General features: G+C 42.8%; 1 protein-coding gene across 7 annotated transcripts; it reads right to left on the reverse strand.

Moving 5' to 3' along the window:
• Positions 1–1,946: 1,946 nt before the first annotated feature.
• Positions 1,947–56,767, reverse strand: CDH5 (cadherin 5). Of its 7 annotated transcripts, none has more exons than XM_078149448.1 (14): positions 56,476–56,767; positions 38,420–38,595; positions 32,450–32,529; positions 26,455–26,679; positions 21,274–21,568; positions 19,850–19,966; positions 18,002–18,166; positions 16,633–16,820; positions 15,350–15,600; positions 13,312–13,454; positions 12,473–12,597; positions 9,747–9,855; positions 7,406–7,651; positions 1,947–5,796 (listed from the first exon to the last, which is right to left on the reverse strand). In XM_078149448.1, exons 4-14 carry the CDS (start codon positions 26,656–26,658, stop codon positions 5,267–5,269), a joined length of 2,373 nt encoding a protein of 790 aa, XP_078005574.1. In that variant the 5' UTR covers positions 26,659–26,679; positions 32,450–32,529; positions 38,420–38,595; positions 56,476–56,767; the 3' UTR covers positions 1,947–5,266. The 7 variants fall into 7 exon arrangements, with proteins under 7 accessions (XP_078005574.1, XP_020845113.1, XP_020845114.1 ...); XM_020989454.2 differs by lacking the exon at positions 32,450–32,529 and adding an exon at positions 40,241–40,321; XM_020989455.2 differs by lacking the exon at positions 38,420–38,595.
• Positions 56,768–72,089: the final 15,322 nt, after the last annotated feature.

Below are 72,089 nucleotides of genomic sequence, written 5' to 3' on the forward strand. Positions count from 1 at the left end.
ATGCCAAGCCCAGTGCTCTATCCATTGCACCAGCTAACTGCCCTCTTAATTATTTCCTGTTAATCCTCTGTATAGCTTGTTTTCTGTTTGTTTGCATGTTGTCTTCTTAATTAGATTTTAAACTCCTTGAAGGCAGAGACTGTCTTTTGCCTCCTTTTGTGTCACTGTGTTTAGTACAGTGCTTGGCACATAGGAGGTACTTAATAAATGTTTATCAATTGATTGAAATGTGCCGAGGAAGGGCATGGAATGTTGACTTCAGGAAAGAGTTGTCTAATTTGACTAGTCATGTGAAAGAAGAGTGGAAAGGCAGGTTGAAGCTAGACTCTAGAGGACCTTAAATGACTGGCTGAGAAATCTGTATTTGTGCTAGAGGCCACAAAAGGATTACAAGCATGGACAGATTTGTGTCTGTCCAATCCAGAAGATTAAATTGGCAGCTATACAGAGGGTGGGTTGAAGAGAGTACATACTGGAAAAAGGGATTCCAATTAGGAGACTATCCCAGTAGCCTGGAAGGGGAAAGCCTCGCCAGGGATGGGGAACTGCAGCCTCAAGGCCACATGTGGACCTCTAGGTCCTCAAGTGTGGGCCTTTGACTGAACCCACATTTCACAGAATAAATCCCTTAAATAAAAGGATTTGTTCATAAAACTTGGACTCAGTCAAAAGGCTGTACCAAGGACCTAGAATGTCCCATGTAGCCTCGAGGCCACAGGTTCCTCACCCCTGGCCTAGACTATGGTGGCATCCGTGGGAGTGGAAAGAAGGGGACAGATTGTTCTTTTACTGGATCTGCATGAGGGGAATGACCCAAGGGGGCTGGCATGGGTCTGAGCACTGGATTTAGATGCTAGTCATAAGAGAAAGCAACTGACAAGTCAACAAGCATTTGCTAAGTGCCTACTCCGAGCTAAACTCTGTGCAAAGCGCAGTGATGGGAGATGTGAGAGATGTGGTGAAGGCAGAAGTGATAAGCATTGGCCACTGATTGACATAGGAGAATGGGAGTTGGGCAAAGGAGAGGGAAGAGTCAAGGATGGCTCCAAAGTGAGAAAGTTTGGAGGGAGGGGATGGAGTTTGGGAGAAAGATAGTTTCATTTTGGAAATAATGAGCTTGAGATGCCTACAGGATACCTAGAAGCAGATGACCAGCAGCAGTTGGTGATACTGGATTAGAGTTCAAGGGAGGAATTAAGATCAGATAAAAAGATTTGGAATCATCTGTATGGAAGTGATCTTGATTCTGTGGGTTCTGATGAGATCACCCTTTGACAGAGTTTAGAGAGATAACAAAAGAAGGCTCAGGACTGAACCTTGGAGAGCAGCCAATCAGCCTTGCCCACACCCAGAGAGAATGGCTGGGAAAAAGGAGGGTCTATTGACTCACCCACACACTTCCCATGAGTCTCTTCCATACTTTCTCCAGTCACTTCTAGAAGTTCTAAAACTGGGTGACCTCCCTACTTTGAGGACAAACTCCATTTCTCTGGAGTTGTCTTTTGTTTACCCCCAGCTCTCTCAATCATCCCTGGAGCAGATTCAGATTCTCTTCTACTACTAGAACTAGAAGGGACCTTAGAACATGGGATGTTAGGACTGGACTTGACCTCAGAGTTGGAGGAGACCCCAATCCTGAGGTACATTCCTGCTCTGACTTCCTCTGTTCCAAGGGCCCTTCCAGCCCTGATGTTCAGCTTTCTTAGACACTATTTAGTCTAATCTCCTCATTTTACATATGAAAAAAACTGAGGCCCAGAGAGGGGAATGTGATTTCCTCAAGGCCACATAGCTAAAGCACATCAGAGCCAGGACTGTGACCCAGGGGCTCTGCCTTCTGCCTTCCCATCTCCATGGCTGGGAAATTTAAATTTACTCAAAGGCACATCAGCCAAATGTGATTGATGTCGACTGTTTAGTTTAGTGATCAAACAGTGAAATACAACTCCCAAAAAAACAACCTCAAGATTGTCTTTTATTTAAGTAAAAACCCCAAATATAAAAATACAGTACATTCAGTGCAGCAGTTTGGCCAATGTACAGTTAATAGCTCCAGAAAACAATTACTATACTAAAAGGTGGGGGGTGGGGAAAGAAAGGTTTTATGAAACCTTATCCAACTAACGTAATCTGAATTAATATTAAGTTAGTTTGACTAGCACATAATTAATTATGAACTAATATTTTGAGCTATATATATGTTTACTTGTCAGTATTATTAGTAAAATACTTTTATGTAGGAAAAAAAACCCAACTAGTGAGAGGTTAGGAAATATTTCAGTGTTATCTACATTTTGTCACAGAGAGAAAGCACCCCAAACAGGCTTAAGACATTGCTGCATGGATTAGAGAGTGAGACTACCAGGATTCTCAGTATATTTCTTCTGGCTATGTGGACAGTGAACTTTTTGATATGTATTTGCCAAAGAATGTTTGATTTTTGGGTTACTACAGGTGGCTCCTGATGGGATATGAGTCAGTCTGGGAAAGTTTTTCTTTGTTCCTTTACTGGATCTATATGAGAGGAATGGTCCAGTGGGGCTGGCATGAACTTGGGTACTAGATTTGGATACCAGCCAGAAAAGGAGGCAATTGATACCTCACAGCCATTTATCCCTGAGATAAAGAGGGACAGAGGGCCTTTTCAGGCCTACCTCCATTGCAAAGGAGAAAACAAATGGTGATGATGGTGGTGGTGGGTATGCAAAATTCAGATCAAGGTCAAGGCAGCAGAGCTGGGTCCTTTGGGTCTTCAGGGGGAATGAAGTCTACTTTTGTCAGGTGGTTTCTAAAAGAAAGGTCATATGATAGTAGCTCCCATTTAGATAGCATTTGAAGATTCAATCTTTCAAGTCCTTTTCTAGTGCCTCACTGTAGCGTGCAGGTGACCCGGAACTCACAAACGTTTTGTCAGTGGAATACATGCTTCTTACTAAGCAGGAAGTATGGACCATGTGACTGTGTGCCTGTCATTCAAGGACCAGAGTAGCTCCATTCACAAAGGTGCCTCACCAGGTTGGGCATAAATTAATGAACTTTTCAGCTACAGCACCTCTCAAAGACTGTGGGAGGTTGCAGTCTGCATTGGTGTGTGTGGGGTACCAATTAGAAAAAAATCATAGGCCCTTTAAAGGTTGAAGGTTGCAAATTAGGAGAGAGACAAAAGGTGGTCTTGAACCCTATTCCATGGTGAGTCATTTCCCATCTCTGTCATCTCATCTGTGAGGAAAAATTCATCTGTATTATGAATCTTGGGAGAGGGGTTCAGTGGACCCTTCAATGCCACAGTACAACAAGTAATTTTAGTAGGGTGATGTTGGGAGCTGTGCCTGGCTTTTCCAGGGAATGAAGTGATATTGATGGGATCTGGTCAGCTCCAAGTTGAATATGTCGATAGTTTGAGGCGGCAGTCCCAACAGCTGCATTATATAGGCTATCATACAGTCATAATGCTAGAGGCAGAGTATTCAGAATAATGGAGGCAACTGTCCCACTGTCCTCTGTCTTACAGCACAACCAGAATATTGTGTCCAATTTGACGCATGATAATGACTAATTAGAGCATATTCAGGGGAGGGGGATCAGGTGGGTGAGATGCTTCGGCCATGCCCCTTCCCCATGGGTGTAGGTACTCGGGGATGGTCCGTCTTCAGGAAAGAAAACTTAGGCATATTCCTTAGGGAAAACACAAGCTAGCTGTTTGCAAGTGTTTGAAGGGCTGCCATGATGAAGGATAAGAATTAGTGTGTTTGGACTCGGAGGGCAGAATTAGGAGAAATTAAGCAGAATTATAATTAGTGGAGGTTGCAGGGGCAGATTTTACCTCTGCATAAGAAAAACTTCCTAATACTTGGAACTGTCCAAAAATAGAATGCATTGCTTTGGGAGGTAAGAGTTTTCCTTCCCTGGGAGTCTTTGAAGCAAAGGCCATCTGATTAGTTTTCTGGGATGTTGTAGTAGGTATGGGGTTGGAATATATGACCTCTGAGATCTCTTCCAACTCTGAGATTGTGTGTGTGTGTGTGTGTGTGTGTATGTGTGTGTGTGTGTAAGAGGATCTATTCACAAAGGTGAATACACACTTGATTGATGGATGCATTTCTGTTTCTAAGAGGTAAGAATGTGTGTGTGTGTGTGTGTGTGTGTGTGTGTGTGTGTGTGTGTGTGTGACTTCTGAGATACTCTGGGGCTTCACTGAAAGGAAATAGCCCAGCTAGCTGGATAGATCACATCCAGAGGCTGCAGGTCACCAAGTTCACTTCTCTGTGGTCATGGAACCCAAACCAGACTGACCCAGAAGATGCTATTCATTAAGGAAGCTCCTGAGAATTTTAACCACTTTAGCCTCCAAAGTCTGAAGATGGTCACTGTGGTTAGCAGTTTTAAGGACCTGAGTGTGGTGTGTGGGGAAAATCCTTCCTATACTGTTAGTTCAGAGGGAGTAAGGGTGAGCTATGAAGATTACTAGCAAATTTGAAGCAAAACAAATGCAGTTGGCATGGCTTCCCATAGACATCTTCTCTCCCAAGCACTGCGTGGTACTGAGCTGTCAGCTCTTGCTTAGTTGGCATGGCAAACCAGGTAGAAGTGGGTAGTTTGCTCTCTTACATGGTATCTGCCATCAGGTAGATGCTGGTGCCTTCATTGTCAGAATGGCCATGTTTTTCACACAATCTCAGGTTATAGAACTGGAAGAGACCTTAGACATTGTCTTGGTCTGATCAGCCACAGTCGGACACACTGTACCTTGACTCTGACATAATGATATCATTTTGGTCCTCTCTGAGCACAGAAGGACAACAACCAGTCCATCCACTTCATTTTACAAAAGAGGAAATTGAGGCCCAGAGAAGTGACTTTTTCACATTTATGAGTAGTGATTAGCAGAGGTAAAATTTGAACTTGGGTCCAAATCCAGGGTTTTTTCCACTATATCTCACTTCCTCTCCAGAGGTGTGGATAAATGGAGGATGAGGTGTGTGATTATACTCAGTTATTTTTCTACATCTTCCAAATTCAAGTGAATCCAACAAGCCATTATTGAGTATCTATTATGTACAAGAAATTAAAAAGTGGCTATGTCTAGCCTTATGGCTTCTTTCAGATTACCTTGGGGATTTGAATCTTTTTCTGCAAAGGGGCTGGTTTCTGGGATCCAAATGAAATGGGTTTTATTGAACCCTAGTGGGAGAACTTGGCCGTAGGTGCCAATGGTGGCTGGCCTCTGACAACTCTTGTCCTTCAGAGCCCCCAGTCAGTGGTGACTTTAATATAACAGTTCCTGGCTAGGCTCAGTGCCATATAGCTCAGCTAACATTTTGAACCTGGGCCCCCAGTCATTCAAGAAGTCATAGTCAATGTCTGAATCTGAGGAATCTGTGACAAGGCTGCTGAGTGATTCGGCAATGGACTCAGCTCCTTCATAGCCATAGATGTGGAGTGTGTCGTATGGGGGCCCACCGCCATCATGGTCTGCCTCATCCTTCTTCACCTCAATCATAACAGCCATCTCCCCACTTACGGCTGGGGGGTGAGCAGGCCTTGGAGGTTTCTGGATCTGAGCATAGAGAGAAGGCCGTGCATCTAGGGCAGACCTGGGTGGCTTCCCTCCTGGTGGCTTCCCACCGCTCTTGTAGGCTGAGTTGAGCACAGATACATCATAGCTATTGGTGTCCATCTCTCCGCCGCCTTCCTCATCATAGGTGACCAGCTGCTCGTGAATTTCTGCTACATTCTTGCCTTGAGCTCTGTCCTGTTTCCTTAACCGTCGGCGGAGGATGATGAGAACTGTGATCACTGCAAGTAAAACATATTTCTGTCAACTCTTACTAAGCACACAGTCAGTCAATCAATAAACATTTGCAAAGCACCTACTATGTACCACACACTTAGCTAAACACTGGAGCTACAAAAAGAGGCAAAAGACAGTTACTTCCCTCAAGAAGATTACAATCTAATGGCAGTGTGCGTTACTAACTGTCACACAGTGTCCAAACTGCAAGGGTCCTTAGATTGTGTGAACAAAGAATGTTTCAACATTCTACAACTTATGTTTTCAAGGTCCTTCTAATTCTAGCACCCTGTGTTCTGTGTTTTAAGTTCCTGCCAATTCTAATAATAATAATAATAATAATAATAATAATAATAACTAGCATTTGTAAGGTGCTTTAAGGTTTACAAAGAGTTCTAGAACTGGAGCAACCTTAAAAACAATCTAGGTCAACCTCCTCATTTTACAGATGATGAAACTGAAGCCCAGAGGAGTGAGTTGTTGGGAGTCTCACAACAAGTCAATGGCAGAGCCTGCTCTAGAACCAACATTTCATAATACATCCCAACCTGGTGATTCTTTTTATTATGTGATGGCACCTGGCTCTGTTAGATGGCCTTGTCAGTCCCCTTGAAGGAAGAGCTAAAGATTAGTCAGACCACCACTACACTGACCACTATCTCCTCTTAGACCTCAATGGAGACAACCCAGCACCCTGGACTGAAGAGCTTTGGGAATAGTAATAACCCACTGCCCTCTGCCATCATCCTCTGCCATCACAAGCAGCCTGGCAGCTGCTCCTATAGATGCTATAGTTCAGGTTGCTGAAAACCCAGAAAAAAAGTTCTTGTCACCAAAGTCACTGATGCTGTCAAATGGGATAGAAAGAAAGGTAAACGATGGTCCCTGCCCTCAAGGAGCTCTAATCTAATGGGAGAGGTGACATGCAAACAACTATGTGCAAACAAGATATATACAGGATAAATGGGAAATAATCATTAAAGAGAAGACTCTAGATTTAAGGGGGATTGGGAAAGGCTTCCTATAGAAAGTGGGATTTTAGCTGGGACTTGAAGGAAGCCAGGAGGCAGAGGTAAGGAGGGAAAGAGCTCTAGGCATAATGGACGGCCAGCAAAAATATCCAGAGCTGGCATTTTGAATGTTGTTTGTTGCATTGGCTGGGAGTTAGACAACCTAGGTTTCAATCCTTCCTCTGCCACTTACAAGCTATATATGACTTTGGGCACATTGTTTCATGGCCTGGCCCTTCTCTCCTCTGTAAAATGGGCATAACAATCCTTGCTTCTTGGTAGTATATTAGAATGAACACTGGACTAGGCCTGTTACACCACAAAGAATGAAGAATATTAGATGTAGAATGGGCTTTTGGGATCATCTAATTTGACTGTCTCATTTTAAAGATGAGAGAATCAAGGCCCAGGGAGAGGAAGAAAATTATGAAAGGTCACCAAGTCAGTTAGTGGCCAAGCCAGGTCAAGAATGTGGGTCTCTAATTCCCACTCCAAGGCTTCAAAAATTATGTCATATACTTCTTGCTTACTCAAAACCTGGCCCCTCCCTCCCTTCGACCCCAAATAAGACCCTACTTTACAAGGTCAAGGCTCTCACACTTACCAACAATGGTGAGGATGCACAGAAAGATGGCCACAAGGGCCTGGATGCTCACTCCAACCTGCTTGGCTGGCTCTTCACAGAACGTGGGCTCCCCATGGTCATTGCATTTGCAGACTGTGATGACGAGGGTAGTGGTACCTGTAAGGCTGGGTTTCCCATTGTCAGCAATGACCACAGGAAGGTAGTGAACCTTGGCTCTCTCCCGATCGAACTGACCATATTTCACCGTGATGTTGGCTGAATTGTCTGAAAGGGAAAGTACATCTGGATAAGGTCACTGATCTGACACAGCTGCTAATATCCTGGGAGTCTGGCACAACGCTGTTGTGGGCTCATAATATCATATATAGGGTTCCAAGAGAAGTTAGAGATCATCTTGTCCAACCCCTTATTTTATAGAGGAGGAAACTGAGGCCCAGAGAAGCGACTTCCCTTGCCTGAGGTTATACAGGTAGTAAATGGCAGAACTGGAATTCAAAGGAGATGATATTTGTAAAGTGCTTAGCATTATGCCTGGCATATAGTAGGTTCTTAATAAATGTTTGTTTTCTTCCCTTTCTTTCCCTTCCATTTCCTTCTCTTTCCTTTTGTTCTCTTCCTTCTTTTTCCTTCCTTCCCTTTGCTTCATTTCCTTTCTCTTTCCTTCCCTTTCTTTCCCTTCCCTTTCTTTCTATTCTCTTCCATTCCCTTCCCTTCCCTTCTCAAATCTTCCCTTATCTATCCTCCACTTCCCTTTCTTTCCATTCTTTTCCTTTCCTATCTTTCTTTTTCCTTCCATTCTCTTCTCTTCTTTTTCCTTCCTTTCCCTTTTCTTCCCTCCCTTTCTTTTCCCTTCCCTTCCCTTCCCCATCTTTCCCTATCTTTCTGTTTCATTCTCTTCCCTATCCTCCCCTTCTCTAGTCTTCCCTTCCCTATCTTTCTCTATCATTCCCTTCCCTGTCTTTTCCTCCCTCTTCTTCTCTTCTTTTCCCTTTCCTATCCTTCCTTTCTCTTCCCAAAACCAAATCCTTCTATTACAGATTCAGCATTCTTTCAGTTCTATTTTGTTGAGTTTTCAGCCTCTAACATTGTACCTGTATTACCATATTGGTTTCCTAAATATGTAATTCATTTTCCCCATTTGTAAATGAGAGAGTTGGATTAAATGATCTCTAGGTGTTCTGAAAGACCTGAGTTCAAATCCTGCCTTAGACACTAGCTATGTGATGCTGGGTAAATCACTTAATCTCTCCCAACCTTAAAATATAAAATAGGCATAATGAAAGCATTATCCTACAGGGTCATTAAGAACATTAAATGAGATAATGTATCTAAAACACTTTGAAATCCTTAAAACACTATATAAATGCTAGATATTATTATCTCTAAAGTTTCTTCTAGTTTTAAGTCCTGAGGTTACAAAAGAATTTGGCCTGATAATCTTAGCTGTACTTTCTCTTTTTGAATTGAGTTGGAAAACTGGGTTGTATGAGAGACAATGTGGTAGCCTTCAAAGATCACAAGACTTGGAATTAGGAGACATGGGTTAAAATCCTTACTGGTATTAATTGCATGATACTGTGCAAATAATTTAACCTTTTCCATTATATTTTCCTTCTCTATAAAATGGGAAAAATAATGCTTCTAGTACCTAGCAAGTCAAGGTGACATATATTTAAATGCCTACTAGGTGTCAGACACTTTGCTAAGTGCCAAGGATACAAAAAAAGGCAAAAGATAGTCCCTGCTCTTAAGAAGGGGGACACCGTGTTCAAAGAACTCTGTGTAAATGGGCTATAGATAGGATAAATTAGAGATAAAACCAACTGATGGAATACATTAGCATGAAGGAGGATCAGGGAAGATTTCTTGTAAAAGAGAAGGACTGGAAGCCAAGGAAGCTGAGAGGTGGAGATGAGGAGAGAGAGAATTTCAGGCATGGGGGACAGACAGTGAAAACACCCCAAACTGGGAGATGGCATATCTTATGCAAGGACCACCATGAAGGTCAGTGTCACCACATGGAAAATGGTAAGGTGTAAATAGTCCAGAAAGGTTAGGAAGGGGATGGATTATGGAGGTCTTTAAATGGCAGAGTATTTTATATTTGGTCCTAGAGATAATAGGAAGCCACTGTAATGTATTAAATAGGAAGGTGACATGTTCCTACCTGTGCTTTGGGAAAATCAATTTGACGGCTGAGTGGAGTGGGGAGAGACTTGAGGCAGGAAGAGCAGCCAGAAAGAGAGTTGATGGAATTGTTGGAAGGGATGGGAAATTCTTCATAAATTTTGAGGTGCCATAGAAGTATGATGTTATTATAAGTATCATTATAACAGGAACTCTCATAGAGACACAATACCTCGATTTTCTGTCAGGGTGAAATTGCTGTCCTCTTTGCTCAGGGAGTATTTGAACTTTACGTCCGGTGGTGTTACATCCTTGTCTGTGGCCATGATCCTTGTGACTAACTGTAGTGATCGAAAAGAAGGAAATGGGGAGTCAGTCCTACATACAACAGGGTAGTGAACTGGGTGCAGAAACATTGTTTCTCAGTAGTGGAAAATGAAGAATCTATGGACACAACTTCAGCTATCAGAATAGGTTAGAATTACCACATCCATATGGCACCATGTATCTCTCTGGGAACGCCTATGCAAGGAACAAGTAAACCCCCAGGGAAATTTTAGGATTTATTGTTGTTGTTCAGCCATTTCAGTCATGACTGACTCTTCATGACCCTATTTGGGGTTTTCTTGGCAGAGATATTAAAGTGGTTTGTCATTTCCTTCTCCAGCTCATTTTACAGATGAAGAAACTGAGGTAAATGGGGTGAAGTGACTTGCCCAGGGTCACACAGGAGGGTAAGTGTCTGAGGCCAAATCTGAACTAAGGTCTTCCTGACTCAAGGTCTGGCACTCTATCCAATGGGCTTCTTAGCTGCCCTAATTTTGAGATTATAAATACCATTTAGAGGAAAGTGATTTTCTTGAGCAAAGGGGCCAGCCCTTGGGTGTTGGGGGTGGGCAATAAGACTGCTCTAGTAGCTCTTCAAAACACTGAGGGAACCTCCACCCTGAAAATCCTATATTCAGAGAAAGTCTTTCACTTTACCCACAATACCCTTGCACATAAACAAACTTGCTTTTAAAGATTAGGTCACATGGCCAGACCAGCTATTTCATGGGTCTGTGTGGGCAAGTTCCAAGGGAAGAAGGAAGTTCCTAATTGAGTCTTTTTAACTATTACCCTTAAAGGCCTGTGGGTTTCTATGCCTTGAGAGGAACTTTGAGAAGAAACCAGTCACCACAACCATTCTGTCTGCAGGGTTGAACAATTTACAGTGAGACCATAGTAGTGTTGCCTCTGGGTTTGTTTTTTTCAGATTTCTTAGCTTTTTAATAAATGTCAATTTTGTACCTGAGCCTGGTGGCTACCTTAGTAATAGAAGTAATTTTAGACATCCTGAAAATAAATATATCACAAAAGCAAATAAAGGGTGAAAACGACCAGGAGCTATTCTACTGAACTGTAGGGTTACTGACATCAGCCAAGACTGCCATGTGTTTTGGGTGTATAGACATGGGGGTTGTCCACTGTCCATTCACTTCAATTCATGGAATGTCAGAATTGGGAGACATCTTAGAACATTCCACTCAACTCTTTCTTTAATGAATGAATGAAAAGCATTTACTATGGGCCCGCCACTGTGCTAAGTGCTGGAGATACAAATACAAAAATGAGGTAGTTGCTATCTTCAAGGGGCTTACATTCTAATGGGGGAGACAACACATAGGGGAATTTTAGCCAGAAAAGGGAGTTATGGTCTTTGAAGTCACAAAGGACCAAGAAAACTGCCTCTTTCCAGAGGCAATGGTAGTGTTTAGAGGTGTACTCCTCACATAAAGAAATGGAAAATGTGTGTGAGGTGGGTGGTGAAAGTGGAAATGGGGAAAAGGTGAAGAGAGGGTAGTAGCAGTATAAAAGGCATAAAAGTGGTCAGGGTGAGAATGAGGATTCAGGAGTCCTGGAGAGTATCAAGTTGAGTGTCTGGTTCTTCCTACGCACAGCCTCTGGAAGGAACCTTAAAACGTAGAATTTAGAGCTGAAAAGGACCTCACAACTTAAAATGTTCAAATGTTAAAGTTGGATCATAAATGTCAGAGCTGGAAAGGACCTTAGGACATAGAGAGAATATCAGATCTGGAAAGAACTTCAAAGATTGGCTAGTCTAATGCTCTCATTTTGTACATAAAATTGGGGTGGTTGAGATTGGCAAGCTGGAGCAAGTATGGCATCCCAGCATATCCTTGAGGAGCAAAGCTAGCTGTGGGAGAGAAGGGAGATATTAAGGAGACTCTGTAGACATTTTGAGGCAGAAAACTTAGGCTGAGGGAAATCCCAATAAAAGGCCTGATCTTTTCCCAATACATCCTTCTGGTGGAAATCCGCCCATATAAACTTAACATAATCCTATAATATCGTATCAATCTTATAATATAATCTCATGTTTCATTATCTAAAAGTTTCCAGTAAGCTGAAGCTTGCCTCAACTACAAAAATGCCAGGGGTTCACTAGAGACAGATATAAATATAAAATAAGGCAGAAGACTCAACTTCTCCCTAGATGTTAGGACTTTCCTCAAGTAGGGGCTTAGAGTGATTTTTGTGATTGAACTCATAACTTTTCATCTAAAATAAATGCCTTAAAACTGAAGAAGAGGGAACAGTGAAGACCTTAGGGGGAATTATGTTGTGCCGTAGGCCAAAAACAAGCTAATTATTGTAGCTGGGAGCTATATATAGATAAGAAAATGGAATCCATAGTCACAGAACACTGGATTGAAGTCAGGAGATCTGGGTTTTGATCCTTGGTCTGCTGCTAACTATCTGTGTGAAGGGGCATCAATGTGCTTGCCTGTGGATTGAAGGAGTTAGAAGAGATTCTCTCAGATGTTCTTTTTAATTTATATCTTGTCTGATGTGATCCTACTTCCTGACTTGAGTGTAAACATACCCAGCTTACCCTTCCCCCCCCCCCCATCCTGTGGACAATGCCTAGGGACACAGAGTTTCTAGGATACTCACTGTTCCGGGGGCGGCATTCTCACACACTTTGGCATCATTGGGTTGTGCGATCTCTGGGGCATTGTCATTCTCATCCAGGATCTCGATGTGAACTTGAACAATGGATTCTTGGCCAGTGGGTTGCCCTGGGGATAGGAAATGATGATGTTACTCTTAAATCATACCTCCTTCTTTGGTACTTGTGACTATATGACTCAAGGGATTCAGACTTAGGGAATGACAAAGCCACAGGGGGTGTCATCATCACAGGGCTCCTAGCTTTGTGAGGATGGCTGGTGCCCCAAAGATCTGAGATTCATTGACACAAGTGCCCATGACTCAATCCTTCTTCTGTCATCACCAAGACAAAATGGGGTAGAGTGGTGGAAAGAGTCCCGGAATGGGAAAGCAGGAGACCTGATTTCTAGCCCTAGCTCTGTCACTAACCAGCTTTGTGACCTTTCACAAGTTAACTCCTCTTCTGAGGTCTCAGTTGCCTCATCGTAACTTTTCATCTGAAACTAAAGCTTGGAGAGATACAATTTCTTGTTCAAAGTCCCACAGTTAGTAAGCACTACATCTTGGACTCGAACCCGGGTCTTCTGACACCAAGCCCAACATTCTTACCACACAACAATGAGCAAAGAAGAAGCATGCAATAAATACTTGTTGGTTGCTTATCTGTACCATCTTGCTTGTCCCTATCTTCCTCAGCTTTGGTTGGCTTTTCTCCTCTCCTTTCCAAAAAGACATGTGAATGTTTTCTTAAGTCTTCCCTCCCAGCCTTTGTCAGAAAGAGGTAAACAGAGAAGAAAAAAAAGAGGGAGCCCCAGAAAGGAAATCCCCCATTGGCAGCTCACCACGAAGATCCATCTCTTTGGCTTCAATGGTCAGGTTATACCAAGGGTAGATTTCACGGTCCAATTCCTTAAGATTGGAAATGTAACCTTGCTTGGAGATTTTGAAAAATTGTCCTCTATCGCTGGTCTTCCGGATGTAGTATCTACATTGTAGGAGAAAAGACACCTCCTGGAATATCTTTCCAACACCCACTACATGCTTTCATTGGGTTTGCTGTTTTGTAGATGAGGAATCTGAGGCTAGAGGAAGGTGAGTAACTTTTTCAAGGTCACATAGCTACGTATTAAGCAGGGTCAAGTCAGTTTGGCCTTGGATGTTAATGACATTTGAGACTGTGCACTTTTATACGGTAACAATAGTTATTCTGGCTATGGTGGAAAACAGTATATTAGAAAGAACTCTGGGTTGTGGGTCACAAGATATGCTATGGTACTAACTCTCTGTGATCTTGGGCATGTCTTTTCTCCATTCTGGGTCTCAGTTCTCTTGTCTTGTTACTTACTAGTTGCTTAACCATGGGCACAATTACTTCCAGAAGGTGAGCCATCTTAGCCTCAGTTTACTCTTCTATAAATTTGAAATTCATAATACTTATACTACCCAATTCATAGGGTTGTTCTGAGGAAAACACTTTGTAAACCTTTGTTGTTGTTGTTCAGTCATATCTAATTCTTCATGACCCCATTTGGGGTTTTCTTGGTGAAGATACTGGAGTGGTTTGTCATTTCCTTCTCCAACTCATTTTATAGGTGAGGAAACTGAGGCAAACAAGGTAAAGTGACTTGTTCAGGGTCACACAGCTAGTAAGTGTCTGAGGCCAGATTTGAAGTCAGGGAGAAGGGTCTTCCTGGCTCCAGGCCCAGTGCTCTGTGTACCTAAACCTTCAGGTACTATAAAAGTATGAGCAGGGGTGTTTTGGTAAATGTTTAACAAATGTTCCCTTGGGAAAAAAGAGTATGAACTACACACTTTTATGTTTAATCTGCATTATTAACAGTTTCTTAAGTCTAAGTGATCAACAGAACAACACACTGAACCCTGATTTGTAGAGTTTCCTGATTTCTGAAATGTTAAGTGCTCACACTGAATCCAGCACATCCCCTGAGTGTGAGTTATCATTATTATTTGATTCTTGAAAGGTTGGGATATAGGCAGAAAGTTGGCAGCATGGGGTCTGTCTATTGTGTGGGGAAAATGGTGAGGGGTCTTGGGAAATGAGAGGGAGCCTGAGATCTCAGGAGATGAGGGTTAGGATGTCATAAGGTGAGAAAGAAAGGGAAAATGGATCAAAGGAGAGAGCATTGGATTTCTAATCAGATCTAGGTTTGATTCCCAGCTCTGCCACTGATGACTTGTGTGGCCTCAGTTTCCTCATCTGTAAAATGAGAGGGTTAGATCAGATGGCCTCTAGGGTCCCCTTCCATCCTAGCATTCCGTGTTTTATATTTACATTTGGCATTTTAAGTCTTTTACCATCTTACTTCTAGCCTATCTTTCTAGGCTTACACATTATTGCCCCTTACATGCTTTATATTCTAACCAAGCTGGCCTCCTTGCTGTTTGCTGGATAACATGTGCCATTTCCTGCCTCCCCCACTTTGCACAGGCTGTGTCGCATGCCCAGGAAAGCTCTCCTTCCTCACTTACACCTCTTTAAGACTCAGTGCAAGATTCACTTCCTTCAAGAGGCCTTTCTTGATTCCTCTAGTTGGTAGTACCCCTCCTCAATCCTTCCCTGTCACTGTGTATTTATTTTGATTACATCCTGCATTTACTCCTCTGTGAACATATTTTACCTCCCTGGTGGAAGGTAAGCTACTTGAGGGCAGGAACTGCCTTATTTTAGCCTTTGTATTTTCTAGCACCTAAGACAGCACCTGGCACCAAGTTGCTACTTAAGAAATGTTTGGCAGATCTCTTCATTGAAAGTTCCTTCCATTTCTAAAATTACGTGAATCTGTTGGAAGGGGGCAAACAAGGGACTGTATTTGGGTATCCCTCCCCTCCCCAAAGCCACAGAAACCAGCTCCCTCTTACTCAATGTTCCGTTGAGCTGCGTCAGGATCCTTGGCTAACACTGAGCCAATTATGGGTTTCTTTTGGTTTTCCATCAGCTTGAAGTGGTAGAAACGCTGAGAGAAGACTGGAGGCTCATCCACGTCAGTCACATTGATGTGAACAACAGCTAGGTTCTTTGAGGGAACATTATTCAGGTACCGGAGGTTAATTGTTGGGTCCGTTGCCTCGATGGTGAAGCTATATTCTTTGATGTGTTCATAGTCCAGAGGCTAGGAAAGAGAAGGGAACACTTGGAAAGAGCCATGAGCTTGGAGTTTGGAGATCTGGATTGTATTGAGAGGACAAATTGCTTTTTTTCCTCTTGGATATGTTTTCTTATGTATAAAATGGAGATAGTAAAAATCTCTGCTCTGCCTATAAAGAGTGCTAGGGGACTGAGTTATTATTATTATGTATTTGAAATTCAGTCAAATGGATTCAAATTCCCACTGATCCATGGAGATACAGACCTAAAGGTTAGGTCAATGCCGTCGGCATTGCTTGCATTAAATAGCAGGAGCCCCTTCCCCCAACTCTGTTTTGGACGTAATTACTTATGATCCATGAATCCCACCCATCCCTCCAGATGGCCATATTCTACCTTCTGCAGGAAGACTTCCTAGATCATTCAAGCCCAGATATTGTTGTCCCAGAAAAGTGAGCCCATACGTTCCTCGTAGGCATTTTGCATCTATTGCTTTGTATTGTTAGGTAGGAAGTCAGAAGGATAGGATCTGTCCACACTTATATGGGGAATGAAGAGTGTTCTTGGCACGTGTATTCATCCTGTCTCCTCAACTAGTTTCTCTCCTTCCTGAGGGCTGGAACAGGTCTTAGACTTCCCTATCATGGCCCACAACACTAGGTGTTGATTGCGGACTGGTGGGTTGATGTACCTCCAGTAGAATGGGTAGGCTTATGGGATTTGGGGTCAGTCTTACCAATGGAAAGAAAACAAATTAACCCTTGCCCTGCTCTACCTCAGACACTTAGTACTTTAGTCTTGGTTGCTGGAGTTGGTGGGGTCATTATGGAAGCATTTCTAAATCTATCAGAAGAAACACAGAATTTCTGCTTTGGAAGGGATATCATCCCTCTAACAGTAATAGCTAGAATTTACATAGTGCTTTAAAGTTTGCAAAGTGCTTTACAAATATCATATTTTATCCTTACAACAACCCTGGGAGGTAGGTTTCACAAATGAGGAAACTGAGGCAGGGTTTATGTGCCTTCTCTGCTTCACCTCCATATGCTCCATGTACCTTCATGGGCTTGATGATGCCTTGGTTCCTAGAAGCGTCGAGCTCAATGATGAAGGTGTCCCTGTATTCTCCCTGGACGATGCCGTACTTGGTCATTCGATTCTGGGGCTCGTCAGGGTCTTCGACTGTCAGGGACCCCAGAGGGCTTCCCACTCGGATATCTTCAGGAACCACAAATTTGTAATTTGCTGCTCCACAAAAGAAACATTAGGGAGAGTTTGGTTAATGAGCTGTGCCTCTTAATTTACATTAATTAGATAGACCATTACTTCACAGGGAATCTGGGTGAATTATGTCCCAGACAACAAAGTCACATAGCTTTAATGGTACAAGTAATCCCTGTTCTCAGGTTTCCCAGCACTGTTTTCTTTCCGCATAAAGTACTGGGCAAAATTTATGCATCTCTCTCGTCCTGGTTTGTTTTCCTTATTAATAAGAGCTGTATGGACAATAGCACCAGCTTTCTAACTAGTCCACTGTATCATCCTTGCTATTCCTCAGGTTGTCTGACTAAGAAAAGAAGCTCCTTGAAGGCTGGGAGTATTTTATTTTTGTCTTTGTATACCTAGAGTTTACCACAGTGCTTAGAACATAACAGGTAGTTAATGACTGCTTGTTGATTGATTGATAGAGGTGCTAGGTATCAATCTAGCAAACATTTTTATTAAGTTTCTACTGTGTTCTAGGAATTATTCTAGGTATTGGGGACACAAAAGGAGAAATTAAACAGCCCATGGAAACCCTAATCTATCCACAGTCTCTTGTTCAGGTTCCCATGGGAACAACACTCATTTAAGAGTTTTGGGGCGATGGTATATGATGACTCAGTCTGTGACCAGGGATTGGGTTTAGGCTGTAAATCAGATGAGGATTTGGTCTAGGGCTGAACCAAAAGGAGGTTAAGTGACTTGCCTATGGTCATACAACTAGAAGTATCTGAGGCAGGATTTGAACGCAGGTCTTCCTGACTCCAGGCCCAGTGCTCTATCCACTGAGCCACTGTCCTGGTCCAGGGTTAGGGTTAGAGCTCATCCTGGGGTTCTGTCAAGGGCTGGGATTAGGACCAAGTCTTTCAGAAGAGAAGTGGAGTCTGGGATGGGAGCTTGGGAAATAGACAAGACAACTCATCCTCCCTCTATGGTCAGGAGAGAACACAGACTAAGGAGGAGATAGGAGCTTATTAGGACTCAGAATGTGGATGATTTCTGAGAACTGAAAAGCTGGATTGGATAAAACCTCCATAGCCTAGGCTTAAGCCTTAGCTCAGGGTGTCCTATCTGAGTACAATATACAATATGTGGCCCATCCCCTTCCCATCCTCCTGCTCCCACCCCCTACACCAGTCTTGTTTCTCCAAATGTCAACTCACTTTCAGTGAAGATTGGGAAGTTGTCATTGATGTCACTCACAGTGATAACCACTGTGGCTGTGCTGGACTCCCCATGGAGACCCGGACCATCTCTGGCTTCCACCACAATCTCATACTTTGATTGCTTCTCTCGATCTAGGTTATTCACAGCTGTAAAGATGGTGCCTGGATGGGGTGAGGAAGAGGGTGGGGAAAAGGGGCAAGAGGAATATAAGTTAAGCAGTGACCTCCATTCCTTTTAATACCAAAATATGCCTTTAGGACACTGGCTAAATACTTTTTGTCTCATTACCTACACTACCTTTCTCACTCCACCGCCTCCTTTCAGCTTTTTTAAAGCACGTTTTCTTCTCCTATTAGAATGTAAATTCCCTGAGGGCAAGGATTGTCTTTCTTTATGTATATGTATCCCCAAACCTTAGCACAATGACTAGCCCATAAAAAAGCTTAGTAAGTGTTTGTTGACTGACTATATGAGGCCATGGGATTTCCCAAATTAGCCAGTGCTTTCCAAGTTCCCTTTCCCTCACTGTGCTACCCTGGGCAAACAATTTCCCTCTGTAGGCCTCACTTCCCTCCTCTCTAAAGTGAGAGAAACAGATGAAAATCTTGAACATCTCCTAAATCTCTTCCATCTCTGACATTTTATGATCTCAAATCCCTTCCTAAAGTAACATCGCATGTTCCAAGTTCTTCCATTCCATAGACTGAGGTAGGTCACTTTTAGCTCCTGTATTCTATGTTCCTTGTTTTAATCTACCTTTTAAGGTCCCTTCCAGTTCTAGCATTCTATGATGCTTGGGAGAACACATCAGTCAATTAGTAAGTCAATAAATGTTTATTAAGTGCCTACGGTTAAGTTCGAGGAATAAAAATAAAAGGGCAAAAGACAGTGTCATTGTTACAATCTTTCTGTAAAGGCAACAAAGATGACCAGCAATGGGAATGGATTGTTGAACAGACCAAACTTACTTAGCCATATAAATGTGGCTTGGAAACTATCTCCCAGGAGAAGCTCCCTTTAAACCCTACCAATGTTGTCACTGCTCAAACCACATACAGATTGCTCTTTGGAGCAATTTTGGCTAGTAATGTAGGTCTGAAGACTGATTCCATGATCTTGGTCCAAGGTATGTTCTTCCCATCCTAGCTGAACACAAGTCATTAGGAGGTATATATGCTACCTTGAACCCCCATGCTCCACGGATCTGTGATTTTGTCCATGTTGGGACCTAGCACATTTCCAAGGACCCTTTTGGTTCTAATGTTCTGGAACTGTGGGCACTTACTCTTTTGCCACAGATCCCAGACCCTCCATGCCTTAGTAGTTGGCTCATTTAGTCTTTTTGGGTGATGAGCCTTTCTGGACTGAAGAGCCTTTCCATCCAAGGACAAAGGACAACATCACCACTGAGGAGATTCCAAAGAGTATGTCTTGGGTTCTGAAGGCCATTCCCAAAGTAGAGGCCTGGGTAGTAGCAGTACTGGTAGAATTAGCATGTCATCTACCAAGGAGACTTCTTTGAGGAGGAGCCATGTAGAGCCTCTTTGAGGGCAGGGGACTGTTGGTTTTCTTTTTCCTCCTAACTCCTATTACTATGATTGGTATGTAGTGGGCACTTAATATACTCTTTTTGAATATATATCGTGTTCTTTTGAATACTTGCTGTAGAATGAATAACCTCCTGCCTGTTTATAAAAATAAAACAAACAAAACAAAACAAAAAAAACCCCAAATCCCAAACAACAACAAAACCATGACTCCTTTCTGGTCACCTAGGTACATGTATGTATGTCATCTTAGGCAAGAGAATAATTGGAAGGGAGGACATTTAAAGTCATACAAACCAGAACTATCAATGGTGAAATACTCTCTGCCATGAATTATATTGTAGGAAACCGAGGCATGGCCTAACACGGTAGGGTCATCTGCGTCCACGGCTGTGACTCTGGTGACTGAAGTTCCTATAGGGAAAGTCAGCCAATAGATTAGAATAACCGGTCAGACCTTTGTGCTGATAATTATTATAACAACAATGACAACAATAATGGTGGCTCTCATTCTTATAGTGCCGTAAGGCTTGCAAAGTGTTTTATATATTTACTGCGAGATTGTAACATTTCTGATAAGGCTCTTGGGAGCCACCTGCAAGGGAATCTAAATCACTGAAGATCCTGGGAGTTGTATTTCTCTAAGAGTGGGTAGGGGAGAGAAGAAGGAAAGCTAACTAGACTAAACTAAGCTAACTAACTAATTAACTGACTAACTAACTAACTAAAGTTAAGTCAGGTTGAGAGGCCATGATTTCCCTCCTACTAGGATCTCTTGAAGGGGAGAGGAGAAAGATGATGGAGCTTTCACTTGACACATGGAGCAGTACTATGACCACATTGGCTATGGTGGTGACAAATTCAGCCCCTGTCCTCAAACCCAAGACTCCAACGAAGACCATGGGAGGTAAAAATTAAAGGGACAAATGTTAAGGTAAAAGACTACTCTTTTTTTTTAAAAGTATGTGTGTTCACTCAGGTGCCTGGTACACAGAGGGAAAAACAGACCCAGAGGAGTGTGGGAGAACTCCCTCCTTCTCACCACCCTCTACCTCACTTCAGAAGAGTGCATTCCCAGTTGTCTCCATCAAAGCCTACATCTGACTCATCCAATCTTATTTCTCAAGAACACATTTTTTCTTGTGTTCCTTTGTTGTGTTCAAGGATAGGCTTACTAGGAACCTGGGGCGTCTGCATCCATTTGATTGGGTCACAAGACTAAACCTGTTGTGCATGTTCATATGTACATATTCTCATTTTATTTGGAAATAGTCCCTAGCCCTCTCCAGACCTCCTGGGGGAAACTGTGGAGGAGTATTTCCAGTCTTTGGCCACAGTTAGGACTCAGTCTGTGTCTATGGTTAGGGCTTTGTGACCATGTTAGGAGTAGGGCTCAGTTAGGGGCTTGGTCTGTGGCCAGGATTAGGATTTAGTCTATGGTCAGATTTAGGGCTCAGTCTGGTCCAGGGTAGGGCTTAGTCTGGGGGTGTAAGACAGAAAGTTTTCCTATGTGTGAAGATTTGTTGTATGGGATGGGGGGTAGGGTGGGGTACAAACCCTAGCTTTGGCTCTATGCCCTCTGTGCTATGAACAGCTACAGCTGAAGAGCCCAGATGGCTGGTGATGTCCAGGCCAATACTGGCAGGGGAGGACTTTGCAGAGTAAGAGATGCCCAAAGTTTGTTGGAATGGTAGCTGAGTGCTATCTCCCCTGGCACATACCAACAGCTGACATCTCTGGCACTGAGCCGTTGAAAACTCTCTGGGCAAATACGGGGGCGTTATCATTCACGTCATGAACTTTGATCGTGAAGTTGGAGGGTGGCTCCAAGTTCTCGTTGGTGTCTTTGTCCACGATGTATGCAGTGAGGTGATATTCCGATTTCTTCTCCCGGTCCAGCCTCTCAAAAGCATAGACGTCTCCAGTCTGTTCACTGACTCCAAAGAGTTTGCCTTTGCCGGCCTCTGGCCCTTTGAGAACATACCTGGCATTTTTGCTGTTCACACTTGAAGTGATCTAAGGGAAAAAAAAATTGAGGGCACTTAAATTGTTGGGGAGGGGATCCTCTCTCCCTCTGAGAAGATCACGTGTTTTCTTATTGGCGAACCTTTGTTTGTGGCATCCTCTACATCTGAAAATCTCCCTTCCTTTCTCTCCCCCTCACTCCCCTTCATTTGGTAGAGTTAAAAGAAGTCCTTATATGGAGCCAGAAAACCTGAGTTTGAACCTCCAACTCTGCTACTTAACTAGCTATGACCTTGGCCCAGTCACTTATCTTTTCTGGGTCTCAGTTTCCTCATTTGTAAGATAAGGAATTGTTCTCTTCCAGCTCTAAATCCTATGACATCCCTATGATAATCACTTTTCATCATTCAAAATCTAGCTCACATACCACCTGCTTTCCCTGATCTAATCCTCCACAGATGAAAGTGATTTTTTTTTCTTTCCTCTCAATTCCCACAGCCAGGGAGATATTCACAGTCTTTTTTGGAACACAATCCTTCCCACTCCCCACCCCCACCCCATCCTCATCCTCCTCCCCATCCCTACCCCTTCAGGAAAGGATAGACAGATAAAATATGGACACTTACTACTGAAACAGAAAAATATGTCAGGTTGACTGATTGTTCTTATTAAAGACGTAGAGTCAATAGAGCTTTTTAATTAGAATATGCAAATTGGGTCTGGAGTCATAAAATAAATAGCCAGAATACCACTAATGAAAAGGCACATTTACACCAAAGGCTTGGGGAATACATGCTCCTGGGAGCGATGGGACATAAATTCCCCATCTCTCACTACACAAAGAGAGGCCATTGTGGATCTGAGCGAACAATAGGCACTCAATAAATATTTTGTAAATTGGCTTGAAGGATTATTATATAGGAGAGGATAGACCTGCTTGGCCCTAGAGTATAGAATCAGGAGAATGGGTGGAAATCTCAGGGAGGTGAATTTCAGCTTGATAGAAGGAAATACTTCCAATCAATCAGAGCTATCAAAATTAGAATAAAATGACATAATCCTTGCTCTTAAGGAAATTATAATCCAGTAGGAAGATATAATGTATACAGGAAAAAGTATAATATAAAAGAGGGTGGTCCAGAGGATAGAATGTGGAACACCAGGCCCAGCAGACCCTTATTTGAATTTCAACTCTGACAAGCACCAGCTGTGTGACCTTGGGCAAGTCATTTAATTAAAGGAGTTGGACTAGATCAGGGGTGGCCTCAAGGCCACATGTTGCCCTCCAGGTCCTCAAGTGTGGCCCTTTAACTGAATCCAAACTTCACAGAACAAATCCCCTTCATAAAAGGATTTGTTCTGTAAAACTTGGACTTAGTCAAAAGGCTGCACCCAAAGACCTAGAAGGTCACATGTAAATTCAAGGCCACACGTTCCCTACCCCCAGCCTAGATCTTATATCCTGGACCTCCTTAACAGTCTGGTGAAGCCTATAATCCTTTTCCCAGAATAATATTTTTAATTTCACAAAACAAATTATGTAGAATTTAAACAGAAACAAATTATAATGGAATAGTTATCAGAATATTAAAAAGACAAAGTTCATGGTTGGCAGGTTAAGAAGTCCTCCCTCAGATGATATCTGAGGCTTTTTTTTTAGTTCTATATCTGTAAAGCTATGATCCTATCATGGCACAAAGGAGAAAGCCAAAAAGTACCATGGGAGTACTGGGGTGTGGGGAGGGAGGGAACAGGCATTTTTTAAAGCATCTACCATGTGGCAGGCACCGTGCTAAGTGCATTTACAAATACTATCTCATTTGATGTCTTTCAGCACCTGAGCTGGGCCCTGAAGGCTAGTGCATCTGGTTGTTCAGAAAATCCATGCAATGAGTTAGATGTGATCTAACTTTCAGTGATCTGCTGATTTGTTGATCTAATGGGCCCGGCCTGGCTGGCTGCAGAGAAGATTAGAAAGCCCTCATGTGGTATGAGTCATGACACTAATTGCATTCGACCTCATCCTGCTGTGCCCCTCCTCCCCCAACTCCCTCCTTAGCTTTAGGAACAGTGTAGGAACTGAGAGAAAGCATGTGACCATTGGACAGATGCCAAGCTCCCCTGAGGACAAAGAAGCCATAGTAATAATAACAGTCCATTAGATTATCAAAAGTACAATATGAGTTAACAGTGTGATGTTACCAGCCCTTTACCTTGCATGAAGGAAGTGACAGCCCTGTGCATTTTGTTTCAGTCAGATCACTAAAGAAGTAATGTGTACTGTTCCAATTGTCTAATGAAGGGCAGCTAGGTGGCACCATGGAGAGAGTTCTGGTCTGGAGTCAGAAAGATTCATCTTGCTGAGTTTAAGTCTGACCTCAGACACTTAATAGCTGTGTGACCCTGGGCAAGTCACTTAACTGCATTTGCCTCAGTTTCCTCACCAGTAAAATGAGCTGGAGAAGGAAATGGCAAACCACTCCAGTATCTTTGCAAAACAAAACAAAACTAAACCAAACCCAAATGGGGTCATGAAGAGTTGGACATGACTGAATAACAACAAAAGGATGCCTTATATTAGGGAGGACATAGACTAGAGCAAAATGGGAAGAGGGGGACTAGAACTGTGACAGCACCAGAGCTGGCCATGAGAGGATTGGTTGAAGGAAATATTTCAGGGATGCTTAGCCAGGAGAGGAGACCTAAGGGGGACATGATTTCTTTCCACAAATATTTGGAAGGCTGTCATACAAAAGAGGGATTCATCTTGTAATTGGTACCAGAGGACAGAATTAGAAGCATTGGATAGAAATTACAGGATGGCTGATTTTACCTTGATGTAATTATAGTGTGAGTTTTATCTTTGTCCCATCTGAAGAGCCATGGACCCTGTGTTTCAAAGGTCGGCTCTACCCATAAAGCTTTGGCTGATATGAAAAGAAGCTAAAAGGTTAGGGGCAGAAATGACATGGTGATAGACCTTGGGAGACAAAAAAAGGGAGTAAGATGGTCACTGAGGTGCAGAGAGAACCTGCTTTGGTCTCTGAGGTCCTTTTCCTGGGAAAAGCCTATTTCTTTGGACAGAAGCAGGTTTATAAGGCAGGTCATAAGGCAGGAGAGGCTGGAGGTGTCACTGGAGTGGAGGAGCCAATGAATTACATGATCTGGGAGTCTATGTACCTGAATGGTATCTGGAAATTCTTGGGTTTTCGGTGTGCCTACAGACTGGTAACAGGCACACAGCCTGCTGGTCTTTGTTTTAATGCATCTTAATTATATTTCCTGTATTTCTTTGGTAATGAGTGATGAAGGGTAAGTCACGTTTATGCAGTTTATTCCTTTATGCCATATTCACATAATTAAGGTTCACTGAAATATGACAGGCCAGGATGGAGGGCAGAGTTTTCCCAGGTGGGAGGGGCTTGAGCCAAGATTTTAACTGGGTATATCCTCATGGCCCATACCCTTAGACTAAAGAGGCAGCAGCAGCGGCAACCACAACCTGCAGAAGCTGGGGTCAGAGGTGGCAGCTCTATAATAGCCAGATTGTTGTTCTCCCTGGGTACCCCCTGCTATTGAGAGAGTGCATAACTAACTGCCCAGGTGAGTCGGGGGATACAGGCACCTGGGATCTCCTCACTGGAAAGGGTCCTTTAACTATGTCACAGAGCCCCCTAGTGGTTCAATAAGGAAAAACTTCCTAGCAATGAGATGGGTCCCAAAGTTATGTTGGGCTGTTTGAAGAGGTAAGCAGTGAATTCTGCATCATGGAAGCATTCAAGCAAAGGATAACCCTTGTCAGAGATGTTGCAGAAGAGATTCCTGTTCAGATATTGATTGGACTAAAGGGCCTCTGAAATCCCTTCCAACTTTGAGATTCTGTGTTTTATATGATTGGACCCCAAATAGAATAGCTTCAGTGTTTTCTGAGCTTAGGAGAGATTGCCCTCAGACTTAGGCTTGGAAAATAGCTTAGAGATGGCTGGTGTGGCACCATGGACAGAGCATCAGCTCTCTAGTTGGAAGACATGGGTTCAGATGTTAGCATGTCTTTGATTGTGGGCCAATCACAGCTTCATGGGCCCCAGTTTCCTCATTTGCAAAATAAGCAGGTATGTCTAGATGACTTCCTAGGTCCCTTCCAGGTTTAGATGAATGATTCTCTCACTTTACAGAATAGGAAACTGAGGCCAGTAGAGGAGAAGTTACTTGCCCAAGGTCACCTAGCATGTATATAGTTTCCCCAAAGCCATTCTTCCTCTAAACTTCAGAGGAGGGATTTTTTAAAAATATCTAGCACCCTGGAGGTTTGTTGGATTATACTGACGTGTCAGAGTTAGGATTTGAACCCAGGTCCTTTAATTATGAATGCAGTGCTCTTCTCTTTCCACCAGATTGCCTCCCGTGCTGCTGCTCACACCATGATGTTGTGAGTGGCAAACTGATCTTTCTACCTTCTCTTCTCTGTTCATTCAAGGTTTATTCATTTACTTCAAAGCCCACCTCCTCCAGGAAGTCTTCCCAGACCAGTTCAACCCATGATGAGTGTGCCTAGCAAAGGCCTTCCTACAACACTTAACAGATGCCTACATTGCTACAGAAGTTGTGGTTCACATTCTAATAGTTTTAGTGTGTGCTATTTTTGTCTCCCTTGATTGTAACCCCCTTGAGAGCAGGAAACTCTGTAACACTCAATTGGGTAAGTAATTACTGCTGTTGGAAACTTTGTATCTTTACCTGTGAAATAAGATGGTTGGAGTCATGATTCACTTTCAACTATAATTCTCAGTGATTGTTTCCATCTTTCCCAGAGGGTCTAGGGTAGTAGGACTGAATAGCAGCAGCCCTGGGAAAGCTGTTTGCCTTGCTGTGGGAGGTCCTAGGTATGACAGTCAGCCTCTGAAGCCTCTCTGCCTCTGAAGGAGAGAACCCTTTACCTTGCCCACATGATGAGGGAGACTGCCTGGCATCTCCTCCTGGATGTGCATTTGGTTCCAGATCCAATCTCTCTTAAAGCGTGGGCGAACATCCTGGGCCTCTGAGAGGGGGAGCTCCTGGGGGAAGTGCTCTGCCTCTGCAGAGGCTCTCATAATGCTTCTGCAGGCTGCAGCCAGGAAAATGATGAGGATCTGCTTCTCCATCTTCCTGTGTCCTGCTCAAGTCTACAGAAAAAGGTAAGATTAAAAAATAGTAATAAGCATTTACATAGTGTTTTAATGTTTGCAAAGCACTTTATGAATGTTATGTCACTTGAGCCTTAAAACAACTCTGAGAGGTAGGCTCTATTATCCCCATTTTACAGATGGGGAAATTGAGGCACAAATAGGTTAAGTGACTTGCCCAGAGTCACACAGCTACTGAGTGTTTGAAGCTGAAATTTGAACTTGTCTCCCTGAATCTACACCCAATGCCCTATCCACTGTGCTACCTTGCTTGCTTGGTACACCCCCCACTGAGCCATCTACCTGCTTAAAAAAGTCCCATTAATTAAATTAATAAGTAACTGCTATAGCTGAGAGGCAATGTACTTGGTGCCGGGAGGGGGTTGGAAAGCTTTTTACATACATCTTTTCCCCTCTCCCCACTATACTATAAGAGTCTTGAGAGCAGGGCCTGTGTCGTATCTATGCTAAAATAAGTGCCAAATAGAGATCCAGGCAAAGCGAGATGAGGAATTTGAGCAATGAAAGAATATTTTCACCCAAATAGTTCAGAGAACGTTGAAGGCAGAGATTGTTTTGTTGTTGTTTTTTAAAAATATCTCCATGCCTAGCACAGTATCTCGAACATAGTAGGTACTTAATAAATGTTTGTTATTTGTTGAGGGAGAATTCATGGATGAGGCATCTGAGAGAATGCAAGGAGAGAATACAACTGATGGAGATCGTGGGGAAATCCATGCCTTGGAGAAAGGCATAAGCAAAGAAAAGGAGACAGGAGAGGTAAGGATGACAGTGGCGGATGGAGAGTTGTCCAGGAGACCATATGAAGGGCACTAGTATGAGATAAGATTGGGAAGGTAGATTGTAGATAGATTATGGGACTCCGAATGCCAAGACAAGTTTATACTTTAATTGGAGGCAATTAGAAGCCACCACTTATATATTATTATATATAACTGCACATTATATATAATTATAGAAGGTTTTTGAATGGAGGAAATACATAGAGAGAGATCTTGGGCTATTAAATGAAGGATGGATTGGAGAAGAGAGAAGCTGGGAGCAAAGAGACCAGTTGGAAGTCTATTATACTCTAGGTGAAATGAGAAAAAGGCCTGAATTAGGGTGAAGTCAGTAGGAATAGATGGGAGGAGACAGATGTGGGAGAGATATTGTATGTATAGTTACCACAGACCTGGAGGAGAAAGCAGAGTCAATGATCATTCTAAGGCTACCAATTTGAGTGACATGGAGTTTCCAATAATGAACTAGAGAAATTAGAAGGAGGAAGATGATGGTTTCAGTTTTAGACCCTGAGGGGCCAATGGGACAAAATGAGGCATGAGGGGTCTTACTTAAAGAAGAGCCTCCTTCTTTCTTTGGGTCTTTGCATGAGTTTAGGCTGATTATGTGAACTCAGCTATTTCTTTTCTTTTCTGGGCTTCAGTTTTCTCTCTTGTAAAATGAGGGGCTCAAACCACTTAATGTCTAAGCTCTGTTTCAGCCCTAATACTCTATATTCTAAAGATCTTTTGGCTCTCACTTCCTACCTCTTCCTTTTCCCTGATAGATGAATGATTTCCCTTAAACTGTGAACTTCTACCGAAACATGGCCCAGATTTTGTTTCTGTCTCCTCTCTTTCCTTAAGCTGGTGCCTTCTATCTTCCTTACCCCTTCTTACCAGAATTTAAGGAGTTAAAGGGACATTCATTTTCTGTTAACTCCAGTAAGAGGCTCTACCTAGGGAACTGACCCTGTACTCCTTGAAGTAGGGTCAGCAAAGGCCCTCGACCCAGGAATGTGGAGAAGGAAGATGAAGAGGTGGTGGTTTTTGACTGTTGAGGGAACTCATCCTTGGGGATTATCTAGAGAGTGAGAGGTAGTGGCTCTGAGGACTTTCTGCTGCATCATCCATTTAGCCTAGTCCTCCCATATCCCCAACCATAATTGCTTTCAGAAAAGAGTCTTTGCTCATTCAAACTAAGGTGTTCATAGTGGATAATATCCTAATACTTCTCAGAAATGTTTGAATTTAAACTGGAGACATCCTATCTTTGGTTAAAGGAATGGTTCTCTAATGGTGGAATTTCAGTTATCTACAAAAGGTTGGCAGGAGAATTTTTGGTGGGGAAGGAGGCCCTTCTCCATGTCCCTTACATTACCCAATACAGACACTACATTTGTGGGCATCTTAAATAAAGAGCAATGCAATTCTAATTTTCATGGGCTGTGACACCCCGTAATCCAAATGGGTCTTTGAGAAACAAACACAGCCCTCTTTGGAGCCTGCATAGTTTCCATTCCCAGATTCACTCTGTTTCCTCTCTTAGCATCCATCATAAAGGATGGGCAATGAGGTAGACACTGCCACTGCCAATTGACTCCACTTGGCACTTGGTAGCTCTGGCATCTGAATTTCTTTAATTGGAAGTCAGTTCTCCAGAAAGGTCACAGGAATTGTTTAAAGATTATAGGATCACAGACCTTAGATCTGGGAGGGGTCTTAGACATCATCAAGTCTCACCACCTCATTTTACATATGAGATGACTTTCATACACTAGATGAAGTGATTTATAAAAGCTCACATAAGTAGGAAGTAAGGAGCAGACCTGGCATTCTATACTCTGGCCTTTCGACACCAGATCCAGTGCTCTTTTAGTTACCACAGAGACCAGAGAGGTGAACTTTGCATTGCCTATAGAGAGGGAGAAATCTTTTCCCTTCTGACTGATTACCCAGAAAAGAGAGCAAACAGGTTCATAGCTTTGACCTCTTTGCTCTGGGCAGTTTCTCCATACCCCTCTCCTGCTCCCCTGCCTGCAATGCTCTCTCTCCTCTACTCTTGACTCCTGACCTCCCTGGCTTCCTTTAAGTCCCAACCAAAATTCTACCTTCTACAGTAAGCCTTCCCCACCTCCTCTCAATTCCAGTGCCTTCCCTCTCTAAATTATTTCTAATTTATCATCGATGTAGTTGTTTGCTTATTGTCTCCTCCATTAGATCATGAAGACAGAGACTGTCTTTTGCTTCTTTTTTGTATATCTCCATTGTTTAGCACAGTGCCTGGCACATAATAGGTGCTTGATAAATGTTTATTGGCTATTGATCTAAAGCTAGAAGGAGCCTTAGAAGCTATATCATCCAACCTCCTCATTTTATAAATGAGGAAACTGAGGCTCAAGAGAGGTTTAGTGACTTGCCTAGGGTCATATAAGTATCACAGGTGGATTTGAACCAGGTCTTTCTGGTTCCAAATCCAGCACTCTATCCATTATCCCATGGTGCTTAGGGGTTGGGGTGAGGTGTTCAGTTCCATTTGGCTAATTTATTACATTTGAGTTACCTGAGGGCAGGGACTATCTTTTGCCTCTTTTTGCACTGTGACTAGCACATAGTAGGTACTTATTAATTTGTTGTTGTTCAATTATTTCAGTCCTGACTCTTCGTACCTCATTTTGGGGTTTTCTTGGCAGAGATACTGGAGTGGTTTGCCATTTCCTTCTCTAGCTCATTTTAAAGATAGGGAAACTGAGGCAAACAGGGTTTAAATGACTTGCCCAGGGTCACACACAGTAAGTATATGAGGCTCAATTTGAACTCTGAGTACTACCTAGTAGCCCATAGAAGTCACTTAAGAAATGTTTATTAATTGATCGATTAATTGATATGCAAAGCTCTGAAGGCTTGTAGTGGGAAGGAGAGATTCAATCTGTTTTGCTTGGCCCTAGAGGGCAATGCTAGGAATGATGAGTATACTTAGCAGAGAGGATTTTGATCTAATATAAGAAAAACTTTCTAAATAAAAAATGCCGCTGCACTGGATTTAGTATCAGGGTAGCTGAGTTCATATCTTTGCTCTTCTATTTCGTACTTGGGTGACCTTGGACAAACCATTTCCCCATACTGAAACTCAGTTTCCTCCCCTGTAAAATGGGAAGGGTATTTGACTTGGATCTCTGAGTTGTCTTGTAGCTCTAAATCATATCCTCTAAATGTGGGGCTTCTTGAAATTGATGATCATCCAGGCTTTACTTTATCCAAGGATTAGAAATCCACTCTCAAGGTTTCTGAAGTGGGTTTCCATCCATTGTGCATGGGAGTGGATTGTTTATATTTTTCAGTTGTGTCTGACTCTTCCTGACCCCATTTGGGGTTTTCTTGGCAGAGATACTGGAGTGGTTCGTCATTTCCTTCTCCAGCTCATTTTACAGATGAAGAAATTGAGGCAAACAGGGTTAAATGACTTGCCCAGAGTCACATAGCTAGTAAGTGTCTGAGGCTAGATTTGAATTCAGGATGTTGAGTCTTGCTGACTCCAGGCCTAGCACACTATCCACCGAACCACCTAGCTGCCCTAGAGGTGGTTTAGATGACCTTAAAGGTCCCTTCAGACTCTTGATATCTATGAAATAAGGTTGAGACTGACTGAAGTCACCTGCTCCATCGCCTTGCCTTTCAATAACCCTCTCCCAAACCAATTGGCTCTTAGTTGGCTTGAGGAAGGTATTTTCCTCATGATCCCTAAAGATGAATATTCTACACCCTTCCTTCATCACTCAGCTCTTAGTTCAGTCATAATAGTAACATATCACATTTTATAGTAATTTGTCGATTGCAAAGGATATATTATTTCATTTGCTTTTCACTGTAGCCCAGTAAAGCAGGCAACATGGGATTTCTTCTCTGTATTTTTAAATACTATTTAATTTTTCCCCCAATTACATGTTAAAATAATTTTTTTAATATTATAAAAAAGTTTTGAGTTTCAAATCTATTCCTCCCTCCCTCCTGCTTCCTAAGATGGTAAGCAATCTGATATATGTTATAGGTGAGCAATCATGTAAAACATTTCCATATTAGTCATTTTGTACAAGAAGATTCAAATGAAAAATAAGAAGGAAAGAAAGTGAAAAATAGTGTGCTTCAGTCTGTATCCAGACAATATCAGTTCTTTCTCTGGAGCGGATAGCATGCTCTGTCACAAGTCTTTTGGGCTTATCTTGGATCATTGTATTGCTGATATTCTTTCCATTTTGTAAGTAAGAGGAAGCCTCTAATTTGTTTTGTGGCCCTGGGCCTTTGTAGCTCTGCGGCCCTCACTTTCGTGATTTGTCAAATAAAGACCTTGTGCTATATGGTCTCAGAATGTCAGAACACCAGAGATAGAAGGGAATTTAGGACATTATACGTCCCTCTCGGCAATAAGGTTTTGTGTTCTCTGGTACCTTTTAGCTTTGACATTCTACGGTATAAGGTTCTTTGCAGCTCTGAAATTCTGTGTTTTAAGGTCCCTTTCTGTTTTGACAATTTTTGTTCTAGAGTTCTCTCTAACTGACATTCTTTATTCTAAGGTCCCTTCTGGCTCTGACATTTTATGTTCAGATATTGTATGGCCTCAAGGCCCCTCCCTGCTCTGACATTTTATGCTGTAAGGGCCCTTCCAGCTCTGCAATTCTATGTGCTAGGATCTAAAGTTCTAAGAACAGCTGGATTAGTGAATCTTCCTACCCCACTGAGTGATCAAAGTGACAGCCTTGTCTTCCTTAGCCCAGGTACAGAGCTGTGTCCTAAATAACCGATCAGGCCACATGTGGCCTCGAGGCCACAGATTCTCCATCCCTGGCCTAGATGGATTAATTAACCCAGGAGGGTATAGGCACTGAAGGCTCCTGAATTGTATTGAAGGAAGATCACCTAAGAAACCTCAGAATCTGCCCGGCAGAATTTCTATTATTGTAAAAGTCACCTGAATAACAGGTTTTTCCTACCTTGGCTGGCCGATCTATGTGAGAGTCAGCAGAGCACCAGCACTGTTCCAAAGAAAAGTGGGTCCAAGTGGGAGAAAGTTCTGAGAAAGGTCAAAGAGATGAAGCAGGAGATTGCAGACCTTTTGCTAGCTGAGGGAGTTCTGTGAACTCTAGTAATGCTATTACATTTGAATGGCTGGCACCAAACTGGCCTCAGAAAGAGCTGACTATGTCAATAGTTTTCTGAGAAATGTAGAAATAACAGGGAAGGGGTGGGCTCACTGGGGCCACTGGCTCTTCTTCCCCTGGGAGTGAGCTGTGTCTTGAGCCTGGGCTATCTAGGACAAGACCTAGTCTGGGGGTCAGGAGACCTGGATTATAGGCCAGATTCTGCTTCTAACTTTCTATGGAACCTTAGGTAAGATGCTTTGCTTTTAATGAGCCTTCATTTCCCTATCTGTAAGATGAGACAGTTGGACTAGATCTCTAAGAAACCTCTTAGCTCTCAGTCCACTATGTAAATGGATAAAGCTCCAAGAATAATGGTAACGACTTATATTTACATGATACTTTGTAGACAACACATCATTTCATTCTTGCAACAGTATGTTAATACAACTACTGTTAACTTTATTTTAAAGAGAAATTAACATTCAAGTAGGTTGAAACCCAGGTTATGTGGCTCATGGGTGGAGATGCTGTTAGAACCCAGGTGCCCTGATTCCAGACCCACTGGTCTTGCCAATATATCATACTATGTCAGTGAATAGAACACTGAACCTTGATTCAGAAAGACCTGAGTTCAAATCCTACCTCACACATGCCTTACTAGATGTGACCCTGAGCAAATCACTTAATTTCTGTCTGCCTCAGTTTCCTCATCTGTAAAATGGGGATGATAAAAGCACTGATCTGCCAGGGATGTTGTGAAGATAAAATCAGATAACATTCTAAAACACACTGCATACCTTAAAGTGCTCTATAAATGCTATTATTGTGGTCATGATTATAATTGTTCTGGCATCACAGGGGGTGGTAGGGGTAAGAGAAGATTTTAGGGGACAATAAGAAAGTTCTAGTCCCAGCTCAGATCCTCTGGGTATAATGTTCTTTCTGCCATAACTTAAGAATCACAGAGTTATAGAATTGAGAGGTGAAAGAGCCCTCAGTGGACATTGAGTCCCACCCATACCAGAAAAGGAATACCCAACAAATGATTGTCCAACCTGAATACTTTGAATGGTGTGTGTGTGTGTGTGTGTGTGTGTGTGTGTGTGTGTGTGTGTGTGTGTCTAGAGAATCTTTAGGCTTTGAGCTACTTTCTGCTAGATGTGGGGTAGGCAGAAGGATTGAGGAGAAAAAAGAAAGAAAAAACCAATGGAAGTGAAACTTGAAAATGTCATGTGAGAGAGTTCATGGCCCCTGAGAGACGCCAGTGAGGTCTCGGGAAGTTTTGGTGACTTTCCCACTGTGAGAAGGACCTTGTCTTTTCTCTCTCTGGCACCCCCTCTCCCATCCCTAAGGGATTTTAGGCGGCAGCACAGAAGTGCTCACCTTTCAGGACTGTTTTAAGGTCTAAGGTTTACGAATCATTTTCCTCACAGCAATTTGAGGCATTCCTTAATTCCCCTGTGGGTCCGCTAGGTGGCGCCATAGTGCACAGAGTGCTGGGTCTGGAGTCAGGAAGACCCTTCCTGAATTCTGGTCTCGCCCCAGACACTTACTAGCCGTGTGACCCTGGGCAAGTCACTGAACCCTGTTTGCCTCAGTTTCCTCATCTGTAAAAAGAGCTGGAGAAGGAAATGGCAAACCACTCCAGTATCTGCCAAGAAAACTCCAAATGGGGTCACAAAGAATAAGACACAACTGAAATAACTGAACAATATAATTCCTCTGTTTGTGTTGTCATCTCCAATTAGTATGTCAGCTCCTTGAAGGCAGGAACTCTTGCTTGCTTCTATTTGTATCCCTAGGACTTAGTATGGAGCCTAGAACAGGAGTGGGGAACCTTTAGCCTCAAGGCCACATGAGGCCCTCTAGGTCCTGAAGTGCAGCCCTTTGACTGAATCCTAACTTCACAGAAGAAATCCCCTTCATGAAAGGATTTGTTCTGTAAAACTTGGACTCAGTCAAAAGGCGGCACCGAAGGACCTAGAAGGCCCCATGTGGCCTCAAGGCTGCAGGTTCTCTACCCCTGGCCTAGAACATAGCATACGCTTAATAAATGCTTTTAAAAATTCATTCATCGAGTGTGCTACGAGCATAATGCAATGAATATTATACTTCTTTTACGGATAATAATAATAGTAGTAATAATAGTTACTATAGCAATTAGGTGGCTCAGTGGATAGAGTGTTGGATCTGGAGTGAGGAACCCCGGAGTTCAAATCCAGTGTCAGACACTTGTGAGCTGTGTGACCCTGGGCAAGTCATTTAACCTCTCTTTGCCTAAGAACACCTCCCTCCAGGGTTGTTGTAAGGATCAAATGAGATTGCTCGTAAAGCATTTGGCACAGTGCCTGGCATATAGCGAGCACTACATAAGTGTTAGCTATTAGATTATTATTATGATATTATATTAATTTATTATATTATTTGAGGTTTGCAAAGCACTTTGATCCTCACCCTTGTGAGGTGTGTGCTATTGTCGCCATTTCGTAGATGAGGAAACTGAGGCAAACAGGGTTAAGTGACTTGCCCGCAGTCAGACAGCTAGTAAGTGTCTGAAGCTGGACTTGAACTCAGGTCTTCCTGACTCCACTGCACCCCCAAGCAGCTGTGGATCACAAACTGAGCACAATTCCTACCATCTTGGTGAACTGCGCACGGCTCCCTCCCTCTTGTGTTAAGCACTGTCTCACCAACTAAAGGACCTCTTTGCCCTACCCCCACCCCAATGACCCCTCCATGAGAACATCCTGTACGATACCGTCTGTTCAGGCAGACTTCAAAGATTCCCTAATTTCAGGAGTCAGCTTGGTCATTCAGGTTAAGATATCTTCACGAATCAGCCAGCTCTTGCAACATCCCCTCCCAATCTCCTTTTGCCTGAAGACTTCCTCTTCCTTTGTGATTTGTCCTTTCGTGCCTTTGGGGAGTCTTTGCCCATGTGGATGGGAGTGGGGTGGGGGTTCCTCGTTGGAGAACACAATAAACCCCAAGACAAGGTTAATACTCGGGGGTCTCATTGTTCCTGTGTTACCTACACAGCAAGATGAGGAAACTGAGAACAGCAAAAGGGGGACGTGATTTGTCCAGAAAATAGTGGGCTAAGAATTTGAACCCAGATCTTCTGACTTCAAGCCCAGGGCTGCAGAGATGGGTCCCACCATAGATCCCTGAAAGAGTCAGCTGAGAGCTTAGCCACCATTAATGGGAGAGCCAGTTTCCATTTGCTGGGAGGACATCTCTACCCACCAACATCTCGCACTCAGCACATCCAGGCTGGAGCTCGTGCCTTCCCCACTAAACCTGCCCCGCCTTTTAGCTTCCTTTTGTCCATCTGTTGATGACACCACCATCTTCCTAATCACTCAGACCCAGAAACCTCAGAATCAGCTTTGACTAATCTGACAACTTCCTCAAGCCCCCTCCCACTTCCTCCTATCCGGGACAACATCGCCAAATCATGTCATTCTCGTCTCCCTGACGCATCTCTGGAATCCGTTTGTTCCTTTTGGCTCACGTGGCCACTACCCTAGTTCAGACCCTTTCGAGAAATAATTCGTTTGGATGAATTGCTGCTCTATTCCAATCAGTATTAATCAGTTTGCTACGATTCCATAGGAGTGGCGATTATAAGTTCTGTATATTAGGGCCCAGAGCCGTGAGCTGCAGATGATAAATTCACTTGCTTAATCATAGCAAACTAACTAGAGGTCCTCCACTCTTATTTTTCCTTGTCGTAGTGACCAAGCCCAATGTGGCGGAGGTGATTCAATTACATGGAAAGTCCTCCAACTTATTTTTATACCTCTGGACCATTCTCTCTTGTGCAACATGAGCAGGTGATCGTCTTATGACCATCTTATGACCGCTTAGTCAGGGGAGATGCCCCATGCTTTGTCCAAGCTGAGACCCCCCTGCACACATACCATTTCTAGCTGAGTTATCATTTTTGGTTCACGAAACAAGGTCTATCGACCAATGGGACTCTGTACTTTGTATAGCTCCTTTAGAATGCTTGGGTATCAAATCTGGTATTAAGCCTTATAAAAATAAGGCCCAGGAAGAATGGGGCATCTCAGATCGTGAGGAAGATCTGAGGTCCACTTCATTAGAGAGGACCATGACCCTTTAATAAAGTGGTATTGGCTCAGAGTTCTGCCTCAGTTTCTTTTCTTGTAGGTTAGGCAGTTTGAATCCCTACATCCTTCCTCTTGGCTTTTGATCATTGAAATAGCTTCCTAATTAATTGGTCTCCCCGATTTCAGTCCCTCCCCTCTCCACACAGCTGCCCCCAGATCAATCTTTAGAAAATAGATCTGACAATATCAGTTTTTGTCTTAGTAACATGGATGGCTCCCTAGGACCTCCAGGTTCAAATGTATACTCCTCTGACTGACATTTTAAAGCCTTTCGTAACCCTGGCCCTAACCTCTTTTTTCCACTCTTATTCCACCCTCTTCTTACATCCTCTTCTCTCTCTGTGCTCTAGGCAAACTCTTCTCCTTAATATTCCTCAAGGCTCATGATATCTTTCCTGATCCTTCAGGTTTCTAGTGTCTCTCACTTTTGCCTTGAATGGATTTGGTACCTACCTCCCCCTTCCCCTCCACCCCATGGTAAATCCCTGAGGGCAAGGATTGTATTTCCTTTTGTCTTTGCATATAGTAGGTGCCAATAAATGCTTGTTGATTGGATGATTGATTCCCTCGGGAGGGAGTTAGTTTCTGAGTCCCGAGGGGGTAAAGAATGTGATTTAGAAAGGTTATCCGGCCTTATACATACTTAAAGGTTACCTGTGAAATATAATTTTGGGAAAAGAGTGGACATGCCTTGGGATTCTATGTCTGTCTTTTCTGCCACATTTGTGCACACAAAGAAAGTACTTCCTCACCACTGTTATCTTTAAATGCAGGGGACAGAGTGAGATATTCTACACAAGGGGAAAGTCCTTTGAGGGGGTCTGTTTCCCATCAACACCGATAATGACGGTTTATATCTATGGTACTTTCACAGTTTTAACGAAGTGCTTCCCCCCCCCCCCACTGTCCTGTGAAGTAGTTAGTGGCATTCTTGTTATTCCAATTTTGTAGATGAGAAAACAGATATAGAGAGGTCATAGAATCATAGCGGGAAGGGATTGTATATATTGTGTTAAAAGAAGCTGGTGGCGCAGTGGATAGAGCTGGTCCTGGAGTCAGGGATAGACGTAAGTTCAAATCTGGCCTCAGCATAAGACTAGCTATGTGACCCTGGGCAGAGTAATTTTAACAGTGTCTGCCTCAGTTTCCTCAAGTGTAAAATGGGAATTATAATAGCACCTACCTTCCAGGGTTTTTGTGAGGATAAAATGGCACACAGTAGGTGCTATGTAACTGCTTATATTCTACCCTCTTGTTTTATAGTTGAGGACATTGAGATCCGAAGAAGTTCATATAGCTGGTATTTATGAGTCAAGATTTGAACTTTGGTCTTTCTGTCCCCAAGTCCAGCACTTGATTTCCTAACTCATTCTGTCTTCCTTGCCCGTGGTCACACAGTTCATAAATGTTCCAATATCTGGTTTTTAATCTCAGTTCAGATTTAAATCCAGAGTACTTTCCATTGTGATCCACCACCTCCCAATTATCAACACATTTTTAAATTTCACCTCTGCCGACCCATGTATTTTCAAGTGGTATGTTCATTTACCTTCATCCTCATTAGGGACTATTAGCACATCTCACCTGGCACATAATGGTTATTGCTTGACTACCTGACTAGAGCAACTAACCAAACAATTCAACTTGCGATTCCTGAGTACAATTTTCATTTTGATAAACTCACAGATCTGATGTGCTAATAGCTGCTGACGTAGACAGGCAACAGGAAATGATACACTGATTATTGTTGAGCATTAGCTGGTGGAAGGATTTTGACTTTGACTGAATATAGAAAATCCTTCACATATTCATTGTGAAAATGCCTTTGTCCATTCAGTCCTTTGTGTCCTCTCCCAGGGGCTAAAACAGAAGAGAAATGAATTTAATCTGATGTCGACATCTTTGCCCATTTCCGGCTTCTGTTTCACTAGCTCAGATTGAATCTCTTTGCATACACGTGTCCCACCCACAATTTGGTCTCCATATTAGTGAACTTAGGAAAGGAGAGTCAGTCCATAAACATTTACTATTGTGCCAGGCACTGTGTTAAATGCTGGGGCTACAAAGAGAGGCAGAAAACAATTTCTGCCCTCAAGCAGATCACAATTGGTTAAATGGATATTCTACATGAATCTGTCTTTGGGTTTTGTCTCTCCTGGCTCTTAACTATGAATGAAAAAGAAAGACAGTTTGGAGATAGATGCCTTTTAGGGAAGAGCACATAAATCTTCAGTGTAAGAGACCCATGACCTTGGCTGAGGCTTGGAGCTTTGGCATTAAGATAAGTAACTTTTCTGGTGGAAGGAAAGCCAGCCAGATGGGAAATTCACTGCCCCTTAATTTTCCTCATTCCCCTTCTCTTGCTATGCCATGATCATTCATTCTGTTCTCATCTGTGGGGATGCTATTCCTTCTTCCTCTTGAGCTCTCTACTTCCTACTAGTCAGTCTCTCTGCCTCTGAGAAGTGCCCCCTGACCATCCTAGCCCATAGTGATTTCCCCCTTCTAGAATCATTGGTGTACAGATGTCAGAGCTGAAAGGCACTTCCTTGGAACATAGGGTGTTAGAATAGCGAATAGAGAATGTTAGAGCCAGGAAGGGTCTTAGAACATAGAATGTTAAATTAGAGAATATAAAATGTTAGAGCTGGGAGGGAACCTGGAACACAAGATGTTAGACTAGAGAAGCAGAAATGTTGGAGCTGGGAAGGGCCTTAGAACACAGAATGTTTAAATAGGGAATATAGGATATTAGAGCTGGGAGGGAACTTAGAACATAGGTAGAATCCTGCTCTCCCTCTCTTCTTCTCTCTGTTCCTAAATTACCTTCTCTAATAATTCGATTTTATGCCTTCTGTGGAAAGTAGTTTCCTTGTGGGCAGGGGCTATTTTGTTTTGATTTTTGTTTTCTTAATGCAGCATCTTATGCATAGTAGGTGCTTAATTGAAGTGAATTGAATAAATATTATTCTAGGGTAAGAAGATTATAGTGTTTAGAGCTGGAAAGTACTTAAGAGACCATTTAATTACAACCCCTTTACAGATGAGGAAACTGAGGCATCCTAAAGTGATGCTACTTGCTTAAGTTCAAACTATTTATATGACAGAGCTGGGCTTCTTGCCCCAATCCTCTGACTCCAAATTCTCTGGCACCCGATTGCCTCCCCAACCCAAGAATCCTCAAATCTCAGTTTGCAGGGCCATAAGGGGCCATCCATGCTTATGTCCTTCTTGATGCAAGAATTCTTTTGACAGTAGCCCCAACAAATGCTCATTTAGCCTCTGCTTGGATACCTTCAGTGAAGGGCAGTTTACTGCTCCATGAAGCAGCCCACTCTATCTTGAACAAATTCTAATAGCTGCCAACTTCTTACTTGCTTTGGTCTGAAATCTACATCCCTGCAACTTTCCCCCATTCACCTTAATTTTTTATAGATCCCCAGTCTTTCTTTTATGTCACACTGCCTCCATGCTCCCACAAAGACAAACGCAAACAAATACACACCGATTGTGGGTACACACTCTCTTCTCTACTGGAGTCAAGCAACAGCAATGTTCTAAGCACCCCAGCGGCTGTCCTTTCCATCTTAATTAAAGGCAAGAAGCAGGTTATTGGAAGCTGGCGGCTGAAACTAAAGCATGAAGAAAGAAGCTTCCCAGGGAGAAGGGTCAGTACTGGGATGGAGGGGCGGGACTTGATTTTGGCAGAACTGAAAGAATGATCCTAGGTGGGAGTACGTACACACCCCACTGTTTTCCCCAGCCCTCCCAGCCCAAGCTGTGTGTAACCACTTCCCATTGGCCTCTGGACTCTCTCCCCACGGAGATCCCCTTAGAGAACCCCGTGGAGCTGGGGTTTCCAGGTTCAGGAGTTAGGAGGCCAACAGGAAGAGATAACAGAACATGTTTTCGTTGTGGTCCTGTGGTGGTGAGAGGGGAAGGGCTTCAGCCACTCCCCACTGCCCACTCCCTCTACTCTCTGATGAGTAATTATGCTTGCAATCATCACCTCTATTCCTACAATACTTGGAGTGCATTGCTTACAACAATCCTGTAAGGGAGATGGTGCAGATATTATTAGCTGTGTTTGATGGGGAGACTGAGTTCCAAAAAAGGGAAAGGAATTATCCCAAGTCAATGGCAGAGTCAGAAATAGATCCTCTACCTTCAAGGGAATCCTGTCTCCAAAGGATTCTTCTGATGGTGCCATGTGGGCAGAGGAAAGAGATATTTTTGATGAGGCTTGCACTTTAGGCACTTCGTGGACCTTAAAAGTTCATGTAAATGGGAGTCCTTGTTATTATTATGAATATTCCTCCCCACTATGGGTGGCTGCTGAGCCCTAGGACTGTATGACTAGATATTTAGAGAGATGCCTTTACTTTTCCAGGCCCCTGAAGGGCAGATGTCTCATCTTCTTCCTTCCTCTTCCTCTTCCCAAACAGAATCCTAGAATTAGTCAACTTATATTGAAGTAGGCATCCCTTCTTCAACATCCCTACCTACCAAGTGGTCATCCAGCTTATTCTAAAGATGTCCAGTGATGGGGTGTGGGATTCATTACCATCTGAAGTTGTTCTCCTTTGAGTCAAGTCTGATACCAGTTCTGATTGGGTCAGAGCTATAATTAGAGTGGGGTAAGAGTGACATTGCCCTAGGGCACCAGAATCTAGAGGGTGCTGACATCATTTGCGCTCCATCAGTATCATCAAAACAGCCCATCCTAACATCTAGTCACAAGAATAATCAGTTTCAGAAAGTTATTTCTTGACTTTTCTCTCTTTCCTCCCCTTGTTGGTGGTGGGAGGAGACACAATCTTAAAAGCAATGGTTTCCCCAGAAGCAACATTGGGTTACTCTATGGGTCTTTTGCCTGTGGAGGCCATTGCCCCAGGATCTTTGTTTCCTCCTTTTAGGCTGGTATACTGGAGTCTCTATCCTTATCAGGTCTTATGACCCCTCTTCCCTAGCCTCTCATAAAAAGTGGATTTGCAAGTATATTCCTTGCTTCTTGCCCCTGGCCCTAGATGTGCCCAGAGGCAGCTGCTTACCCTAGAGTCAGGAAGACCTGAGTTATAACTGGCCTCAGACACTTATTAACTGTGTGACCCTGGGTAAGTCACTTAATTTCTGTTTGCCTCAGTTTCCTCAAATGTCAAATAGGGATAATAATAGCATTTACCTTGAAGGGTTGCTGTGAGGATCAGATCAGAAAAAAAATATATAGATGTATATGTATGTATGTATAAATGTATGTATGTATAGATATAGATATAGATATCTATATCTATGTCTATATATATATATATATATAGATATCTATATCTATGTATATATATATATATATATATATATATAGTACTTAGCACAGTGCCTGGCACATAGTAGGTGCTATATATATGTGTGTGTGTACACACATATAACATAGTAGGTATTTATATATATGTATAGTAGGTGAGATATATATATATATAGTAGATGATACATATATATATCTAATAGGTGATATATATATGTATGTATGTGTATGTGGGTATGCACACACACACCACACACACACACACACACACACACACACACACACACACACACACACACACACATTCCCTTCTTTTTCCTAGATGCCAAAACTTTTAGCTACACCTCTGGGCCTAATTTTTAGAAAGTTTCTTGTTATGCCAATCAAAATTTGCTTTCCCATAGCTTCTATTCAGACACCACTACCCTGAATAAGTCTGTTATCCTCCCAGATGGACACACCTGAGACAACTGTCAGAGATGATAATTCATAGGACAGCTCCCCATCTGCATTGTTAAGAGGGACTTTCCTCGTTGGGATTTCCTTACACTGAAGAAACCAGGTTTGGGCCAACTTGTAGGACATTGCTATTCTTTTTTTTTCTGGGGCTAATCAAAACAAGTTTAATCCTTCCTCCCTGAAAGTCTCTCAGATGCTTGAAGATGGCTGTCATGACCCCCTGAAGCATCTCTTCTCTTCTTCCTTCAGCTGATCTTACGCTATGATTCTGGCACTCTCCTCTGATCATTCTCTACCTTGTGAATGCCTCTCCCTAAATGTGGTAGAGCTGAACCAAAGTCCCTTATACTTTTCCCTGGTTAAGCCACATCTGGAGAATTATTGCTTCTCCATGACTCTCAGTTATCCATTTTGCAGATTATCCATAGCACAGGCTCCGGCCACATGTTAACTCCTCGCTTGCCTCTCTGCTGACATGGTTGCTCCCCTTCACTCTGTTGAGAGGACTAAACTACATGATTAAAGTTTTATTTCTTTCCTTCCCCCCAAAAAAATCAAAGTCCCTGTTTTTTTCCCCTCTAGATCAAGGTTCCTGTCATTCTTCTACAAATCTATTACTAGAGCCCCATCATATTTTGTAGTCCCTGATTCATTGGGAGTCTACAGCTTCCTGTTGAATTGGTGGCCACAGAACGGGCCCTGTTTTGACCAATCAATCAGAAGTGGATCATTTGAGTGCTTGGTCCTTCTCCTTTAGCAGCTGGGAAGGAATCCATCTAATCTAAGTTTTGTTCTTCATGCTTAGACTGTCCAGTCATCCGGGGGTGGGAGAGTTAGGAAAGCTGCACGAAGGAAGAACAAATCATTTCACTATTCAACCTCCATCCATAATGGAGACCTTATCCTATAATGGAGACCACTAGATTTGAAGTCCAAAGATCTGGGTTCAAATCCTAACCTGTCACTTACTACTAAGTGACTACGAGTCAATGTATCTCTCTGAGTTGAACGCTGTCTCCCTTGCCCAGAATGCTCTTACTTTACTTTTGCCTCTTATAATCCCTTGATTCCTTCAAAGTTCAACTCAGGCACTACCTCCTTCTAGAGCAGGAGTTCTTAACTTTCTCTGTAGAGTCCTTTGGTGGTCTGGTGAAGCCTGTGGACCCCTCCTCAGAATGATGTCTTTAAACTCATAAAATAAGACACATAGGATTTCAAAGGACATCAATTATATGGGAAATAGAGATGAGATTTTTTTCCCATTCAAGTTCATGGACTCCCTGAAACAGGGTCCATTTATTCCAGATTAAGAACTTGTATACTACAGGCTTATCCTGATTCCCCTACCCAATGTCTCAGCTGCTAGAACTCCCTTACATTACTAGGTATTTTACTTTATACATATTGTCCTTCTACTTAGATGAGTAGATGTTGTTTATCTTGATAGAATGTAAGTTCCTTGAGGGCAGGCACTGTTTCATTTTTGTCTATCTCTCAGGTGCCTGGCACAGTGTCAGGCACATGGTAAATGCTTAATGAATACTTTTTGATGGATGGATTAATTAATATAAAATGGGGTTGCTAACCCATGCATTGTTTCCTTCACAAGGATGAAAAGAAAAAAAAAAGAAAAAAATTATAAACCTTAAAGTACTGAAGAATTGTGTTTCTGTTATTAATCATAATAAACCAGGCTTAGCTCAGGGACTGTCTCCTCCATGAAGCCTCCTCTGACAACTTTAGGCCCCCATCATCTCCCTCTTTGTTCAACTTCTAGAAAATTGAGACTATATAAAAGTGGCGATAAATAATTATGGAAGCTCACATGTTTATGGCACTTTACAGTTTACAAAATGTTTTCCTTACAAACAACTCATGAAACTTTTAAGAGCTTACATTGTAGCAGGGGAACCAAGATATTGAACAATTGAGGTTCTTTTCAGTGGTCCGCTATCGCCTTGGGGATAAAATACAGGCACCTCAACTTGGCATTTAAGGCCTTTTGCAGTCTGGTTCTCCATGCCTTTTTAGACATATTTCATGTTACTCCACCTCTGTGCATTCTTGTTTCACCAAACTGTGAGTTTCTGAACTCATCATTCCATAAACCAACTGCCATGCATTTACATAGACTGTCCCCTATGCCAGGAATGCATTCTCCTCACTTCCATCTCTTAGTATCCTTAGCATCTTTTAGAACCCTCCCTCCCTTCCTTCCTTCCTTCCTTCCTTCCTTCCTTCCTTCCTTCCTTCCTTCCTTCCTTCCTTCCTCCTCCTTCCTTCCTTCCTTCCTTCCTTCCTTCCTTCCTTCCTTCCTCCCTCTCTCCTTCCTTCCTTCCTTCCCTCCCTCTCTCCTTCCTTCCTTCCTTCCATTTTTCCATCTACCTGATTCTAAGTGTAGTGGTATATCCACCATCTAATCCTTCCTTATCTCTTTTCTGACCCTGCCTCACTATTCGTTAATATTCTCTCTCTCCTGAAATTACTTTGTATTTGCATAAAATGTGGAAGCATTGTACTCTCCAGTGGAATACAAACTCTTTGAAGGCAGGGGCTATTTTTTTTAATATCCCGAGTGTCTGAGATATTACCTTGACATGAACAGCATTTAATTAATCTTTGTTGAATTGAAGTGAAAAGATGCAAGATAGCATACACTTAAAAGCAGGGTCTTAAATGCATCTTTATATATAGATCCATAAAATCATGGAATTTCACTATTGGGAAACACTCCACTGTGTCCAGTCCACATACGACTTCAGCCTCAATGGATTTATGATATTATTGATGTGGAGTACTCCTTCCAGTGATGGAGATAATGGCCTGTCCTTGCTGGTCTATCCTGTGTATCCCTTGTCCATGTCCTCTAGTGACTCCACCACAGTGGATATGCCCAACATCCTGAAGGCTTTACTGTAGTTCCCTTGACATTATTTGGATGCCAGTCTACACTTGAATCCTTTTTACATCTCTAGCAAATAACCATCTAGGCTGGTCTTGAAGATCTTCATCCCAAAGGAGCCAATTCCATTTTAGACAGCTCTAATTTTCTTAATTCAATACTCCAGTGGATCCTTGGCTTTTGCCACGTGGACGCTCCTTCTAATGACAGTTTGTTTAGTCTGGTGGACGCAGCACTAGACTTGGAATCAGGAAGATCTAGATTCCAAACCCACCTAACACATTTATTAGCTGTGTTGTTGTTATTCAGTCATGTCTGACTCTTCGTGACCCCATGGACCATACTGTTCATGGGGTTTTTTTTTTTTTGGCAAAGATACTGAAGTGGTTTGCTTCTCCAATGGATTAAGACAAACAGAGGTTGAGTGACTGGCCCAGAGTCACACAGCTAGGAAATGTCTGAAGCTGGATTTGAACTCAGGTCTTCCTGACTCTGGGCTCAGTACTCTATTCACTGAGACACCAGTTGCCTCTTACTAACTGCATGACCCTAGGCAAATCATTTAACCTCTCTGCTACTTGTTTTTCTTATCTTTAAAATGAAGAGACTAGAGTCAATAGTCTCCAAAATCTTTTAGATCTAAATCTATAATCATATTATCCTATACCAATTTCAACACATCCATGCTGGTCCATCCTGTGCAACTTAGATCCAAATCTTTCCATATGTTTGACCTAGGAGATTCACTCAATGTGCTGGAGCCCTTTCTCCAGTTCTTCTGCCACCATGGGCTATCCATTGATCAGTCTCAGGTTTGTTATGGGATTGACCTGTATTTTTCCAGTGACACACTTCTGTGCTGACATCCTTTGCCCTGTCTTTCTTGTTCACGCCTACCATGTATGTCCACACTGCTTTTTAGTTGATCCCTAATTTCAATTCTTCAGAGACTCTAGTGTTCCCTCTCATGGACAAATGCAAATGGACAAAGAATTGGTTCTAGGACTTAACAGGAGCCCTCCTAGTCTACATAGCTTCAGGTGGTAGTTACAGTAAAAATACTTGTTCAATGAATTAGTGAGATAGGATTGCATTGCCTCTGGGAAATTATAAAGTTTTTTTTTTAATGACCCCGAATTTCTCCCTGAGACAAGAGCCCATCTTTTTAAAGTTTTCCAATGATGCCCTGTGGCTGCAGATCATGGGAATTCCTTACAATGTAACTAAATCAGACTTTCTGCACTTTGTACAATTAGTCAAAGTGGTGCAAATCTTCTTTCACAAGACCAGTCCTTATAAGGATCATACGATGTAAGTTATAGAAAGTGGTAGATGACCACTTTACAATCTTGGTTGCCCTTCTCTGGATGTATTTAATATCTTCCTAAAATGTCCCAGTTTTTAAAGAAGGAAAGAGGGTAGAATCTTCAAACCTGGTTACCTAGGTTTGCAACCTGGGTGTCACCCTGGATTTCTCACTCTTCCTCACCTTCCATATGTAATCAGTCGCCATCTTGTTGATTCTATTTCTATAATGTGTCTCACGCCATCCTTTTCTCTCCACTCACGTGGCTGCTGCTTCGGGTTAGGCCTTTATCACTTCTCACCTGGACTATCTCAATAATCTCTTAACTGGTCTTCCTACCTTGTCTCTTTCTTTTGTGGTCCCTCCTACATACTGCTGCACAAGTGATTTTCTGAATGCACAAGTCTGACCATGTCACTATCCTGTTCAATAAACTTCAATGGCTCCTCCCTATCATCACTAGGATTAAACATAATTCCTTTGTTTGACATTTAAAGTGAGGGAGCAAGCATTTACTGGGTGCCAGACACTGTGCTAAATGGTTTACAAACATTATCTCATTTGATCCTCATAATAACCCTGGGAGTACAAATTGAGGCAAATGGAGATTAGGTGACTTGCCTAGGGTCACACAGCTAGTCTTATGCTGAAGCCAGATCTGAAGTCAGGTCTTTCTGACTCCAGGTCAAATGTGCCACTCAATTGCCCTTCATGACCTGGCTTCAACCTATCTTTCCAGTCTAATTATACATTACTTCCCTTCACATATCCTAAAGTCTAGCACAATTGGCCTGAGTGGGGTTTCCTTACTCACTACATTCTACTTCCCAACCTTTTTGCTTTGTGTAGGCTTTTCCCCCAAGCCCAGTCCTTGCCTCCATTTCTTAGAATCCATAGCTTCCTTTAAAGTTTGACTCAAATGCCACTTCCTACATTAGATCGTTCCTGATTCTCCCAGCTGCCAGTATCTCCCTTGCAAATGATCATGGATTTATTCCATATCTATGTCATTTTGTGCACATTATCTCCCCTGATAGACTGCAAGCTCCTTCAAGCCAAGGATTGTCTCATTTTTGTCTTTGTAGGCCCAGTGTCTAGCACATCAGTATCTTGACTGAATGTTGATTGGTAAGCTTGATTTTGATTCCTGGAAAAATTTTAGACTTATTGTTAAAGGAATGGTTTGTAAGTACTTGGAAAAGAGTGGAGTGAATACTATAGGTTCAACAAGAATAAGTCATTTCAACTTGATCTTATTTCCTTTTTTTGATAGGATTACTGGGCTGCCAAGTTCAGGGAATGCTATAGACATTGAATACCTAGATTTTTACAAGGCACTTGATAGTCTTTCATGGTATACTTGTTCCCTTGATGGAGCGATGTTGGCTCCGTGATAGCAAAATTAAGTTGATTTGAAACTGATTGATTAACTAGACCCAAGGAGTGGTGATAATAGCAGGATAGCGACCTGAATGGGGGTCTCTATTGGATTGCTCCTGGGATCTATCCTTGACTTTATTCTGTTCAATATTTTGTCAATGACTTGGATGAAGAGGAGGGAAAAGGATAGGGGAAGAACCATTTATATGGTGCCAGACTGAAGTCAGAGTTCCTGGGAACAACAGACCTTGAGACAAGGGTCCATCTTTATTAATACTGATAGTCTTCTCATAATGTCCTATGGCTGCAAATCATGTGATTTCTTTGTTGTTCTTGTTGTGCAGTCTTGTCTGACTCTTCATGACCCCATTTGGAGTTTTCTTGGCAAAGATACTGGAGTAGTTTGCCATTTCCTTCTCTAGCTCATTTTACAGATGAGGAAACTGAGGCAAACAGAAGTTAAGTGGCTTGCCTAGGGTCGCCCAGCTAGTAAGCATGAGGCTGGATTTGACCTCAGGTCTTCCTGATTCTAGGCCCAGGACTCTATCCAGTGAGCCATCTTGCTGGATTTTCCTACAACATGACAAAATCAGACTTTCTGAACCTCATCCAATTACTCCAAACAGAGCAAGTCTAAGCCCTTTTTCACATGATCAGTCCTTGAAGGCAGCTAACATGTTCTCCCGTTCCTTCAGCCAATTTTCACAACAGCCATTCACATGTTTTACTCTTAGGGGAAGAGGTGCACGTGTTGTAGTGGAAAGGAAACTGGAAGAACCATAAGAGAAATGGGCTCAAACCCTATGACCATGACCAAATTACTTAGTATCTCTGAACCTCAGTTTTCTCATCCATGAAATAGAAATAATCTAAAAACACCTGTAGCATCTATAAAGATGAAGCTTAATAGAGATAAATGTCCTATGCTTGAGCTTTTAAAAAATCAACCTCAAAAGTACAAGTATGAAAGAAGTGTGGCAAGATAGCATTCCATAGGGAAAATCTGGTGGTTTTAGTGGACTTCAGGGTCAGTGGGAGCCAACAGTGTGATATGGCAGCCAAAAAACTTAGTTCTGTCCTAGATCTCAGAAAGAGAGGTACAGTATCAATTACTAGGGAGGTGAAGATCCTATTGTCTTCTGCCTCAGTCGGCCCATATTTGGAGAATCTTATTTAGTCCTGGACAAAACATTTTTAGAAGGACGTTGAAAAATAGAACTGTGTCTTAAGGGGGGTGGCTAGGATTCTGAGGGCGCCAGAGGTCCTTCCATATTAGGATCTGCTGAAGGAATTAGGGATCTCGGATAAGAAAGTAACATAGTGGGCAGTCAAGTATTTGCGGACCATTGTGTAGTAGATAAATTAGTTTTGTTCTTCATTGTCCCAAAATGGCGGCATGAAAAGCAATGGAGTGAATAAGGGTCAGGATAAGTTCTCTCTAAGTTCCCATTTTAGCTGTAAATTCTATGGTTCTATAAATTGTACAGGGGTAGATTTCTCTCAATACAAGGAAGAACTTCCTTACAATTTGAACCAAAAGTAGACTGGGAAATAGTGACCTTGGGAAATAGTGGGATTTCCATCACTGGAAATCTTTAATGGGGTGACCATTTGGGGGGGATGTTGGAGGATATAGAGGGAATTCATAATCAGATGTGGGTTAGACCTCTGATGTCGTGGCAGTTAGGTGGTGCCATTGTAGCAGATAGAGTTCTGGACTTTGAGTCAGGAAGACTCCTCTTCCTGGGTTCAAATATGATCTCAGATACTTACTAGCTATGTGACCCTGGGCAAGTCACTTAACCCAGTTTGCCTCAGTTCCTCGTCTGTCAAATGAACTGGAGGAGGAAATGGCAAACCCCTCCAGTATCTTTGTCAAGGAAACCCCAAATGGGGTCACAAAGAGTCAGACACAATTGAAAAAATGACTCAACAACACCTCTGATGTCCCTACCAAGATTGAGAGTTTGCAATTCTGTGACTGATTTTTATCCTTTCAGATGGCTTTCCATCTATCTACTCTGTTTTTATCTTGTACTCACCCAGTTATTTTCATGTTGCCTCCCCCATTAGAGTGTAAGCTCCATGAGGGCAGGGCTTCTTTTTGCCTTTTGTTGTATTTTCAATGCATAGCACAATGCCTGGCACGTAGTAAATGCTTATAATGCTTTTTCCACTGACTGATTCGGCCATGGCTCCCTTTTGTTACTGGAAAGAGAGGAGAAAAACTCCAGTGGTTGGATACCAGCAGTGGGTAAGAAAAATAATCGACTGATAAAATGGATTTTTATTTGACTTTTGCTACCTTGACCAGCTTCTCCACCAGAGAATGATCTGTCATCTCCTATTCTGTCTCAGCAAAGGGCCATGAGTCACTGGGGCTTCTAAGTTTAAAACTAAACATGCCTCCTCCTGCTTTCCTGTTTTTCACATCCTGCTTTTGTTTCAGCAAAACAATCGCCCAGGTTGGTCCTGCCTGGCTCTTCTAAACTTAACTCTCTCAGGGAAACTCCCTGATGGCCCAGACAAAGTGACCGAGAGACCAGATGGTCTGTAAGTAGGTAACAGTGGTTATTAGCCTTAAGAAAGAGTCCTGTGTTCTTGTTCAAAGGGATGGTTAATTCAAGCATAGCGGCTTCAGCAGTCCTGAGTGTGCCCTGGCAAACCAAATGTAGAACAAAGGTTTTCTGGTTAGAACACAGAGAGAAAACCGGGAAGGAAGGCAAGAAAAAGGGGAAAGTTAGGGAAGGAATATGGTGGAGGAAAGGAGGAAGTGGAGGAGGGGAAGAAGGGAAAGAGGAGGTAGAAGACATCTCACTAACAATTCTTTTATTCCTTTCTATACTTTTCCTTATTATTCCATCTCATTTAATTCTGCATTATTCCTTAAGTGAATCACTGCACAGAGTGTTAGGCTTGGAGCCAGGATGACTTGAGTTCAAATCTGGTCTCAGGCACTTAACTAGCCGTGTGACCCTGGGCCAGTGACTTAATGTCTTTTAGCTTCTCTTTCATGAACCAGATGGGGTCGTGAAGAATTGGACGTGACTGAAATGACTGAACAGCAAAGCCTCTGTTTCCTCATCTGTGAAATGGAGATAATAGGACCGATGTCACAGGGTTGTAGCGAGGCGCCAGATAATACATGTGAAGCCTATAGCACACAAGGTACTACCTGAAAGTTAGCTATTATTATTATTTCCCTTCCCTGTGTAATAATAAGGGGGCAGCTAGATGGCTCAGTGGGTAGAATGCTGGGCCCGAAGTCAGGAAGACCTGAGTTCAAATCTGGCCTCAGACACTCACTAGCTGTGTGACCCTGGCCAAGTCACTGAGACTCTGTTTACCTTAATCCACTGCAGAAGGGAATGGTAAACTACTCCAGGATCTTTGCCAAGAAAACCCCCTGGACAGTGTGGCACATGACATTACAGAGTCAGAATCAACTGAACAATAACAACAGCAACATGATAATAATATGTGCTAGACACTGTGCTAAGTACTTTATACCTATCTCATTGTATTCTCACAACAGCGCTGGGAAGTAGGTACTATTATTATCCTCATTTTACAGTTGAGGAAACGAGGTAAACAGAGGGTAGTGACTTGTCTAAGGTCATCCACCTGGTAAGTATCTGCAGCTGGATTTGAATTCAGGTCTTTTTGACTCCAGGCCCAGCACCCTATCCATTGTGCCAACTATTACCATACCATCTTCCAGTCCATGTACCTAGTGGGTAGAGTGTTGGGCTTGGACCCAGAAGACGTGGATTTGATTTCTACCTCAGATACTTCACAGCTGTGTGATCGTGGGCAGAGGCTTAAACTCCCAGAGCCTCTGTTTTCTCATCTGTGAAATGACAATAATAATGCTCTACCAACCTTACTGGCTCATTGCAAGGAAGGAATTTTGCAAACCTTGAAGTTCTATATGCCAATTATTATTATTATTATTGTTATTTTTATTATTATTGTCATTATTATTACTGTTACTTTTCATTTCATCCTAACCTAACCATTCCATCTTACTTAGTACTATCCTGTTCCATCCTCCCCCATTCTATTTCTTTCTATCTCGCAGGACCAGAAGGTTAAAAATTGAATGGGCCCTTAGAGATCATCTTAGGCAGCACATTTCTTATTTTTCATAAAAGACAACAGGACCTCAGGAAGTGACTTGCCCATAGTTATATATAAATAATAAATAATAGAATTAAGATTTAACTCTTTTGACTTCAAATCCAACACTGTTTTCGCCATGCCAGCCTATCCTACTCCATCCCGTCCTATCCTACTCCACCCCATCCATTTGCATTTATTATGCACCCACTGTGTACCAGGTATTTTGGTGATACTAACAGTGACGTGGATTACCCGCCTTTGGCTTAAACTCTGTGCTCATGTTCACCATTTCAGCTTACAACCAGGGTTCTCAGAAGCAGGATACAGCCCACAGAGTGTCCTTGGAAGCCTCCCGTACCTCAGCTTCTCTCTCTTCCTGGCCCCTTCACCACTGTCCCCAGCCCAGAGCCCAGTGCACTGTTTTTTCTCCCGTAGTGCGCTGAGCTCCACATCTTTCCCCCTGATCCCTGTCCCACCAGAGCTGCTGTCCTTTCAGAGCCCTACTACTGGCTACCTCTCATTTATGTAGGACTTTAGGACTGCAAGGGGCCTGGCATCTCGTCTAACAACATTACTTATCCAGCTTTCATGAATATTCCACTTTAGGGCTTACAAAGCACATTCCTTCTGATACTCACGTGAGGTAGGCAGGACAAGTGTTATTTTACAGATAGGGAGAGGAAGAGATGATGACAGGCTGGTCATATGGAATGAATGTGGAAAACTAGAGTCCCCTACTGATAGCTTCCCCATGCCAGGAGAAAATGGCATGGGTTTCCAGCCCATTGGGTGGAGCCCCTGTGGGGAACTGTTGGGAAGGGGGGTGGTGGTGGGGGGTGGTGGGGGGATGGGGAGGTGGGGGGGTGAGGGGTGGGGGTGGGGAGGCCAGAGTCACACAGGATGACTGGGCATAGAATCATGGTGGGAGGTGGGTGGAGAGGGGACTCCCAAATCAATGAGTTCACAGATCCATTTGAGAGGGGAGAGAAATTGTAGATGTGAGGCCCTCATTTACACTGAGGCTCAGTGCCTGACAAGAACTTACTACTCATTCCCTTACATGAGCTCCATTTAGGGTTTTAAAAAAAGGTGCTATGCATCACCTATATCAAATCGCTTGCCTTCTCAATGAGGAAGGGAGGGGAGGAAGGGGGGAAGGGAAGGAGAGAGGGAAAGAACTTCAAACTCAAACATTTTTAAAAATGTTAAAAATTGTTTTCACGTGTAATTGAGGAAAAATAAAATATAAAATTCTTTTAAAAAGAGGGTGCTCAGGAAGTGATCATGATAGCTCACTTTTACATAGAGCTTTATAGCCTACAGAGTCCTTTCCTCACAACAGCCTTGGGAGGCAGTGATCTAGACTTATTGTTCCCATTTCCATAGATGAAGAAGCGGAGGCTCTGAGGAATACTAGTCACATAGCTAATGAGTAATAGGACTCAGGCTTCTTGACAACAAATCTAATTTTTTTTAATACTACTCCATGCCTCTTTGGTCCTACAGACACAATCTCTAATAATAGAATTTCAGGGGTGTTAGTAATAGCTGATAACAAATGACTAACATTTACACAGCACTTACTACGTGCCTATCGCTAAGCCCTTTATATTTATTATCTCATTTGATCCTCACAACAACCTAGGTGGTAGGTGCTATTCTTAACCCCGTTTTACAGATGAAGAAACTGAAGCAAACAGGTAAAATGACTTGCCCAGGGTCACACAGCTGGAAAATGTCTGAGGCTGGATTTGAGCTCTGCTCTTCCTGACTCCAGGGTGACTCTCTCTCGGTTGTACCATCTAACCTTAGTAGGCAGGTGGGAGGTATCACTTTTCTGGGCAGGGAGTGGGGGCAGAACGGTCTTTTCACCCATGCCCCACAATTTACACCACACACCTTGCTTTTTGGCCCTAGGATAACATTAGCTTTCTAAAGGGTCTTGACTCATTTAAATCATCAGATGTTTGGATGATGATGAAGAGAATCTTAGAAATCACAGACCTAGAGCCAAAGGGACCTCAGAATCCATCTAGTGCAATCCACCCATGGATTCCTCAAATGAGGAAAATTGAGGCCCAGAGCAGTAAATTCACACAGGTAGTAAAAGTCAGAGATGAGGCTTGAGCACGTATCCTCTGACCTCGGAGACAATGAATGCTCTTTGCCTCACATTATGTTGTCTCCTCTTCTGTGAGGGATGAGCAGACTGAAGCTTAGAAGGAGTAAACCGTTTGGCCAAGGTCATTCAGTGACCACAAAAGAGCTGGGACCAAAGCATAGGACTCCTGACTCTCAGGCTACCAGTGTTCCACCATTATAGAAAAGAGCTCCTCAGAAAACTTTAGTTTTTCTCTGGTTTTATATCTTCTTTTACCTTTTAAACACACACACACACACACACACACACACACACACACACACACACACACAAATACAAACATGGGCTATAGAAAAATGCCCCAAATGGTGAGAACTGTCCATTCGTGCTCTAAGTATTCCCATTGCTGGCACATGACTGATTATCTCATTTCCTAGTTTTGGGTCATAAAGTTATAGATTCATAGATTGGTAGAATTGGAAGAAACCATAGAGAACATTCAGTGCAACACTTTCCTTCTTTTTACAGATGAGGAAACTGAGGACGAGGGTGGGAAATGACTTTGCCACGGCCACACAGTGAGTTGGTGGTGGGGCTAGGATCTTGATTTAGATCCTTCAGTGCCTGGCCCAGGACTCTTACCACTACATCATGCTTTCCCCCCACTGAACTTGGTGAAAATTGGTTGTAAGGCAGTGCCTGAGGAGAAGGCATGGAGGCAGCAGCCAAGAAGGTTTCATATAAGACAAACTTTGGGGACATTTGGTGCTCAGATCCCATGTGGGAGTCCTACAGAGCAGGCAGTGGGGAGTACTGGTCTGTAAGTGTCCAGGGTGGGCTGGGCACAGTCCTGAGGCTAGCTGACATTTTTATTAGGAAAGTATCTTATCTCTCTTTTTGACTCCCCAAAGTGTTTCTCATTACACTGGCCTGGATCCTTTTGACTTCAGGGGTGGAGAAAATTCCAAACGGAAGACCTAGCTCACAGAACTATAACTCAGTCTCATGACTTGGAAAATGGGCAGAAGATGGAAAGAATTTGGAGGAGACTGTTTTTGGGGTGACTTGGAGGGGGTGGTCTCCTGCCTTGCCATGAATCCATTTACTTCATCCTTTTAATTCAGTCTCTAAGTCATTAAGTGGATAAACCGGACAGGGTTGGGAAGAGAGACTCAGAACACTCTAGGATAAAAGAGGCAAAGAGACAGGATACTACTTCTTGGAAGTAGTCCAATGGCATGGAAAAGAAATTGGACTGGGTATCAGCCTTGAGTTTAAGTCCTCTGTCTTCTGGGTGATCTTCTCTTATAAATTGCGGGAAGTAGACAAGATGGTTTCTGAGAGTCTTCCCTGCTCTTCCCTGTTCCCTTTTAGTCCAGATCTTTTCTTCTAAGGTCATGGAAACAGATTTATAGCTAGAAAGGACCTCAGCAGTTACTTAGTCCAAGCCCTTTATTTTACAGAGGAGGAAACTCAGAGAATCTAAGTGAGTTATCCAAGGACACACACAACGAATAACACTAAAATAAGAATACAGATTTTCTGACTCCAAATCTAAGACTCTTTGTCTATTGTACCCCTCTTGCTATCCTTTCCATTTCTGAACTTTTAAAGTTTTTCATAAAGAACAGACACTGAGGGTCACACTGGACGAGTGAAGGATTCAAAGACTTTATATACATAGATGTGTACATATCTATAATTATGCTTATCTATATGTATATATATGTATGTATATATATATATATAATATATATATATATGTATGTATGTATACATACACACATACACACATATATTTGTTCCAGATCTGTAATTTTATCTATGTTGGGAACTCTTGGTACAGAATTCCCCCTACCATGACTGAGAGAGGCTGGGGCACTGAGAGGGTATGTTACTTGTCTGTGGACACACAGCCAGTACGGTCAATATGTGTGTCAGGGAAGCAATTGACCTCATTTCTTCCTTACTTCCAAGGCTGGACCTCTATCTCCTATGCCTTGCTTCCCAAACGTGCATCTATGTATGTGTACATGTATACATTTTACTTTCCCTACTGGCCTAAATCTCCTAATAAACTCGACCCCAATTTCAGTCCTTTCCTTTCCCCCCCATCAGGATACAGGAAATCAAGAAAGTTGTTTATCCCCAAGGGAGTAGTGGTCTCTTACCTTAGCTTTGTCCCCGGAAGTGGGGCTGAATGTCCCTGGGTCCTTTGCCTTCTGCCCAATCTAAGAGAAAGGCTCGGCGGAGAACACACAGAGGCTTCGGTGACCCTGTCCTGAGTGGGCCACTGGGTGTGTGCAGCCTCCCTCCTCCCTCCAGCTTTTCCAACTCAGCTTCCCTCCCGGCATGGTTTCCTGTTATTGTTCTTCTGAGAGTTGGGCCTGGAGAGGAAAGCTCCAGATACATGAAGGTTGCATTGTGAGGGGCAGAGCTGCCCTGGACCTGCCTGAGGACTGCCTCTGGGATATTGTAAATCTGGAGGACTCTGTTGATTTTATGTCTGTCCTATTAATTTTATATGGGTAAACAGTTTTGGGGCTGGGCCTAAGGGGGATATCCTGGGACACTGTTCAGGGCTGCCTAGGCCAGTCACCTGGCATTCTGAAGGCAGAGGGTCCCACCCGTTTTGGAGTGAGGGGCAACCAAGGCTAGAATTTGTCCAAAGCCTTTACAGTGCGGTAGGCAAAGGATTAGAGGGTCTTGTGCTATAGACTTATTGTGGGAGGCCAAGATCCTATAAGGTATGTAGGTGAAGTAACTTGCTTGGTTCAAGTGTCAGTCAGGAGCTGAATCCAGGTCTCTTAACTCTGAATTCAATGTCCTTTCCATCCCATCAATCAAGTTCCATCTTTGTGATTGAATTATTCGGGGGCTCTGCTCTAGATTTCTAATAAAAGGTCACAGGACGGATTTGGGGTTTACAGGGCTTGTAATCAGGAGTCAACAGATGACTCTTCTGCCTTTAATGAAAATCATTTCTCTTCTCGGCTTAATTTCCCACATCTGTAAAATGAGTTGGAAGTGCAGTGGGGGAGTGGGACAGAGCAGCAGCCTAGGAGTCAAGAATTTTAGGTTGTAGTGCTGGCTCTGCCACCAGTGGAGTTTGTGGCCTTAGGCAAATCACTGTCCTGTCTGGCCCTCAGTTTCCCTCTTCTTTAAAATGAGGTGATTGGACTATGTTATCTCTGAGATCCTTCCAGTTTTAAAAGCTCTCAATAGAACATAACACTTTTTTAATATATTTTTTTGTTTTGAATTTAGTGAACATCAAAAAATAAAGAGGGCATTTACGTATTGAAAACAGAACAGAAGATTATATATGAAACTACGAATCTATTTTATGCAGCTTACTTTAAAAGAGTGTATAAATTCAATGCTACTTTCACAGGTGTTCTGATTGTGTTTCCCTCTTAGCTCCATTTCTGTTCTGTTCTGTGAAATTTTAAACGCATTTCAAAGACATTCTTTTGTTTCTTTTCTTCTTTTTGGAGAGGAATATTATTATTTGCTAACTCCTTTCTCTTTCCCCATAACCTCCCTCCCTATTCCCACAGTGAAAGCACAATATTTGTAACAAATAAGCAGAGTTAAGCAACATAAATCCACACATTTGCCATGTCCAGAAATGTATGCTTCATTCTGCCCTTGGCTTCGGGAGCTGGGTAGCACGCTTCATTACCGGTCCTTCGGAGCTGTGGTTGGGTCATTGATTTCAATAAGGGTTCTTAAGTCTTTCATTTTACGGTGTTGTTATGGTGGATGGTGTTCTCTGGGTGACTTTTGGGGGATGGTTCCGAACTGCTTTCCAAAATGGCTGGATCACTTCCCAACCCGCCACTTCACAACTGGTTCGACAGAGGGCTCTTCTTTTGAAGCCCCTCCAACAACTGTCATCTTCATTTTTTGTCATCTTTGCAATCTGATAGATGTGAAGTGGAACCTTAGAGTTGCTTTAATTTGCATTTCTTAAGCAGCTAGGTGATGACATAGTGGATAGAATGCCAGGCTGCAGTCAGGAAGACTCATCTTCCTGAGTTTAAATCTGGCCTCAGATACTTACTTAGCTGTGTGACCCTGGGCAAGCTTGTTTGCCTCAGTATCCTTATCTGTAAAATGAGCTGCAGAAGGAAATGACAAACCTCTCCAGCATCTCTGCCAAGAAAACCCCAAATAGGATCATGAAGAGTTGGACATGACTGAATAATGATTAACAACAAAATGTTACCACGTGTTTGGTACTATGCCAGTGATAGTGATAACAGATATAAACAGAGTAGATTTAAGGAGCTCCCATTTCATTGGATCATAGCCATGGGGTTTCTATAGGGTGAATATTATCCCCATTTAGCAGAGCAGAAAACTGAGGCTCAGAAATATTGACATCTGCCCTTCCTCCCTTGCAGAGTTATAAGTCCTTAACTGAATTGTAGATGTCAGTGGTGATCTGATCAGCTTTCATGGGTTCAATTGTCATCTCTGTATAGGGGATTCTCAGTTCTCCATATCTAGCCCTTGTCTCTCCCAAACTCTGCGCTTGTTTTAAAAAAAGATACTAATTTAAAAAAAAGGTAAAGTAGCTATGTGACAATATTACTTCTGAGCTTATTTACTCATGTGTAAAATGAGTATGATAGTACTATTTTATACACACACACACACACACACACACACACACACACACACACACAGGCTACTGTGAGGAAACTGCTTTGTAAACTTCAAAATGCCATGCAAATAACAGTTGAATTTCTTCTTTTGGAGGCAGGTATGATGTACTGGAGAGAGTCAGCACACCTGATTTCTAGAACCATAACAAAGGTGGGATGATGGGGCTTTGTTCCAAGGCGCCAGCATTGAGAGGGAGTTGATAGCTTTTGAACTATGTCAGCAGCTAGAAACAACTGAGCTTAGCACCAACTTAGCAAGAATAATTAGTTAAAACGGGAAGCTACCTACCCTTGCCTGCCACACCAGTCTGAGTTCTAACTCCTGTAAGTCAGAAGATGTGGAAGCTAGAACCAAGGATCAATGAAGCCCAGAGCTATGATGATGAGGAATAAATGACCTTTCCTGGCATAGTGAAATGGATGAATTGTGTGACCCTTTTTGGGGGGGAGTGGAGCTGACTATCTTGTCCTGAGTTCTCTGCTTTGGGGCAAGGGGAGTATTAACTGAAGTGTTGATCTATAAGTCTAGAAGAAACTCCTCAAGTTTCCTTAAGCTCACCATAGGGTGGGGGCTTGCTTGATTCTAGTCTTTTGCTTTTGGAGAGGGTGACTCAGGAAGGAGGAACAGATCAACTCCCAAGAAAGATGGCATTCCACTGCAGAGGCAAGAGGTGGCATATTGACTATTTATGGATTAGGGTATGAGTCTGCAGATTTTTTTTTTGGCCAGGTTAAAAGAATTTTGTGCAATATTAGATATCTTATTAGCCCGAGTGTTTGCATGGAGAATCTGAAAGCTCTTTTCTTTTTTTATTCAGTCCTAGAGAGAAGTCAGATTCTGATGTTCTCAGGGGATGTCCTGGGTAGGGGAAAAAACAGTCAAATTCTGATTTTCTCTCAGGAAATTCTGGGTGTTGGCATGAACTAACAAGATTGTCCTAAGAAGCCTCTCAAGAGTGAAACCTGCTGGTGTGTGCACAGAGCATCAGTTCTGAGCCATGAATTAGATATGTATAATGAGGATTGAACCCCTGGGGAGTGGGAGCAGAGTTGCACTGCTTGCTTCTGGCTGACCAAAGCCCTTTTCTTCATTAGCACCACTCAACCGCACGTGCTGGTGATGTGGGGTGCAGGGATACAGGCCCAGACCCGGGCTCAGATACACATACATGCAGACCCATATGTGGTATTAGCCAGTCATGTTTTCAGATGTCATAAGTCCTTTGAGTTGCTGGTTGTCACTGAAGTTTGCTTTCTGTGTTACAGTATTTTGAGAAACATAAGAATAATAGCTGGGATTTACATGGTGCCTTAAGGTTTGTAAAACACTTTACACACGTTTTATAAAGCTAACACTTATATAGCACCTACTATGTGCCTGGCACTGTACTGAACCCTTCACAATTATTATGTCATTTGAGCCTTACAATCACCCTATTTCACATCTTCCAGAGAGAAGGGGCTTGCTCGAAATCACACGGCTAGTAAGTGTTTGAGGGAGGATTTGAACTGAGGTCTTTGTGATTCCAAGTCCACTGAATTCCAAACTTGGGCCTTTTTTGGATGCCCAACTTGTGATTTGACTCTCCAGTGGTGATTCACTCCCTGGGGTTCTTTGGGATATCATGTGGCTTAAAGCAAAACAAAACAAAAAATGATCTCTGTTGTAGGCAGCTGGGTGGCACGGTGATTAGAGTGCTGGGCGTGGAGTCAGGAAGACCTGAGTTCAAATCTGGCCTCTGGCACCTACTAGCTGGGTGACCCTGAGCAAGTCACTTAACCTTTCTCTGTCTCAGTTTTTTCACCTGTAAAATGGGGATGATAATATAACTCCTAGGGGCAGCTAGGTGGCACAGTGAATAGAATACTGTCCCTGGAGTCAGGAGGACCTGAGTTCAAATCCGGCTTCAGACACATAATATGCATTAGCTGTATGACCCTGGGCAAGTCACTTAACCCCATTGCTTAGCCAAAAATTATATATATATCCCCTAACTCCCAGGGTTGTTGTGAGGATCAAATGAGATAATAATTTATAATAAATAAATAAAGCACTTAGCACAGTGCCTGACACATAGTAGGTGCTATATAAATGTACATGTGCATACCAACCTTGAGTCTAATTTATGGGATTCTAGAACTGGAAGAGAGCTTAGAAATTATGTAGTCCAGTTCCCTCCCTTTACATGGGTGAGAAAACTGACTGAGCTGGTTCTCCTTTCCATTGGACCAACTCTGATCTTTTGTCAGTAAGACCTGGAGAAGAAAGTAACAACAGGCTGGGAGTCCATCACTTGGGGGCCCTCCCCTGTCCCTTGCATTCCTTGTTGCCTCCTCTCTAGGTCAGTCATCAGGGCTGTGCTGTTCCAATCTCTGCTTCCTGCCCTCCTTTGCAGTTTCCTCAGTGACTGTGGACTGTAATTTCCTGAGCTCCCTGCACTGTGTATTTGAGTGAGTGAGTGTGTGTTGTGGAGACAGAGGGAGGAAAAGAGAGAGACAGAGACAGAAAGAGAGACAGAGAGAGAAACAGAGAGACAAAGGGAGGAAGAGAGAGATAGAGATAGACACAGAGACAGAGACAAAGACAGAGACAGAGAGGGTTGAAAAGAGAGAAAGAGACAGAGAGAGACAGAGAGACAGAGACAGAGAGACAGAGAGAGAGAGATCGAGAGATCTTAGGAGATTAGAACTAGGAAGGACTTTCAGAAGCATTTATTTCAGCCCTTTCATTTGACAAATGAGGAAGTAATAATAATAAAAGTTAACATTAATATAATGCTTACTACGTGCCAAGCCCTACATGCTAAGTACTTTACAATTATGAATTCATCTGATTCTTGTAACAACCCTGGGAGGTACGTGCTATTGTTATTATTCTTATTTTTATAGACAAAGAAGCTGAGGTTAAGTGATTTGCCCAGGATCATACAGCTAGTAAGTGTCTGAAGCTGTATTTGAACTCAGATCTTCCTAACTATGGGCCCATCACTTTTATCCCCTATACCCCCCAGCTGCCCCTAAATGAGGAATAAGTTTGGTGGAAAAGTGAAAAGATACTGAACTCAAGAGTCAGACGATCTGGCTTCAAATCCTAACTCTTTCACTTTGTAGCTGTGTCACCTTGGGCAAGCTTCTCTTTGGCCTCAGCTTCTTCCTCTATAAAATGAGAGGTTTGGGCTAGATGGTGTCAAAGGTCCCATCTATCTTTGAATTATCTGATCAGTTAACAAACATTTATTCAGAGCTTAGCAGGTGCCAGCCCCTGTACCAAGTGCTTAGAGATACAGAGAAAAATATGAAACAGCCCCTTCTCTAAACATCTTACTTTCTAGTGGGGGAGATAATATACACTTCTGTCCAGTAAGTACATACATAACATATACAAGATGAATACATGATAGTTTTGGGAAGGTAGACACTGGCAGTGGGGATGAGGTGGGGTCAAGAGAGTCTTCATGTAAGAGATAGCAATTGAGCTGAGTCTTGAAGGAAACCAGTGTTTCTAAGAGGTGGAGATGAGAAGGGAGTAGAGACAGTTTCATTGCTTAAAAACAAAAGTCCCACTTGCTAGAACTGCCTGAAAATTGTACCCATTGGTCCAACAAGCAATAGATGGTCCCAAGGCCAAGTCTCTGGGCTGATGTGGTCCAGAATGATGGCTTGTAATTAGCATCATGGTGGAACATTAAGCCTTATGGAACATTACAACAGAGACTGGTAGAGTTGGATGGGGTCTAGTGAAAAGAGTGTCAGAATATTAAAGCTCATTTTACAAAAGAAGAGAATGAGGGTCAGAGAAGGACCAAAGACTTTTACAAGGTCACAAAGATGGATTGAATGGGGATGATAATAGCACCCACCTGCCAGGGTCATTGTGAAGATCGAGTGATATATAATACTTATAAAAAGTGCTTAGTACAGTGACAGGCCCTGTAGAAATGTGCATTCCCTTCCTGTTCTAACATTTTATAACCTAAGACCCCTTCCAGCTCAGACATTCAGTATTCAAAGATTCTGTCTAGCTCTCACATTTCATATTCCAAATTCTCTTCCCATAACTTTGTGGGTTCGAAGTTCCATTATAGCTCTGAGGTTGTGCTCAGCTCTAATAGTCTGTTTCCATGTCTTTCAGCAATATTGCTGGGGTTTGCCAAAGGCAGGAGGGTATATTGAAAAGAGCACTGGCATCAGAAAATGTAAGAGCAAGTTCCTTCTCAGATGCCTCCTACCCTTGTGACCTTGGTGAAATCTGTAACCTTCCTAGGCCTCAGTTTCCTGATCTGTAAAATGGAGGAATTGAATTAGATGGCTTCAGAAGTTTCTTCTAGCTAGGTCTAAATTTATGGTCTGTAATGGGACAGCTGGGTGGCACAGTGGATAGAGTCAGGCCTGGAGGTGGGAAGCCCTGAGTTCAAATCTGGACTCAGACACTTAGCTGTGTGACCCTGGGCAAGCCACTTAACTGTGTCTGCCTTAGTTTCCTCATCTGTAAAATGAGCTGGAGAAGGAAATGGCAGACCACTCCAATATCTCTGCCAAGAAAACTTCAAATGGGGTCATGAAGAGTCAGATACAACTGAAACAACTGAGCAGTACACCCAGAATGATGGGTTTAAAACGGGCAAAAGGACAAATGTGACTAAGTTACTGCATGCAGTGGTACAACTCCCTCTCTCCTCCTTTGTAAATGCATCCCAGGCCATCATCAGGTGTTTCAGCTGGGAAAATATCCCACTGGCCATAAACCACCAGCATTTAAATTGGCAATACTGTGAGACCACTTTTGCTAACAGTTTTTTCTCTTAAAAAAAAGACTTATTTCTAAAAAGAAACTGAATTCACGTAATAATATTAACAATGATCCATTCAGGCCCCAGAGATTTCCTTGCTGACTTCCTCCAGAAGCATAAAACAGCCTTGCAGATGCCGTCTCACTTGGCATCTGCAACCTCTGGGAAAGCAGGAATTCCATCATGCGTCTTCCTCTTCCCTCAATCGGTTTTACTCATGTTTCAGTAGAAGTGCATGTGTGATATAATCACTGAAGAATGTCAGAGATGGAGAGACCCTTAGAGATGATCAGTCCAATCTTTTCATTTTACAGAGGAAGAAACTGAGCCCCACAGGGGGCTCCCAGAACACCTGGGACTCCTGGGACACCAGGTCTCCTGACCCCTGTGGAGGACATGCTCCATTCCATGGTCAGACCAACTCTCACACCAATTCTGGGGGGCTAGTCCTGAAAGGACATTTTGTTTAGCTAAGGCTGGCTGTAGAGGAACCTTGCTGGGGACTTCCTGTCCCTCGAGGCTCCACATTCTTAAGGCCTTGGCCCAAGGGTCCCAGGGAGAACAATAGGACTGGGGCTCTAAGACAGGAAGGTAGGTCTTTGGTAGTGTTCCTGCCTCCTAATTAGACAAACAGACATTCCTTCAGCCTGGGGTCCTGGGGCTGGATTTGACTCCTTGCTCTCCTGCCTTCCTGTGTCTCCCATTTTATGGGGAGTCAAAAATGATCTCTAAGAATCCTTCCAGAGCCAAATCCTGTGGCCTTATGATAGAGTACATTCTATGGTGCACGATTTCCTGGACCCTTGTTTTTCTTCTGTAGACCCATGGGAGAGTTTGGCTGCTTGTAGTAGTAGTAGCAGTAGCAGTAGCAGTAGTAGTAGTAGTAGCAGCAGCAGTAGTAGTAGTAGTAGCAGTAGTAGTAGCAGCAGCAGCAGCAGTAGTAGTAGCAGTAGTAATAAAAAATATAAAAATTATCATCAGCAGTAAGCATTTATTAAGCACTTACTGTGCGCCAATTAGTATGCTAAGCAACGGGAATACAAAGATAGACATAAATGGTCCTTCCATTGAACAAATCCTCCACAATACCTCATCATAGCATGGAGGTCATCCTGGGTTCTCAAAGGCTACAGCAAGGGAACACAAATTCTGTCTGGTCTTATTGATCTGGAAAACATTTTCTTCAGTATCAATTGGTGTTGGTCCCAATCTGGGTACTCCTTATTACTATATTATTATAATTAATATTATTTTATTGTAGTTAATAAACATTTATTAAGCCTTGCTATGTGCAATGCTCTGTGCTAAGCACCGGGTATATACAAAGAGGCAAAATTAGTATTTGCCCTCAAGGATCTTCCATTCCAAAGGAGGAGACAGTGTGCAAACAAACACATACAAGAAGCAGAGCTAATGTGGAGGGGCTCAGCTTTAGAACTTTGCCCATTACAAGATTGGTTTTTCATTCACGGCAACTCATGAAATCATTGACTAATGTACAACAGGGCTCTGAGCTGTGTTACTGAGCAAGTATCTACTCCTGTGAAGTCACAGGTTCAAATCCAGGCTGTGCTCCTTACTATCTGTGTGTGATCTGGGGTAGGTCACTCCCACCCATTACCGTATCTGATCTTAAAGACGCCTTTGAAAGATAAATTGAATTGTAACATTCTCAGGAGCAGAGACAAGCCCCTCCCTCCAGCTCAGAGCCCATTGAACACTATTTCTCAAGTTAGAAAACTGAGGCTTGGAGGGGAAATGCCCAAGGCCACAGGGCCAGTAAGCAGGGGAGATGAGCCTAGAAAGTCTGTTTTCTGGTTTTAGGTCTGGGGTTCTTTTCCTTATAGCACGTGTACCTTCTTGGCCACTACGCCCCATTCTATTTCTCCCAGGGTTCTCTCTCCTTGGGATAGATGAGAAAGGGGTTGTTGGCTCTGCTTTGTCCATCACTGCTATCCAACTAAGCACGTGTTCCATTTGTTTTTTGAGTTGTGGGGAACCAGGGCATAGATGGGGTAAAAATAACAACCCTGGGGAAAGCGGAATGGAATCAGGGCTTGACCTTGAGACCACTGAGCTTTTTGGCTCTGCCGGCTTAGCTTTATTCTTGTTTTTAAAGAGTGAGAGTTCCTAGTATCTTTCACTCATTTTTTTACCCCTGGTCTCCTTTCTCCTAAGTCCCTACTTCTATTATTTTGCGGGGTCTAGACCGCTAGTCTCCAAACTTTTAAAATTGCTCATTCTGTAGGTAAAGTAGTTTTGAGCACTGCCCCCAATATATGTACATTTATTTATAAATTAAATATATATACTCTGAGTGACTCAGTGTGACCCACTCAAAATGAAAACCGATGAGATTGTTACGTTAGGGTCATTGCCTCCAAGCACAAAGCCAACCCTGCCTGGAGGGTCTGCCACAGACTGGAGGTGATAATGGGAAGGGGAGGGAAGGCAGGGTGGGTATGCTGAGGGTAGGAGGAAAGAATTTTCCCTATGGGATCTTCAGAGTTGCTCCTGTCAGCTAGTCAGTCAATAAACATTTAGTAAGTGCCCACTATGTGCCAGGCATATGCTAAGAACGGGAGATACACAAAAAGGCAAAAGACAGTCTCTCCCTCAAGGAGCTCCCAATCTGATGGGATGGGGGCCTGGGTAGAGGTTGGATTGTAACTGCCCAAAAGCTGGGGCAAAACGTGGGAGATTGGGGGAGCTTCCACAACAGTGGGCATAGGGGGAGTGTTGGGAGATAATAGGTGAAGACTGGAAATAAGCACCATCACTGACTATTACAGAGAGGATGGCATGTAATCCATCCTCTCATTCACTGATGAGTTGATCATACACTTCTTAGGGTCATGCCGCCATTTTCTGCTTTGAAGGCCAGTGGACTAAGACATTGAGTTTTAGAACTGAAAGGGGCTTTACAATATAGAACACAGCAAGTGAGATCTGGCCAGAATCTTAGAGATGATCTATTCTAATATGTTTATTTTACAGATGGGGAAACTGAGGTCTACGGAGAGAGAGTTAGTTTGATGTGATGGAAGAACAGTGGATTGGCAGGACTCCTGGGTTCTAGCTCCTGTTCTTTCTCAGCTATGCTTCTGACTTTCTGGACTTCATAACCATGTCTCTGTTTCAGCCTTGCCCCTCAAAACTCCCTCAGCACCTGAGCTCTCCTCTCTCTGAAATATCCATCCACTATGCCAGCTCTCTTCACCCACTGGTGGGTTTATTCTGAGACATTCATTTTGGAAAGGATCATAGGCTAGCCAACCTTCTTTCCCCTTCTGGGTGTGCTTCTGAGGCAGCTGGTGGCACAGTGGATGAAGACCTGAGTTTAAATCCAGTCTCTTACTATCTGTGTGATCCTGGGCAAGTCACTTAACCTCAATTTCATCAATTGTAAAATGGAGCTAATAGTATATTTATATTATTTTTATATTAATATTATTTTAGTATGTTCATTTATTATATTATATATTATTATACATAATAATAGCATAAAACCTCCCTGGATTATTATGAGAATCTGATGAGATAATATTTGTAAAGTGCTTAACACATTGCCTGGCATACAGTTGGTACTTTATAAATGCTTACATAGTAGGTACTATATAAATACTTATTCTTTTTCCTTCTCTCCCCACCTTCTTTCCCCCTTCTTCATCCCCCCCCGATATTCAGCTTTTTATGTGTTGTCTTCTTCCATTAGATTGTAAGCTCCTTGAGGGCAAGGCCTGTCTTTTTGTTCAGATTTGTATCCCTAGTGCTTAGCACAGTGCCTGGCTCATAGTAAGCACTTAGTAAATGTGTGTTACCTGCCTACCTACCTACCTACTAATTCTGCTACTGATTTTTTGTGCGACCTTGGCCGAATCACTTCACATTGTCCGGGTTTAAGTTGTTCAAGTGTCAAATGGAGAAGACTGGACTTTATAACCTCTGAGGTCCTCCTTGGTTCTCCCTCAATTGCAGAAATGCTTTGAGGAGGTGGTTGGTGGGGCACCCATTGTTTTCTCCTACTTTCCCCACACACTCTTTTCCTTCTGTTTATTATTCTAGTTAGCTTTTCCCACCTGCCTATATCCCATAGGATGGTCTTTAGTAGAATGCATTTCCCCCCCCTTTCTTCTCCTCTCCCTATTCCCACCCCCCCCCCCATCCAGGGAAGAAGGAAGTAGGCGTCTTTCCAGTACAGTAGGATACTGTGGACTACAGAAGAGATGTAGAGAGGGTCACTCATAGGATCTAGAACTGGAAGTGACCTTAGCAACCATGTATTCCAATCTCCTCATTTCTCAGATGGGGAAACTGAGCCTAAAGCTGGGAAGGGACTTGCTGCGGTTGTGTGGATAACAAACATAGCAAAGCAGTGACTCCAACCCAGTCCTCAGATCCAAATCTTCTTCGTCCCCTTTCTTGAGCAGGGCGATGACCTCTGTTTTAACTGCTGTGTTTTTGTTTCTCGCCAAAGGATTTCCTCCCGTGTAACAAATCTCAGGACTTGGGTCTCAATGACAGGAAACACATTGTGGAGCCTGAAGGCTGGGGTGTGGGGGAGCCCTCCAGTGCTTCGTGGCACAGCTTCCTTTTCTTGGGGATCTTTGTTTTTGATTGGGGGTGGGGAGAAGATCGAGGAGGGCTGCTGAAAGACCTGAGGAATTGGAACAGGGAGGAGAAATGTGAGCACCTATTATCCCCCAATACTCTTCCCTCTCTCACTTTTGGGGTGGCTTTATTGCAGGTGTGATGAATATGTGAAAGCTCTCTCAGGGGGACAGTCCAGGTCTGTATTCAGTGAAACAGTCAAGGAAGGCTTCCTGGAGGAGAGGATTCTTGGTCTGGGCCTTGATGGATGGTAAGACACAAATAGGCTGTGGAGAGAAAAGGAGGGCAAAAAGCATACTCTAGCAAGCAGCATGGTGTAGGATAAAAACTGCTAAATTTGGAGCCATGGGACCTTAGTTTGAATGCCATCTACTGCCTATGTGATCTTGGGCAAGATGCTTAAATGTCACTTTCCTTATCTGTAAAATTGAGGGATTGGATTTGTTTGCCCCTCAAGTCCTTTCTGGCAGAGAGGTGGTGCACTGGATAGAGTGCTGGGCCTGGAGTCAGAAAGACCTGAGTTCAAATCCAGCCTCAGACACTTCCTAGCTGTGTGACCCTGGGCAAGTCACTTCACCCTATTTGCCTCACTTTCCTCATCTGCACAATGATCTGGAGAAGGAAATGGCAAACCACCCCAGTATCTTTGCCAAGAAAATTCCAAATGTGGTCAAAAAGAGTCAGATATGACTGAACAGTAAGTTCTTTCTAGGTCTAGATTCTATTAGAAAGTTGCAGGGGGCACAATGTGAACATATGTTATGAAAAAAAGTGCTGAATTTTGTGTCAGAAGAACTGGGAACAGATCCTTGCTCTGCCACTTAATCACAATAGCTAATTAACATTTATAAAGTGATTTAAGGTGTGTGGAGCCTTCACAACTTGGTCTTCATGACTACTGTGAGGTAGGTGCTATTATCACCCCCATTTTACAGATGGAGAAACAGAGGCCAAGAAGGTTGAAGGGACTTACCTACTAAGTCACACAACCAGGAAGAATCTGAGGCAAGATTTAGACTCAGGTCTTCCCGACTCCAATTCTAGCTACTATTTACTTAGCTAACCCACTATCTGTGTGACCGAGGGCATATTGTTTAACCTCTATAAGATTCAGTTTTCTCATCTGTAAAATCTGGATTAGTTGATCCCCATGGTCCCTTCTAGGGATTCTATGAAAGCCCAGGATGTGCCTTGGGGATGATGAGGAGGCTGACCTGGGTCGGGGCCAAGAGTGTGTGTGTCTGGAAGGAGCAAGAGCCTCTCATAATCACCTCAGTTCTCCTTTTTTTCCCCCTAAGTTAGATACTGTCTAAAGCTAGACAGAGTTTACAAAGCCCTGTGGGAGCGGGTAGGATAACTACTGGTAATCCCATTTTGTAGATGTGAACACTGAGGTTCAAAGACATTACACAATTTGCATAACATCTGGCATTTGGTAAATGGTAGAGTCTGGGCTCTTGGTCCCGTCTATTGTAAGACTTTTCCTTCCCACAAGTCACCAAACCTTTTCCTTTAAAGCAAAATTTGGGGCCCCCAAATACTGTGAAGTATCTGGGTGGAAAGTGTGGTGTGAGAAAAATGCCTCAGGAATAGACCGTATACTGGCTAACATCACTGATGGCTAACATCCTTGATTAATTCATGTATTTATCTTTCTATTCACACTTTAATTCTCAAAGATAATGTAATTTATGGATATTCAAGGAGATCCACAGAATATTAGTCAGAATGACCACAGAAGTTGTCTTATCAAGATGATAGACCTGAAACTGGAAGGGGTCTCAGAGGCCCTCTAGCCCAACTCCTTTATTTTACAGATGAGGAAATAAAGGCTTGGGAAGGTTGAGTTGCCCGCAGATAGTAAGCACTGGAGGCAGGATTTGAACCCATGTCCTCTGACTCTAGAGCCTCTTTACACTGTACCAGGCAGCATAATGTAGGGAAAAGAGCACTGGATATGGGATTTCAGGACATGGGTTCATGTACTTGGGTTCAGGTACATGGCTCTGTACCTGTCTACCTGGGTGTTTTCAGGTACATCGCATCACCTGTCCAGGTTTTTTTTTTCCTGTAAAATAAGAATGCAGGACCTGATAACCTCTAAGATCCCTCCCAGGTCTAAATCCGATGAACCCTGAGAGCTAGAGACTTATCCGAGGTCATGCAGGAAGTAAATGGCAGAGTTGGGGGATATGGAGACAGGGCTCCCACCTGAGCCCAACCAGACAGTAAAGCAAGCTGCCCTCGGGCCATAGTGATGCCCTGAGGAGGCTGTTTGTCTTGAGCTTCTGAAAAGTAATGTCACCAAAAGGGCCTGTCATCCCTATTCACCTAGAGAATGTGTCACCGCTGATGAATGCTCCCTGCTGGGTCTGTGTTTTGTCTCTGCCCAAATATGAACATTCTCAACGGCTTTTCTTCAGCAAACATTATGATTTAGGGCAAGAGAGCTGAATTATACTAGTTTCCCCTTAAATAAAGGAAATCAATCTGTTCAGGCTGTGTTTTTGCTCCCAACATCGATCTGGCATAAATTCAGAGGAGTCTCAGATCATAAATACGTTTATTGCCAATAAGAGTTAGTGTAAATTACTGGGAGGCTGATGGCAGGTGTCGTCAATTTCTCTTTACTCCAATTTCCTCTCCTGTCCCACTCAGGATCCTTTATGATGGACTTGTCAATTATTATTATTATTAATTACTATTATTATGATTAAAACTCCCATTTCTGCTGCACTTTAAGGTTTACAATGCACTTTCCTTATAAGCAACCCTGTGAGATACGATGTGAGAGTGTTACCGTCTCATTTTTGTTGTTCAATCATTTTCAGTTGTGTTCAGCTCTTTGGGACCCTGTTTGGGGTTTTCTTGGCAATAATACTGGAGGGGTTTGTCATTTCCTTCTCCAGCTCATTTGCAGATAAGAAAACTGAGGCAAACAGGGTGAAGTGACTTTCCCAGGGTCACATAGCTAGAAAGTGACTGAGGCCTGATTTGAACTCAGGAAGATGTTTTCCTGACTCCAGGTCTGGTGCTCTATCCACTACATCAGGAGGAAACTGAAACCCAGAGAGGAGACTCCACTAGCCCAGGGTCACCCAGCTAGTTGGCATCATAGTTGGGATTTGAACCCAGGTCTCCTGATTCTAAGACTAGTCAGTTGTTTTATGCAGCTCCCCTTAGGATCAAGCGGTGGTGATAATGGGCCAAGGCAAATAGCCTTCATTTATTTAACACTTTATATCCAATGATCTCAATGAAATTTCATGACATCCCTGTGGGTACAGTCAAAGCAGTTATTATTATACCGCTTTTATGTGTGTATGTAGGTGGCGTTGTGGCCAGAGTGCCGGGTTTGGAGCCAGGAAGACCTGAGTTTGAATCCTGTATCTGAGACTGCTTTTATGACCTTCATGACAAGCCAATTAACCTCTCTCAGCCTCAGTTTCCTCATCTGTAAAATGGAGATAATAACAGTACCTGCTTCACAGGCTCTTTGTAAGGACTGCTAATCTTTAAGTGCTAGTAAAATGTGAGCTATTATTATTATTAGTATATATACAGGAAGACTTTTGTTTTTGCATTGTGATCATTTCTGGATGTAGGTCCCTCTCGGTCTAGCATTGAGTCCCTGGGGGCAAAGAAAAACAATAAAGCCAGAACAAGCTATACTACGACCTCCCCCCTGTGCTGATGTGATCTCTATAGCCA

The sequence above is a fragment of the Phascolarctos cinereus genome, unplaced genomic scaffold, assembly GCF_003287225.1.
Source record: "Phascolarctos cinereus isolate Bilbo 61053 unplaced genomic scaffold, phaCin_HiC Scaffold_2;HRSCAF=192, whole genome shotgun sequence".
In the NCBI taxonomy this organism is placed as follows: domain Eukaryota; kingdom Metazoa; phylum Chordata; class Mammalia; order Diprotodontia; family Phascolarctidae; genus Phascolarctos; species Phascolarctos cinereus.

Excerpts from the sequence above, each read along its gene's own strand:
- CDH5 (XM_020989452.2), bottom strand. The coding sequence starts at position 26,658 with ATGGAGAAGCAGATCCTCATCATTTTCCTGGCTGCAGCCTGCAGAAGC. Across the intron at positions 16,821-18,001 it reads CTTCCCAATCTTCACTGAAA|CAAATTACAAATTTGTGGTT; the intron begins GTGAGTTGACAT and ends TTTGTGGAGCAG. Across the intron at positions 15,601-16,632 it reads GCATCATCAAGCCCATGAAG|CCTCTGGACTATGAACACAT; the intron begins GTACATGGAGCA and ends TCTCTTTCCTAG.